The sequence below is a fragment of the Juglans microcarpa x Juglans regia genome, chromosome 6S, assembly GCF_004785595.1.
Source record: "Juglans microcarpa x Juglans regia isolate MS1-56 chromosome 6S, Jm3101_v1.0, whole genome shotgun sequence".
In the NCBI taxonomy this organism is placed as follows: Eukaryota; Viridiplantae; Streptophyta; class Magnoliopsida; order Fagales; family Juglandaceae; genus Juglans; species Juglans microcarpa x Juglans regia.
Window position 1 is genome coordinate 22,171,870 of NC_054605.1, and position 70,788 is coordinate 22,242,657.

At 37.0% G+C, this 70,788-nt stretch overlaps 6 protein-coding genes across 13 annotated transcripts; 5 read left to right on the plus strand and 1 right to left on the minus strand.

Moving 5' to 3' along the window:
• Positions 1–294: 294 nt before the first annotated feature.
• LOC121237799 (enhancer of mRNA-decapping protein 4) lies at positions 295–8,386 on the plus strand. Its single transcript, XM_041134678.1, has 12 exons — positions 295–1,164; positions 1,714–1,763; positions 1,842–1,998; positions 2,144–2,362; positions 2,612–2,740; positions 2,989–4,632; positions 5,406–5,765; positions 5,844–5,963; positions 6,103–6,273; positions 6,773–6,937; positions 7,106–7,231; positions 7,851–8,386. The coding sequence occupies exons 1-12, from the start codon at positions 382–384 to the stop codon at positions 8,157–8,159; spliced, it is 4,233 nt and encodes a 1,410-aa protein (XP_040990612.1). The 5' UTR covers positions 295–381; the 3' UTR covers positions 8,160–8,386.
• Positions 8,387–9,660: 1,274 nt separating this feature from the next.
• Positions 9,661–17,503, plus strand: LOC121237800 (vacuolar cation/proton exchanger 5-like). Of its 2 annotated transcripts, none has more exons than XM_041134679.1 (15): positions 9,661–9,933; positions 10,041–10,146; positions 10,502–10,635; positions 10,810–11,070; positions 11,161–11,228; positions 11,313–11,341; positions 12,036–12,232; positions 12,327–12,524; positions 13,107–13,241; positions 13,864–13,980; positions 14,052–14,105; positions 16,209–16,325; positions 16,751–16,847; positions 16,981–17,030; positions 17,158–17,503. In XM_041134679.1, the coding sequence occupies exons 3-14, from the start codon at positions 10,591–10,593 to the stop codon at positions 17,004–17,006; spliced, it is 1,344 nt and encodes a 447-aa protein (XP_040990613.1). In that variant the 5' UTR covers positions 9,661–9,933; positions 10,041–10,146; positions 10,502–10,590; the 3' UTR covers positions 17,007–17,030; positions 17,158–17,503. The 2 variants fall into 2 exon arrangements, with proteins under 2 accessions (XP_040990613.1, XP_040990614.1); XM_041134680.1 differs by having other exon boundaries at positions 10,907–11,070.
• A 1,944-nt stretch (positions 17,504–19,447) lies between these two features.
• On the plus strand, positions 19,448–21,078 carry LOC121237756 (transcription factor MYB80-like). Its single transcript, XM_041134627.1, is given in 4 exon segments — positions 19,448–19,623; positions 19,717–19,846; positions 19,996–20,266; positions 20,269–21,078. Coding segments are annotated over 4 exon segments (1,032 nt in total). The 5' UTR covers positions 19,448–19,490; the 3' UTR covers positions 20,767–21,078.
• Positions 21,079–22,148: 1,070 nt separating this feature from the next.
• Positions 22,149–38,142, minus strand: LOC121236836 (proteasome activator subunit 4-like). The gene is given in 36 exon segments (XM_041133307.1): positions 22,149–22,213; positions 22,294–22,447; positions 23,298–23,390; positions 24,011–24,135; positions 24,435–24,516; positions 24,675–24,853; positions 26,128–26,223; positions 26,312–26,590; positions 27,183–28,084; positions 28,203–28,297; positions 28,451–28,596; positions 28,673–28,715; positions 28,826–28,869; positions 28,946–29,114; positions 29,871–30,041; positions 30,134–30,245; positions 30,361–30,440; positions 30,530–30,746; positions 31,429–31,637; positions 31,730–31,806; positions 31,978–32,133; positions 32,216–32,431; positions 32,532–32,649; positions 32,803–32,927; positions 33,021–33,254; positions 33,458–33,674; positions 33,759–33,860; positions 33,964–34,031; positions 34,140–34,256; positions 34,610–34,775; positions 34,861–34,962; positions 35,071–35,193; positions 35,414–35,513; positions 35,516–35,525; positions 35,621–35,723; positions 37,840–38,142. Coding segments are annotated over 36 exon segments (5,433 nt in total). The 5' UTR covers positions 38,001–38,142; the 3' UTR covers positions 22,149–22,171.
• A 7,892-nt stretch (positions 38,143–46,034) lies between these two features.
• Positions 46,035–47,696, plus strand: LOC121237240. Of its 6 annotated transcripts, none has more exons than XR_005934881.1 (3): positions 46,035–46,998; positions 47,113–47,176; positions 47,235–47,696. XR_005934881.1 is itself a non-coding variant. In XM_041133876.1 (2 exons), exon 1 carries the CDS (start codon positions 46,274–46,276, stop codon positions 46,949–46,951), a length of 678 nt encoding a protein of 225 aa, XP_040989810.1. In that variant the 5' UTR covers positions 46,035–46,273; the 3' UTR covers positions 46,952–46,998; positions 47,113–47,177. The 6 variants fall into 6 exon arrangements, 2 of the variants coding, with proteins under 2 accessions (XP_040989810.1, XP_040989809.1); XR_005934882.1 differs by having other exon boundaries at positions 47,300–47,696; XR_005934883.1 differs by having other exon boundaries at positions 47,122–47,176; positions 47,300–47,696.
• A 4,550-nt stretch (positions 47,697–52,246) lies between these two features.
• Positions 52,247–60,218, plus strand: LOC121237242 (ubiquitin-conjugating enzyme E2-17 kDa-like). Of its 2 annotated transcripts, XM_041133878.1 has the most exons (6): positions 52,247–52,411; positions 53,091–53,415; positions 53,684–53,792; positions 58,736–58,863; positions 59,490–59,594; positions 59,840–60,218. In XM_041133878.1, the coding sequence occupies exons 3-6, from the start codon at positions 53,723–53,725 to the stop codon at positions 59,981–59,983; spliced, it is 447 nt and encodes a 148-aa protein (XP_040989812.1). In that variant the 5' UTR covers positions 52,247–52,411; positions 53,091–53,415; positions 53,684–53,722; the 3' UTR covers positions 59,984–60,218. The 2 variants fall into 2 exon arrangements, with proteins under 2 accessions (XP_040989812.1, XP_040989811.1); XM_041133877.1 differs by lacking the exon at positions 53,091–53,415 and having other exon boundaries at positions 53,686–53,792.
• The last annotated feature ends 10,570 nt before the right edge of the window (positions 60,219–70,788 follow it).

Sequence of the window (70,788 nt, forward strand, 5' to 3'; positions counted from 1 at the left end):
TTTTTTTTTAAATGTAATAATTATAATTGTGAGTATATAAATATCATATAATTATTTTAAAAAAAATAAATAAATATGATATTTATATAAAAAAAAATTAATTTTTTAATAATAAATTTTATTCTTTTTTAAAGTAATTATGATGTTTATATATTCTATAATTATATATAATATTATTTTATTTTTTTAAAAAGTTTCCACTCCTATTAAAAAACACTTTCTTAGGTTCTGAGTAAAAAAAAAAAAAAAAAAAAAAATTTGCAGGGGATCCAGCATTTTCCAACCCCCAAAAATAATAAAAAAGATTTCCTCCCTACTTCACTTCAGATCTCACACTCTGCAACTCTCCCTCTCTCTCTGGGTCTCTCTCTGGGTTTGTCCATGGCTTCCCCTGGTAATCCCAACCACCAACAGCTGCAACACCCCCAGCAGCCACTGGACATGCAGAGTTTCTTCAAACCCACAAATCCCTCGCCTCCACAATTACCGCTACCCAATCCCGGCGGTGCTTCTACCCCAAACCCTCCAAATCTAAACCCTTCCGCGCCCCTCCCGCCATCCTCCGGCCCCTACTCCTACCCTCTCCAATCCGCACCGTTTCACAACCCCAACCCTTTCCACCACCATCAACCCTATCCTTACCATCCCCACTTGCAGCACCAACGCTCCCTCTCTTACCCCACCCCTCCTCTCCAACCCCCCATCTCTTCCTCTTCCTCTTCTCCTAACCCCAATCCTAACTCCGGAGCCCGCCTTATGGCCCTCCTCAACCCCAATCTTGACCTCCCTTCTCATCAGGCCCCGCTAGCCCCTCCTAACCCTCCCTCCTCCTCCTCTTCTTCTTCTTCTTCTTCTGCGATGATGAGTTTCATACTCCCATCCGTCGGACCTAGCCCGATTCGGTTGCCCAGCAGTAAGCTTCCCAAGGGCCGACATTTGGTCTCCGAACACGTGGTCTACGACGTGGATGTTCGGTTGCAAGGCGAGGTACATCCACAACTGGAGGTCACTCCCATTACCAAGTACCAATCCGATCCCCAGCTCGTCTTCGGCCGCCAGATTGCGGTCAACAAGTCTTATATCTGCTACGGATTGAGGCAGGGCAATATCCGTGTCCTTAATATCATCACTGCCTTGCGTTCTTTGCTTCGAGGCCACACTCAGGTTTGTTTTCCCTTGCACACTATAATGAATAATTTGGATTGGTTGACACGAGCGAATGAGTTAAAATAAGCTAGGCTAGAGTTTTATTCGGATAAAGCATGGAAGTATAGATTGCGACCAGTGCGTCAGAGGGTATTTTTTTTAAAGTTTAAGAACTATATAATTTTGAAGAGAACCATAAATACATCGAAGGAATTTGAAACCATTTAATGCAATGAACGGTAGAGTTTAACATTAAAAAAAAAAAAGAACAAAAGACATCTGTCTGTAATACGGGAGTGAGATGGTTTTACTTCATCTTCGTGTTTATTACCCGATGATGCATGTTAGTTATTACTTTAATCAAAATTTAAGCTTCGATGGTATTAATTCTTAGTATGTGGTGTCATTTTAGCATTTTATTGTTCATATTAACTCTTGTTTTGTTTTGTTGTGTTTTCCACTGATCGTGGCTTATTTGAAATGCTGGGCAAATGCATTTTCTGTTTAGGTTTTTAAATAGCTTTATTCTTCGGTAAATCTAATAAGTGGTTCCATTTATTCTCTCAGAGGGTCACAGACATGGCTTTCTTTGCCGAGGATGTTCACCTTTTGGCTAGGTAGCTTTTGGTTGATCTTTCATTTGTAATTGCCTTCCTCTGGTTTATATTTGGTTGAAGGTTGCTGTTTTTGTGCAGTGTTGGGATAGATGGACGGGTTTATGTATGGAAGATTTCTGAAGGCCCAGAGGAAGAAGATAAGCCTCAAATTACAGGAAATGCTATTGTTGCGATCCAAATTATAGGAGAGGAGGGAGCTTCTCATCCACGAGTTTGTTGGCACTGCCACAAACAAGTAATAATACATTTAATTCTGTCATTCTTAATACAAGACAGTCTAAACATTATGTTTTATTATAGTTATAAAAGAAATTGAGGTCATTTCAACTGTAAAGTTGCTTAACATTTTGTTGCTTTGACTTTTACACACTTTTATTCAGGAAATTTTGGTTGTTGGCTTTGGAAGACGTATTTTTAGAATTGATACTACAAAAGTTGGAAAGGGTGAAGTGTATTTGGCTGAGGAACCTCTCAAATGTCCTGTTGATAAGGTCATTGATGGGGTCCAGTTGGTTGGTAACCATGATGGAGAAGTAACTGATTTGTCGATGTGCCAGTGGATGACCACCCGTTTGGTTTCTGCTTCTATTGATGGCACGGTTTGTATTTGCCCCCATCACTTTTCTTGTTTTTGTTACTCAAAGGTTTATGTTGGTGTTTGTTTTCTGAATTTTCACTAGTTGATTTGATGGTTTAAATTTCATGTTTCCAACATGTTTCTTCACATTTTTTAGCCCAAGCAATGTTTGCATGAGTGTGCCATTGCACGTGCAAATTCATATTATTTTGATCCAAAAATTGAAATTTGCTAATGACTATGCCTTGCAAAATGTATATCATGCAAACAGGTAAAGATCTGGGAAGATCGCAAACATGTTCCACTTGCTGTATTCAGACCACATGAAGGGCAGTCTGTTTGTTCGGCGACGTTTTTAACTGCTCCCCATCGGCCGGATCACATCATACTTATCACTGCGGTACATAAGCCTGTTGCTATGTTATTTTTTCAATCTAAGTCGCTGTGGTGCTGTTTGTTTTATAGATAGTTCTGATATTATATGGGTATATGCAATATGCACGCTCATTTATTTTTTTAACTTTAACCAATATTGACAGACTTTTTTCCTGGAATTGAGTTCCAATATGCATTTTCCAGAAGTAAGCTTTGTTTGATAATGGTCATTCCGTAGCGTGGACTATTTAATTGTGTAATACCTATTTGTAGGGGTCACTGAATCGAGAAGTGAAACTGTGGGCCTTGACAAGCGAAGAAGGCTGGCTACTGCCGAGTGATGCAGAATCATGGAAGTGTACTCAGACATTGGAGTTGAAGAGTACAGATGAACCTCGAGTTGAAGAGGCATTCTTCAATCAAGTCTCAGCATTGTCTCAAGCAGGCCTTCTCTTACTTGCAAATGCCAAGAAGAATGCTATATATGCTGTACACTTAGAATATGGTCCTAATCCAGCAGCAACCTGCATGGATTACATAGCGGAGTTCACAGTCACCATGCCTATTTTGAGTTTTACGGGAACAAGTGATATATTACCTCACGGTGAACATATTATTCAGGTTTATTGTGTCCAGACACAGGCTATTCAGCAATATGCTTTGGACTTGGCCCAGTGCTTACCCCCACCTTTGGAGATCATGGGGTTAGAAAAGCTGGATTCAAATGTCCTGCGTGATGCAACTAGTGCTGAAGGATTTGCTGCTTCAGACCCATCTGGAAATAAACCAAATGAGGCACTGCCCTTAGCTGGTTCAGCACCCAAACAAAATATACAAGGAAGTAGCTCTGAGTGTGCAACTTCAGTGAGATATACTGTAAGCTCTAGTTCTGCCGAGGCAGCCACTTCAAAAGAAATTAACAGTTTCAGTACGGAATCTAAGCCTGTAGCACTGACACCTGTAATTAGTGATGGTGATGGTGTTTGTGTCACATCACTGCCTATTCCTTTGACTCCTAGGTTGTCTAGAGAGCTTTCTGGTTTTCGGAGTCCAACAAGTAACTTTGAACAAAATCCCCCACTCAGTATCCATGTTGGAGACCAACCAGTTAATGATTATTTGGTTGACAGGCAAGTGGACACCATTCGTGCAAACTCGTCTGATGTGCCTTCATTGGATGATGACTCTAGGAATGATAAGGCAAAAATTACATCAAATGCGCAGGATGATTTGTCAACTGTGCTTAATCCTCATATCATGTTCAAACAACCAACTCATCTGGTTACTCCCTCTGAGTTGAAAGTCAATTCATCCTCCGGAACAACTAACATTCTTGAAATCAAGAGCGAGGGAGAGACAAGCATCCAGGATATGATTGTGAGCAGTGATGTGGGTAATACTGAGGTTGAGGTGAACGTAGTTGGTGAAACAAGATCCACACAGAGTGATGGATTTGGTCCTCAAAGAGATTCTCAAAATCTTTTGGTAGAGAATAAGGAAAAGTTCTTTTGCTCACAGGCTTCAGATCTTGGTATTGAGATGACCCGAGAATGCTGTGCTATATCATCTGAAACCTACATCGTAGAGGAAACTCGGCAAGTTGATGGTGTTGGTGTAACGGAGCAACTGGGCCAACCTCCAAATGCTGAGGAGGAAGAAGTACATGACCCCACAAAAAATTTGCCTGGGAAGGTTTCTGAGTCATCTACGTCCGCACAAGTTCTGCTTTCATCGACACCAAATTTAAAAGGAAAAAAACAGAAGGGTAAAAGTTCTCTAGCTTTGGGTCCATCTTCCCCACCTCCAAGTGTTTTTAATTCAACAGATTCTTTGAATGAACCAAGTGGGAGTACGAGTCTCCCCTCCGGTGAAGCTGCTTTTTCTCAAATTTTGGCCATGCAGGAGATGCTTAATCAGGTAATTGCTTGAGACCATGGACGTTTGTACATACTATTACCAATGTGTCATGTCTGACCGTTTTCGGTATTTTTTTTTTTTTTGCATGCTTACCAGAGTGGCCATATGTCGTAATTGAAAACACTGCAAAGTAACTTTCAATCATTTCCAGCCTCTTCATTCTTGTTTATTGCATTAAGTGTATATATAATATGTCATTTATGATTTCAAGTTGTGTTGATAGGTAAGGCATCATTATTTCTATTTCACAAAATAATTCATCAAAAGTTGCCGAGGCCCTGTGCACTCCCAGGATTAGTTAGGACGCTGTTCCTAGACACCAAGTGCCAATAAAAAAAAAAAAAAATTTATAAAAAAATATCTATTCCACAGAATAAATAAGTGAGGCTCTACACCTGAGTGGCAATGGGCAACACCTTTTTCATTCCTAAATTGGAGACTCGGGTTCATTATGGAAACTTTGGCCTGTGCCATATAATTTATTCATGACAATCTTTATTTGCCAGCAATTGCATCTACAAAGTAATGCTGCTGTCATTTTCATCCTCTCTACAAGCTTTTGGGTTGAGAAATGAGAGCTCTGGAACAATTTTCCATTTTTTCTTTCAAATTGGCAAGTTTCCTGTATAATAAGGCATTATGTTCTGCATCTTATATGGTAATGTGGCCCACTTTCGTTAATAATGTATGTATAACTTGTCTTCTTTCAACTCATCCATCTTTATTTGGCTTTTTTGTCAACCCCCTCCTTCCTCTTTATCCATTCTGTGCAGATCATGACAATGCAAAAAGAAATGCAGAAGCAGATGACAACAATGATTTCTGTTCCAGTTAGCAAAGAAGGTAAAAAACTAGAGACAAATCTAGGGCGAAGTATGGAGAAGGCTGTCAAAGCCAATACAGATGCTTTGTGGGCTCGCTTTCAAGAAGAGAATGCAAAAAATGAGAAGTTATTGCGAGACCGTACACAGCAAATAACAAGTTTGATTAATAACTTCATGAATAAAGACTTGCCGATGATGTTAGAAAAAGCAGTGAAGAAGGAAATGACGGCTGTAGGACCAGCTGTAGTTCGCTCAATTACTCCGGCCATTGAGAAGACAATATCTTCAGCTATTGTGGAGTCTTTTCAGGTTAAGATCTTCTTGTATACTTGCCTCTTCTATGAGACAGTTGTTGTTGCAGGATGTAACTGATGCTTTGTGCTTCAGAGAGGAGTCGCTGATAAGACAGTGAATCATCTGGAGAAATCTGTCAATTCAAAACTTGAAGCTACTGTTGCTAGGCAAATCCAAGTACAGTTTCAAACGGCTGGCAAACAAGCTCTTCAGGTGCTTATTAAGTGGTGTGGATTACATGAATTATTGCTTAGGACATATGATTATTTTAATGTGAATAGGATTTATACTATTGTCAACCTCGAAATGGTAACTCATGCTAATGACATGAACAAGCTATCTTTTATTGCAGGATGCTTTAAAATACTGTTTGGAAACATCAGTAATTCCTGCCTTTGAGATGTCATGTAAAGCTATGTTTGAGCAAGTAGATGCTACCTTTCAGAAAGGCATGGTTGAACATACAACTGCAGCTCAGCATCACTTTGAGTCTGCCCATTCTCCATTGGCACTTGCTCTAAGGGTGTGTATAATATCAGCAGTTCAGCACTGCATATCTATGAACTATATGGGGCCATTTGGACAGTGTGATTTTCATAGGCGTTTTTATATTAAATCTTGAATACTTAATATTTCTATTTCTATTCTCTTTTTATCTGTGTCGGTATTTCTTTTTAAACCATGCCCCACTATTTTATGTATTGCACTTCTGTTTGTGGGAGATGATCTGTGAGATAAACTTAAAAACAGTTACGGTATGCTAGGGGAGTGATGACTGTTGGAAAAGAATGGGTTTATATTGGGTTGAATGGATGATAGACTTCTCCTCGGTTGAATTGTAGCTATAATATACTCTGCATAAGATAAGATTCATCTGGAGGACTTGTTACTGCATTTATAGAATAAATAAATATATAAATCTGGGGGACTTGTTACTGTCCTTGCCTATCTGTTGCTTGCAGCTCTCTATGCTTCTTGTTGTATTCTTAGATATGACTTTGCATTTTGATGTTATTATGCAGGATGCCATTAATTCAGCATCATCTGTGGCTCAAACCTTAGGTGGCGAATTGCTTGAGGGTCAAAGAAAGCTATTATCTCTTGCAGCTTCAGGAGCAGACTCAAGTGCAGTAAATCCCTTGGTCTCCCAACTGAGCAATGGACCTTTGGGTGGTCTCCATGATAAGGTCCACTTTGTTTTCTTAATTACTTGTTGGTTTCTCTGTTAAGATGCAAAATAGCTATGAACCTGTAAGCAAAGGTCTTCAATATGTGGCTAACAAATTTCATATTTTTGTTTTTATGAATGTTTAATTTGGCTGTACTGATTAGAAGCAATCATATCTGTGCATTAGGTCGAGGTTCCGGTTGATCCAACAAAGGAGCTATCAAGATTGGTATCTGACCGCAAATATGAGGAGGCTTTCACTACAGCCCTACAAAGAAGTGATGTTTCCATAGTATCCTGGTTATGTTCTCAGGTGTGCCATATAGTCGAGAAACAATTACTCCTAGTATGCTTTTATATATATATATTTTTTTTGTGTTCAATATTGTCACATTTAAACTGTGTAGTTGCATCATCATCACTTTGATTTGGGGCTTAGTTTGCATTTTTTCATTGATTAATTAAATTAAAGGTACTTTAATATTTACTTATAAAAAAAAGGTAGTTTAATTATAAACAAATTTTAATTAATTGTAGTTGTTTGGGTTAGTTATAATCTGTCATTGGTTCTAAAGTGGATTTTTTTTTTTGTGTGTTGGTTGGGCAATAGCCTATTTGAACTAGAAAGAACTCTGATGCGATCCTGACAGAAAAAAAATTGCAGTCAGTTTTATGGAATGATTTGAGAGACATTCTGGTTTGGAATGTGGATGAGTTCTTTTTGAACTTGAAATTGCTTCTTCTTTTTGCTGTCCTGTTGCACAGTTTTAATAATATTCACTCACCTCTCTTTAATAACAACTATTTTTTTTTTCTTTGATTCCTTCTGCATACAATTTCCATTTCTGATATGCGACTCAACTTGTTAAGTGAAATCTGGTTGGAAAATTGTGGTAAATTAATGTCTCCGTGCTCCATTCTGCACCTTTCAGGTTGATCTTAGGGGGATTTTGTCAATGGTTCCGCTTCCTTTGAGCCAGGGAGTGCTGCTCTCTCTTTTGCAGCAGTTAGCATGTGATATAAGTAATGATACACCACGAAAACTTGCTTGGATGACAGACGTGGCTAACGCCATAATCCCAGCAGACCCAATGATTGCTGTGCATGTGCGGCCCATCTTTGATCAAGTCTATAAGATACTAAACCACCAACGTAGTTTGCCCACAATTACTGGTGCTGAGCTCTCAAGTATCCGCCTCCTCTTGCATGTCATCAACTCCATGCTGATGGCCTGTAAATGACTCTTACCTTCTCTGTCCTGTTGTGCAAAACGCATGAGGCAAGAGTGTTATTTTTTTTGTTGGTACAAAGGGAGGGAGGGAGGGAGGGAGGGAGGGAGGGTCCCAACCGTGTAAAATTGTCTTTAGAATATGTGATCAAAGAAAAATAGGCTAGGTTTTCCAGACTCATTTTAAATTTGGTTTTACTTGTCAAAGTTTGCTGCCGAAATGGAATTTTGCATTTTGAAGATCATGTCTAACCCCAGCCAATAGAGAGATACCCACCCACCCCAACACACACAAATCTTTCATATGTTTTGGAATGAGTATTTTCTTTCTATCAAAGTTTCTTCATAGCTGTTGACAAATTATTATGAAGATATAGTCTTAGGTATGTAAGTCTTGAGTATTCCTTTTTAAAAAATGGATAAATTTAGAATTTACTTGAAAAAATTATTTTCTAATTGTGAATCTCACTCTTATTAAAATAAGTGTATGAGACTTGCACCTATTTATTTTTTTTATCGGTAAATAAAATTTTATTGATCACTCAAGTATATGGGACATATGCAGAGCGCTGCCTTAAAGGGCTAGTTTAGTGATACAAGAAAATACAGAAATTCATTCTATTGAAATCAATTACAACTGATCAATGAAGTAAAGTATTGAAAAATAATTTCCTAAACTCTTCCATGATTGCTCTCTATCTTCAAAGCTAATTACAACTGATCAATGAAGTAAAGTATTGAAAAATAATTTCCTAAACTCTTCCATGATTGCTCTCTATCTTCAAAGCTTTTGCTATTTATTTTCCTTCAAATGCACCACCATAAGCATATTGGGCACATTAAGATTTTATATAGTATTATTTAATTATTATAAATAATTATTATACCTCGATTTTTTTGTTAGGTTCATAAAAACATAAAATAAATTAAAATTTATCCTTCTGCTATTATCTTTCTTGCAGAATAGCCTGGTCTGTCCCCGATAATGGTGTAAATGGGTAAAAGCAATCACTTGATCTATAAATAAATTTTATAAAAATTATTACCGTATAAGATAAAAGAAATAAAAGATTATTTGGTCTATAAATAAATTTTATAAAATTAAATTTATAAATGCCTAACTATTATAAATATAATAAATCAAATAATTAAATTATTTTTATTATAAATTAAAATAAATATTTTAAATGGAGGTTATTTTTGTTAAATCTAAAATTTTCATTATTAATTTCATGAATTTTGCTACTTATCATTCTAATAATTTTTTATTTTTTTATTTTTATTCTCTTATTAAATGTGTGGTGTATGGATTATTTTACTAAAAAAATAAAAAAAATTATATATAATATATAATATGAAGATGACGAATAAGATTTTTCACTCTGTCTTTTTCGAATCCAAACCAAATCTTTTTTTTCTTAACTCAAGTGTGTCGACCGTCACTCTGTCATACGGTAAATAGAATTTCTAATTTTAAAATAAAATTTGAATAAAAGACAGGAACTTTCCGGGAAACTGACGTGGGACGGCTACAGAAATATTACGGACTCAATGTCGATTAGTAGTTGGTTTCGTGCTTCCACGAAAGTCTTTGAAAACTACACCGAGAGCGAGGGAGTTTGGAACTTTGGATGAGAAAATCTGGACCGGTGGGCAATACATATTGCTTTGGTTTATTGGTTATCAATAGAAGATACTGCTCTCTCTCTCTCTCTCTCTCTCTCTCTCTCTCTCTAGGCTATAACAAACGATTAAAGGGGAGAATCAACTCGCAAAAACCCGTCAATGTATCTATATCTATTACTTGCTTATTTTTCCTTCATCTCTTTTAAGTATTTTTCCGTGGGATTGTAAAGCTTGTATTTTTAGTTACTTCTGTTGATTTGATCTGCAGCTGATCGGAAATATCAGAGCAGACGACCCAAATTAGCAAGGGGGTAGTTTCTTTTAGTCATAGCAGACCCCAGATATTTCTTGGTGTGATTCTCCTGTTTTTGTGGGTATGTCTAAGTTTAAGTTTAATATTTTATTTTATTTTTTGAGATTTTTGTATTGTTGGACTTCTGTTTTTTATATTAAAAAATGGGGGAAGATTTTTTTTTTCTCCTACACGTTGTACTGTTTTGAAAGTGTTATGTAGACCCCCACATGCCAAAAAAAAAAGGTAGTTGCTAGAGCCAAATGTTCCTTATGAAACTTACTCGTGCAAAGGAATGTAGTTTTTAGTCTTATATTTTCTTTTCTATATGGATTAAGAGGTTTGGGAAAAATCTGAATATAAAGGTTCATTTTTGTGTCTGTTTTTCCTCTTTATTGCTAATGTTACGATCAATATTGTAGTATCAACTGCACCAGATGTTCGTTACTTTGACGTTGAGGAAACTACATCTAGTAGGCAATGCCCTCCAATGATTATGGAACAATTGACCTGTTATAAGTAGAAAATGGATTATAAGTTACAAACTGTCGACATGAAATCTCAACTTGAAGTAAGTCCTCAAACTTCATTATCATTTTTCTGTTTGATGAATGGAACTTTATACTGCATATAGTGTTTTAACAACGTTCTTCTTTATCATTACATACATTCACCTATAGTTATCAATGTTGTAAACATGATTATCAAATATATACATTTTACGTTTGTTTTCTGGGATTAACAGATGGGATCTCTTGATAGTAAATCAATTCATGAGTTCAACGAGAAGAGTCCTTTTAGCCCAGAAATAGATTCTCAGAAGTTGCATCCTATGCATGCTGCTAAGAGTGAATCGTGTGCTGTGGGTTCGCAAGCGGATAGGAATTTAATGTCAAGGACTCTTGTGTATAAAAGCATAAAGACTGTTGTTTTCTCTAGTAAGCTCAACTTGCTCATACCTTTTGGGCCATTAGCAATTCTTGTTGAGAAACTGACTGGCCATCATGTAAGTTGTAGCTCTTACTGCCTTGAATAATTTCAAACATTGTTTCCAGACTTCTCTGTCCGTTATTTTTCTTGTGGCTGTGGGTTACAGGGTTGGGTCTTCTTTCTGAGCTTGTTGGGTATAACACCTTTGGCTGAGCGTTTGGGTTATGCTACAGAGTAAGAGTTTGCGCTCCTCTAATTTATTTATTTTAAGGATACGAATTGGTAAGTAGCTAATGTGATGGTTTCATTCTCGTTTAGGCAGCTAGCTTTCTACACTGGACCTACAGGTAATTTTTTTTATTATATTTGAACTCAAATTAGGAAATCTCAAGTCCTATATATATGTCATTTTTTTTCACAAGTCCTAGTCCTATATATATGTCATTTTTTTTCACAAGCCCTTTTTGGTTTATAACCTTGGAACTTCCAAATATCCTTTCAACTTTTTGTTGGATGTATTTATTAAAAAAGTGTTGGATGTCATATAATTTCTGCATTGTATGCTCTCATAAGACTTCAAACCACCATAATTTTCATTTGACTTCCCTCTCCCTTCTTATTGATCTCATTGAGAAAATCAGACTTGGAAAAAAAGATTTAAGTAGATAGTGCTGATATTGATTCCATATGCATCTTGATCAAGAGATCAAGATGTGATCAAGAGAAAATCACTCTTTTTCTGTTTTACTTTTTTAGTTTCCATTTTATTGGGCATATTCATATTTCATTTGAAGGATTCAAGGGGTGGCATTGGGTCTTAGGCAAAATTTTGCATGTCATAATTGTTATCTTTTCGCCATGTTCATATTATGGGCGCCAGTATGTAATCCTCCCAACATTGTGATCCACATGTGCCCAAAACATTTGGTTGTTGCTGGCATAATTTGTGTCATGTGCATTGTTCTTTCATCTAAAGGTTGGAGATCAGTACTGTGTCTGGATTTTTTTATTTTATTTTATATAACGTATTGGAATTCGCAGTTGGTGGCCTTCTGAATGCTACTTTTGGCAATGCAACGGAACTTATTATATCAATCTATGCACTTAGAAGTGGACTAATACGCGTTGTTCAGCTGTCATTATTGGGCTCAATTCTGTCAAACATGTTGCTGGTGCTTGGATGTGCTTTCTTTTGTGGTGGGCTTGTTTTTCATAAGAAGGAGCAGCTTTTTAATAAGGTGGGGATGCATTAGCATCTTTTCTTGAGGTTTTATCCTTTTAATTTTAGTTGTCTTCCCTTTAACGCTAAAGCTGATTTATGTTGCCATGCAGGCAACTGCTGTTGTAAGCTCTGGATTGCTGTTGATGGCAGTCATGTGCCTGATTTTTCCAGCTGTTCTTCATTATACGCACACTGAGGTTCATTTTGGAAAGTCAGAGTTGGCTCTTTCAAGATTTAGCAGTTGCATTATGCTTGTGGCATATGCTGCATACCTCTTTTTCCAGCTAAAGAGTCAAGAGAATCTATGGGTATGTTTGGTTAAGAGAAATCTTGAGAATGTTTGAGAATTTTTTTGATATGTATTGGTTATAGAATTTTGTGAAAGTAGATTGAAAATTTGAATTTTTTTAAACATGTTTTGTATTGGGGTTTATAAAAGTGGATAGGCAGAGTTTGTTTGAATATAATTTTTTATGGGTAGTTTTTGTTTTGTTTGTTGTAAAAGAAATTTTGATTTTTGTGTTTTTTAGTTTTCCTTAAAATCTAGACAAATGGTTGGATGAAAAGTTTAAATAGAATTTTATTTGAGATTAAAAGGTATTTGGATTGAATGTGAAAAGGCTTTTTAAAAATTTAGAAATTTTTTTAACTGTTAACCAAATGTGGCCTATAATGAGGTTGGTTATATTTGCCGTTGTACACACACATACACACTCTCTCTCTCTATCCATCTATCTAGCTATCATCTTATGTATATTATACATTAGTGACTTGCTAGGACTTTACTACTCTGCCTTGCTTTATTTGTCTATCTTGTATACTTGTATATTCATTTTTATGATTTGAATTGTATCGTTCAATTATTGATTTATGGTGTGATATCAACTTAGGAAGAGAATCAGCATGAAGAGGGCTCAGACAATGATGATGGTCCAGAGATATCTAAATGGGAATCAGTAATCTGGCTTTGTATTATGACTTCTTGGATCTCAATCCTCTCTGAACATGCAGTTCATGCAATAGAGGTAATATTTTCTTGTTCTTGCTTTCTCTCACTGATAAATTACTATTACATTTTTAAAGATCCATAAGTGTTAAAAGAATACATGCCATACGTGTCATTGTACTACACAACTTCAATGGCCTGAGCACCCCTGACTTTCTTGTATCACTAGACAATCATGCCTAAATGTTGCTTTGTATATGTCCCGTGTACCTGGGCTGTTTTTCTGATAAAAAAACTGTACCACACAATTCTGATGTTTATATGCTGGTTTGTTACATGTGGTTACTTTGCAGGCATGTGTAAGGCTGAAAGCTAGTGTTAGACATTAGTCAAAGAGTCAAAACCCTCACAAATGGAACTTCTGAATAAAATTTTGGATAATTCAAACTTATAAAAAAAAATCTTGGATGATGTAGATGAGAACCTGTTTTGTGGATTTTCTTTGCTGTCTCCTGTCTTTATTGTTGGTTCTTGTAAGCGTTTTCTATGCCCTTTCAGATTAAAACATTATATGATTTCCAGAGTTTCTGTTGGATAGACGACTTATTCTGATCAAAAGTTTACATTATTCTATCAACTCTGGTTTGTTTCTCTGCTTGTCTTTGATTTATGAACTTCCTTGTTGGGTTATTGTTTTACAGGGAGCATCTATTGCATGGAATATTTCAATTTCATTTATTAGTGTTATTGTTCTCCCGATCGTGGGGAATGCTGCAGAGCATGCAAGCGCTATTATGTTTGCCATGAAAGACAAGCTTGTAAGCTTTTGGACATTCTCTTTTAACAAGTTTTGTTGCGACAGATTGAAATAATTTGAGTTTCTTTGCAGGACATTTCCTTAGGAGTGGCAATAGGATCATCAACACAAATATCCATGTTTGGGGTAGGTACTAATGGTGTATGATCTCCTCCATCTGTTGACAACAAATGAAAATGTAGTCATTTGCCAGTGTTTGGGATTTGGAATGTTCTGTAGTCTGTGTTGCATCTCCTGTAACGACCAAGCCCAATAATCCTAAGGTCAGAATATTGATAATTTTTATTGGGCCTAAATTATATTTAGTGGGCCATATTGGATAAGCCCATAAGCGATAAATTATTGAGGTTGATTAGGAGTTTTAATTAGGCTTAATGACTAGGTTAAATCTTATTTATTATTTATTGAACAAGTTAGACTCCTTTTAGAATTTAAATATCGGCCATTAGAAATTTATTTTAATTTAAAATTATCACTGATTAAAGTCCCCTACACAGTCTCAGTTACTGCCAATCCTACATTAAATGCATTTTTAGATCATGTTTTTAAATTCAAACTCTTTTCTTGAATGATCACGACTGAGTCCAACTCAAAGTCGAACTAGTCGGCACCCTCTCCCAAATCTCTCTATAAATATCTTCCCTTCCTTGTGTTATTTGGAAAAACCATAAACCTCTGTAAGTGCAGCGGCTGAACCCAAGATACCTAGTCTAGCACTGTGCGTGTCCCATGTTTACTACGCCAATAGTTGACTGCCTCATTCCTCTCAGAACATCCCTCACGTTTTCTTTCTCCTTCTTGTTCACATGATCGATTTCATGTCGGAAACATTGGATTAACGCTGCGAGGTAAGTAGCTTGATCATAAATTAGGATTAGCATACGTTAGCTAGTTATATATATTATTATTAAAGCCAGTTCTTTGGAAGCCAGTGTTTATGTACTACACGTGTCATGATATTTGCAAGCACGTCATTCATTATGTTTCATTCTACATATTATAGTTATGTATGTATTATACATCTCATGTATTTTACGTTGTATAAGATACGTAAGTTTTCATAAGATCAAGTGTAAGATAAGGTCATAGCAGTTAATTGGATGGTCATTTAGATGCATGGTACCGATGCGATTTATGGGTGGATGTACAAGCCATGGATCCAAGCGTGGTCCACCATAGTATGCTAGAATACTGTTAGTGGCTCCCCTTGCGGCCGCGGAATGTGGGGCTGGTGACCTTGCACACAGGGTTAAGTGTGTGAGCCAATATGATAAGTAAGATGAACCAGATAAGCCAAGAGAAATCATGCATGTCATAATTATATGTATGAATGATCATGATTTTAAGTTCTTAACATGAAATATTTTATGAAAAACCTTATGTTAAGTATGTTTACGTTATGATGAGTTTTTTACTGAGTCATCGACTCATTTAATTTGTTTTTATGTTTTTAAACCACTCCAAGTTAGAATATTTATGTAGGTATAGATACTGGACGAACAATCTAGGAAGGCGTGAGGTGGCTTAGATCGTGTATAGAGATTTTAAGTTATGATTTTTATGGCACAAACTTCGAAAAATTTTAATAAATGCTTTCGCGCACTCCCTCTTATAATCTTAGTATTTTTTTTATAAAGAACGATTTTATAGAATCTTTGTATCTGGCGCAATTATAAGAAAATATTTTAAAGTCAAGTTTAGTATTAGCACTCCGGCTCCCGAGAATTTTTAAAATTGACTTTATTCTTAACCGTGGAGAGTGGGTTGTTACATCTCAGCTGCTAAAAATGACAGGTGATGGTCATAATTGTTTTCATGGGTAACTTCTTTCCAAACAGCTATTGTTGCCAACTTATATTGCAGAAAACTATTATGGGACAACATTCATGATATGCTCCTCTTGAAGCCTTGTTACATAAATTTTTATCTATCAAAATGAATAGATAAATGCGGTTCATGTGATCTTTGTTATGTGTGATGAGATGTTTATTGTGACCTGAGCATCAAACCTTGAGCAAGTCAGTAGCTTCGAGCAAGTCAGGTCCTCTGTTTTTTTGTATCTACATCCATCTTATCATCAGAATGGTATCCCTATATAATTCATTTAATGCTCAGATGGCTCATTCATTAAGGGTACCTTTGCATTCAAGATTTGTTTGTTGGGATTGTTTTGTTAAAGATTTTTGTTTCTGATCAATATCTACTAAAATCAGCATTATATATTTGCAGATTCCTTTTTGTGTAGTGATCGGTTGGATTATGGGGCAACCAATGGACTTAAACTTTCAACTTTTCGAGACAGCAACACTTTTTATAACCGTCTTAGTAGTTGCCTTCATGCTGCAGGTTAATATTTCACCGACTAAGAATAACAAATCTCTATAATTTTAAGGCTCTCTAGTAATAAGTGTTATACATATAGGGGAAAGTTACTCTTCACCCACTGGTTGTTTGGGTTGAGTTCGAGTTACCTACTGTGTTTTGAAAAGTTATACTTCACCCACAGATATCTTTTTTGCTGAAACCTATTAAAGCATATGTGATTGAGGTTAATGATCCGAGCTCGACCGAAACTATCCTTGGGTGAAGTGTAATTTAATTTAATTTAATCCTAGATGCGAGTCCAACTGCTTTCTGAGTTGTCTTGTTAACTCATTGTGTTTGGAAAAGTTTCTGCCGCCAAATTTTGCAGATTCAATTGTCACGGTAAGTCTTATCTTCTGGTAATTTTAGATGCATATTCTTTGATGTTGCCAATGTTTTGTTTGCAGGAAGGAACTTCCAATTACTTTAAAGGACTAATGCTTATTCTTTGCTATCTGATAGTCGCTGCAAGTTTTTTTGTACATGTAGATCCTTCTTCAGTGGGTGAGTTATAAATGAAGGCTTCTATTCTATTCTATTCCAATCCAATTGATATTTATCATTGTCTGAATACAGTAAATGAAGTTTGTTTTGACTTAGAGGGTGACAATATACGTATTGGATTATGATTTTGCAGATGCTGATAAGGAATTAAAAACTTAGTCAAGGAAGGCGCCGATTCTTGAGGTAGATCTCCAAAATCTTTGGTCAATTTGGCTGTATATATATCAAATTGTAGTTTATTCCACCTGCTTGTGATTTTCAGTGAATTCGGTTGACCAGTGTCTTACCTATTATGTTCTTTTTTCTTCAGCTACCGCGTGGCTGTCAATTGTCAAATGTTTGCTTAGATTAGAAGAAAGAATTGTATCATAGAAATATCAAGATTATTTTTTCCTCATAAATAAGCACCTTCAAGTTTAGTTGCGAAGGGGCGTGCATCCAATAAGATTAAATGGTTATGGCTTACATCTTAGTTGAAGGCATTAATTTGTAATCATGATTCATGAAGGGGAATTTTGGAACACATAAGAACCATCCGGGCTGTGGATAGGGTGCTGGTTTTGGAATGCCAAGAAGTGACACTATCTGTATTGGTATTGGTATTGGTATTGTATTGTTGTAAAATTTTAGTTTTCAAGGAAGAGGTTGATCTGGGACATGGAAACCTTATTGAATTGGGGCAATGCGTATTCCTCAGAATGTCCTTTTTCTTTCACACCTGCTTTGGCCTGCCCTCGAGTACAAATGGGGCAGCTTCACTGGTAGTCGACCCAGTTTGGGGGGTCACATTAAAGATAGTTTAGTTTTGCAACAGTTGATATTATTGGAATTTATAGCCCTCAAGAGTCAACACTCGGTCATCTCAACTCCCTTGCGTTTTCGTTGAGGATTTTACTACTTGAATAACGCTTTAAACACGGGCTAGGCTCGCTTATCAACACGACATATTCAAGAGTAAAAGGTGACATTGCAAACTCTTTACTCTTTTGAAACTATCTTTGCTTTGCAAGAGTCGACTACACTTAACAAAAGGGAATAATATGTGGATAAAGCTGCTTAAATTTGAAACCCCAATCCTGAATTTGATCCAAAAAAAAAAAAAAAAAAAGTGGTAAATGTTTAAATGAAACACCTTACGTTTGGCCGGTTGCTAGGAAGTACGAAGCTTGAATTATGCTGTCTATGAATAGTCTTCCTTCTTCTACTTGTGGGTTTTTACTTTTTAATAATCTTTTAGCGACTTTTACTTCTTTCAAACGTTGTTGCATGGTGTCACGGATCGAGCGAAACACATGAGAAGGTTAGATTTGAGTAGGAAAGCATGCAGCCCGGACCGGAGCCTGTTGTGAGCCATAATGCCAACAACTATGGACTATAAAATAAACACCCCCCCCCCCCCCCCCCCCCCCCCCCCCCCCCCCAAAAAAAAAAAAAAAAAAAAACTAATAATCGGGGCTGGATCAGCAGGTTAAAGGATTCACTGGAGCTCAAGTTGGTCCAAAAAGAAAAAAAGGAAAAAAAAAAAACCATGGACATTAGAAGAAGAAAAATGTAACCACAAAGTTTTTTAATAAAAGTAAATCCACAAATACGTGACTTGATATGGATACGTTTGGTTAAGATTAATGTTAGATATAGTCTAGAGTGTGCAAGTCTCACGGACTCTTTGAAAAAAGGTAGATCTACTATTAAAAAAATAATTTTTTCATGTAGGTCTTAGATTATTAATTTTTTTTTTTTTAAAAATATAAGACTTGCACAATTTAAAACAGCAAAAATCATTTCTGATGTGGGTTTAGGTGGGACGTTGGTGGCTTTAGATGCTGGAATGGTTTTGATCCCTCACTCCCTATCCTACACTGCTATTATTTCGGGTATGTTTTGTACCGACACCGTTCGAAAGAGCAGCAATGGCTGCTGGGCGGGCCTTGGTAGTAGTAGCAGCTAAAAGCCAGCAAAGTGTGCACGAAAGTTGAAACCAACTAAATAAAGAATCAAAATGAGAGACAATTGTTTCTGAGGTTTGCGTGAGACCTGCACGTGAAGCAACCACCTTAAAAGGTTAAAAAATTAAAAGACAAGCACTCCTCACTCTCAATGGTTGATGATTTGTGTGAGTGAAGCAGAAAGCCACCCAACATTTTATCACCATAGCCCAAACCCAATTAAGCAAAGCAGAGCAGTCAACAAGGGCAGAGAGAGAGAGAGAGAGAGAGAGAGAGAGAGAGAGAGGGGGTTGACCGGGCGTCTTGTGGGTGAGCTACCGGCCCATCTCTCACACGCTCAATAGCGTTGAATTCTTTAATAAAATCATGCACCTTTGATGTTGCAAAAATAACCCCATGCAATTGCAACACCATTCCTTTCTTTCATATATGTATATAAATAAAACACTTAGCTGGGTCTCAAATATTAGAAAACTAACCCAAACAAACGTTAATGGGCTCCTTTGTTTTTCTTCAAAACCTCTAAAAGATTAGCTAACCTACTAAAACTCTTAAAAGAGTGGCAGCAGCACATAATCCTCGTCTTTTTACATCCCGTCTCTCTCTGTATATATTTTTTTTAATCGTTCCTACCTTGCATTAAAACCTTTTTTTCTTTCCTGCTCTCGGAGAATAAAAATTCAAAAGAAACCAGAAGATGGGTAGGATTCCATGTTGTGAGAAGGACAACGTCAAAAGGGGACAGTGGACACCGGAAGAAGACAACAAGCTCTCTTCCTACATTGCCCAACACGGCACTCGTAACTGGCGTCTTATCCCCAAGAATGCTGGTTTGCTTTCTGCCTTGTCTCTCTCTCTCTCTCTCTCTCTCTCGACAAACTAATTAACTCCATCTTCCTCGTATTTCATACACTTAATTAAAGGTCTTCAAAGATGCGGGAAGAGCTGCAGGCTAAGGTGGACTAATTATCTTCGTCCTGATCTAAAGCATGGCCAATTTACCGATGCAGAAGAGCAAACTATAGTGAAGCTTCATTCCGTTGTTGGCAACCGGTAAACCAATTCATGATCATACTTGGCGCTCTTTTCTATATATATATATATCGTATTGCATGTGTTCTTCTTAACATATATGACTAATTTGAGTAGTAGTAATTAATTAATTAATTAATAATGACATGGTGAGTACATTGGGTATCCAGATGGTCACTAATCGCAGCTCAGCTGCCTGGTCGCACAGACAACGATGTTAAAAATCACTGGAACACCAAGCTCAAAAAGAAGCTTTCGGGCATGGGCATTGATCCCGTCACCCACAAACCCTTTTCCCACCTCATGGCTGAAATTGCGACCACATTGGCACCCCCTCAGGTGGCTCACCTTGCAGAAGCAGCCCTTGGCTGCTTTAAAGACGAAATGCTCCACCTCCTTACCAAGAACCGCATTGATTTCCAGATCCATCATCCCCCAGTTCTAGTACTACTACTGCAGCGCCACCCGCATCTACTTATAATATTAATATCAACGGTAAGAATGATGAAAAAGAAGACACCATCGAGAAGATCAAGCTCGGTATATCAAGGGCTATACAAGAACGTCCTCATGACATGCTACCATCAAACAAGCCATGGGACTCTTCTACTGCAAATTTTGCAGGGGCCTGCAGTACTACTGCTTTCCCTGCTTCTATCTCTGGAGGATATCACCATCAGTATGGCCCATCATCATCTTTTGGAAATGATGGGAACCGATCGCCATGGAGCCAGATCAGTATCTGTACAGGAAGCACGTGCACTGCAGGGGACCAGCATATTCGGTTGCATGAAAAACTAGAGGGAGGAATTATTAATGGAGGAGAGGATTCTGAGGGCGGAAAAGAAATCAGAAATGGAACCAGCAGCATGTTCGCTTCAGACTCTGTCTTGTGGGATTTACCATCTGATCATGACCTAATGAAATATCCAATCGTTTAACAAAGGTTACACACGATGCAACAGATCGACGAGGCAGAAGAAGGCTAGCTGCAGGAACTAGTTCTACTTCAAATATTGGTTATGGCAAAGAATAATATATAAAGAAAGATTAAAATTTAAAAAAAAAAAAAACATGTAAATTAATAAAGCTAATTCCATAAAATTAGGTACTTGAAATTCAACAACGTACAAATTAAGGCAGAATTTCTTTCTTGCTAATATATAGTTTCAACTCTCACCTTTTTCTGTTACTAGGAATACAATTAATATTGTAGATTAAGCAACATATGATGACGAAGAGGATACATCAGCCAGAACCTGCAAGTGTTTAATTAATTAATAAGAAGAATAATTTCAGGAAACCGGAAGATCAATATTGGTTTGGTTTAATTTCTTGGAGGAGTAATATTTCTGGGAAAATGCTAAATATACTTGAGTTTCCACATGCCAGTTATTGATATGCTGCTAAAAATCATGAAATTTGAAATTCAAAATTTAAATTCTAAAAGAAAATTGACAAAAATAGTCTTATAAGTAAAATTGCAGGTAAATGTAACTCTACTTATATTTCTATGCAGCTCGTATGCCAAACAGGCCGTGCGCGTATCAAATGATCTGCACGTACGGGTTTAGTACCGGAACTCGTGAGGATGCAACTGCGTTGTACCGTAATGTAACATGCTGATCATGAGGCCATGATCAACTGGAAGAGATCAAAACAAAATGAAATGCTATTAAAAGAATTAATTAATTAATTAATGCCCCATGCATCCCTCAATCAGATCAAAGAGCACAATTCGTATTCTGGTCTGCCGATGTGCACCATTTACATTGACCTGTGAGGATTCAACGACAATTTTCTGTTTCATACATAACCTCGAGAAGTCATATAAAACACCTTCAGGCTTCATCAAATAACCTACTAGTTTGACAACTTCTGGTGCATTCACCATTTTCTTTCCTCTCATACCTCCAAGTCGGTCCTTTTCTCTGTTTACTCCTCCTTTTTACCACTTGTATATCTAGAGAAGTTCGATTAATATTGGATTCAGGTAAAAAAAAAAAAAAACCCCTCAAATGGACATTAATATTTGAAATTTACCATAGACATTACACAAGGAAAAAAACTGCTTTGAAAACATACAAGAACGTGACATGACATTCTACCTTCAAAAAAGGAAAGAGTGTTTTGTTATAAAAGACTGTCCCGACAAGAAGGAAGACTGCCCCAACGCATACAGCAATCTTAAAAGCAAAGATTTCAGCTCGTTTGTAAAGAGCTTATGTCCATTAAAGTGGGGCAGCATTCAAAATAATTTCGTAACTGGAATACACAACTCCCCTTGCCAAAAAAACAAGTCATCAACAGCCTTTTTTTTTTCTCTTACTAGGAATACATCCTAGATCAAGCAAAATATGATGATGAAGAGGATGTATCAGCCAGAACCTGCAAGGGTAACCAAATAAATAATTAAAATCCTAATATTATGTAGCCTGTGTGGGAAGATAACCTCAAAATGAAGATACCTCAAGCTGCTCTTCAGTAAATAATTTTTTCTGAATGTCCCATGTATCTGCATGCGTTCTCCGGAACTCTGCAACTGCTTTTGTAACTGTGGATTTCACTGGTGATGGCTCCCCACCAAAACGAGCCAGTAATGTAACATGCTCGGGCAGCCAACTGAAATGAAACAATGAATATTTTTAGCTTATGTACAGACAGAAAAAAGCATCATTCTGAGGTGTGGATGGAAGAAAATAAAGTCAAAATCTTTCTAAATTCTAAACCAGTGTCCCATTCTTCGAGCAGACCTTATCAAAAATTTTGTCTCGAGATGACTCCTTACGATCTAATCAAGAACCCACATTAGACATCTAACAGGCAAACAGTTTGGATGTTAGACCATGGCTAAACAAGAGTGGTTCAACTCCTCTCAAATCTGCTAATCTCACGTCTGGTGTAGTTTGTGGCTTTAAGCAGAACATGCCACTACAGTCTGGTGTCGATGCCTCACTCATCAAGTTGCCAATTCTTTAGGCAGATTTCAAATGCTGAGTTACTGAACTGTGAAACATTCTATATTTTTTTGTTTTTGCTTTCTTTTCTTTTGGTATTACAGTTGGATTGCATGAACATTGGTTTTAAATATCTATTCCATCGAATTATATTTGTAAGTACTTTGGTCATCTTAAAGTGCCCATGCAGAAAAATGGATTCAGACAAAAATCTTACCTTTATGCATGCCTTTCAGGTTCACATTCCGACACAGGAATCTTATTCATGTCTATTCTTGTACTCGTTGTTGTTTCATGCGTGAAACTGCTCAATAATTACAGTAATGATTTGTGTATCTGATTTGTGTTTCCCTTATTATCCAAATATGAGGTTACCTAAGTCCAATACATTAGCAGCACTCGTTGAAAAAAGAGTCCAATACATATCAGCTTTATCAATTATGTGAAATGAAGCTCTAAACAGACAGTTCTGCATTCACACAATAATATTAATTTCTTACTTTAACATTACACACCTGGGCATATCATAAGGGGCTGATAGGACCGAAGCTGCCAACGCAAGTACAGGACCATGAATAGAGGCTACAGATTGACCATCATTTAAATTTCTGCATTTGTAAATTACCAAACTTGGGATCATAATATAAACTTGAACATGGAGAACCCAGTTTCAAAATCTAATATACGAGTACTTTTGTATACATGCATGCATTTTACCCACTCATTAAGCATGTGTGCTACAAATGTTCATCGATGACATGGGGTGTAAAAATGAGTAATTAAAATCCAATTCAAGAAACAAGCATGTTATATTTGATGTTGCAGGCAGTCGTGTTTCACATAAAGTTTTCTTTCTGGTGACCCACAGGAGGATTCATTTTGATAAGAAAAGGAACTATAATGCATTGCATAATGATAGACTGGATGCTTTGATGGCATTAATAAACCGGGAATGGCATCTTGTTCCATGAAGTATCTATAATCCTACAAAATCCCCCTTTTTTATGTTCACTGGTTTCATTTCCATGATTTTTTTTTTTTTTTTAACCAACATAAAGAGAAAACAAATATAAAAGTGAACGGATGGATATTCATGGTACATGATATGCATGCATGCAGGTCCTAAGACTAATTTCATAAACATTTCGTCCATACAGCACTCTCCGCTTGTTTAGAAGGTACATTAAGTAGCTGACAGCTAAATGAGCTCAGAAGCACAAAAACTAACATCTTCTTTCTCTTCTTATGGAGAGCATTTGCCTCATTGTAAGCTCTATCAAGGAAATGTCTAGCTTGGTCTTCATCCACTCCTTTCATTAAGTCTGCTAGGACTGCTGCAGCATGCTCTCTTACCTAAGCCATAAATTAAAGTACAATACATGAGTTAAACTAACAAAATCCTATCTCTTGCCAATTACTCTTGTCCTTAACAAAAGCCATAAGCTCTTCTTAAGAACCAAATGACTGCAGGCCAGATGTTATCATTCCAGGGGTCTGACTTCTAATCACAAATTTAGGTTCATGAGATTAATGTTCTCAATGAGGACACCCCATCATTCATGAAATTACAAATACTTGTTTCTGCGAAATAAGGATATGCCAAAACCGTTATTTCACTTCCATTTGCAGCTCAATTATTTAGCAAGACTTGCCTCCACTTGGATGTCTACGAGTAACTTCTCAACAGTTCTCCAGATTTTTTGTTTCTCTGAACGTGAGAAAATGAAAGTGTGCCTGTCAGAAAGAGTGTGCAACTTTATTTGCATATTCATTTCAACAAATATTCAGCACAGGCTAGAATTCGAAGTCATCATCTTGTCAAGTTAGAATCAGTTACCTTATATAATTGGGAAGTACATGGTGTAAAAGAAAACCCCTGTAAGAAGCCATACCTGTGCATGAAAGTTTGTAGATATGTCAGCGTTGCAGATCTCGTTCGCCAGTTAGAATCAATAGCTGAAGAAAGAATCACAGATACGGCTTCTTGGAGATGGGGTTCCCAGAAAATTCTCCATTCTAGCAATTCAAAAGCTGCCTTGGCTAATGTTGACAAATCCTTATTTGATGTTTCCTTCAGAAAGCAAATAACATTTCTCCAACATGTATTATCATGCCCAATCAAATCAATGACAAAATATTGTGAAAAAAAAAGACAGAACAACTTGAGCAGATTATTTCTACATCAAAATCTTCCAAACTAATGAAAAATGTGCTCTAAGAGCATGCTAGACTTTTCTAATTAAGTCATACATGCTAGACATCAGAAAGTTCCATAGAATTTATATTCAGATTCGTATTCAGTGAATCACTATGGCTCAAATGCTTTACTGCCAAGCACATAGATAACTACCCGTTAAGCAATAGAAAGTATGTATCATGCTATCCATGATGATGAAGAGCTTGTATAAGTCCGGGAATTATAAATTTACATCTTTTTCCTAATCATACCCAAAGGGGAGGGGTGACAGGGTAGCATCAGCAGACCAAGGGACAGTGGTTACTAAAAGTAAGAATCTTCATGGCAAATGTTTGTATAAAAAAATCTCATGCTGACAATTCAGCAAAATCTCATTTCAGGGGAATTTTTATGCTTTAGATTTGGCCATTTATCGGCTGCATCTATCTATTACAACATATAAAAGCTGAAACATCCTCTTTGTAAAATATTTTGCCTCCAAAGCATTTGTCTATTTTAATTTTGTTTTTTAATTACTTTATTATTCCCTAATTATAATACAAACACATTACATTTCCACCTTTATTACCACTTTATTACCATCTCTTGCACTTCCTGTCTTTTGTACTTCTTGTCAACTTCCACCCTTTATCCACCATTGATTACCACTTCATTAGCTATCTCTTGCATAGGCAACATGGTGGTTCATTTCTATTTTAAATTTCCCTCTTCTCTTTGTGTATTAATTGACAAGTATGTCGAGCTTCTCACAACTATGAGAAAGGTAGAAGAATATGATAGAATTAAAAAATTAATAATTTCCCACACATCGTTCAGGTCGCACTGTTTGGTGATTATGGAAAAACCAACAGAGGCAGGGCATTGAAAAGATAGCTAGGACAGCTGCAAAGCAATTTCGTTATTCTAGGCTTACTCCTTTCGAAATGGAATTCTCCACAATTTAGAAAACAAATCTATCACTACCACGAGATTCCTGCTCACTCCCACAAGACTCTTGCGTAATGGTCAACTATTTCCATTATCTGCTTAAGAATGAATTGAAAGGGACAGTAGCATGAGCAGTAGGCATTAAAATTTAGAATCGAGTAGGAACCTCAAGTGCATGCTAGTGAAGTAATAAGAACGGGACCAAATTTGTACTTACATACCTGCAAAGAAATTACAGGATAAAGGAGTCCCACAATTACATCTAGTAAACATGAAGATCTTCCAGACTTCAAAGATGAGATGATAAAATGGAACAGCTGCACATATTAAGAAATTAAAGTTATCGATAGTTTCTATAATCTAATGAAGAATCGATTTGAGCTAAATCTAAACATATAGACCTACTGTTTCCATCCATTTGACATTATCTTGGGAATCACCATTCAAGTGCACATCTGGAGCACTTATATTCCTTGAAGTCTCCAGATTGACACAGTGGCTGGCATTTTGAATATTTGTTAACACTTGTGACGCTTTTTCTGTTAAAATTTGAAAACAATCTTCCATAAGTCGATTATTGACATCATTGTTTGCTCCTTCATGTGAATGATGATGATCAGATATCGCATAAAGCCGAATGTTAGAGCACAACACAGAAAGGGTGACACCTACAGCTTCCCTTACCTGTCCCATACCACCCAAAAAGAAAATCAAAACCTTGCATCAAAATAGACTAGAAAATAACCCTTAGTTATTGCAAAACAGAAATAAAACTACAATTTTTCCTTTTCTACCAATGAACATCTAAAGATATGTTCTTTTTTATAACTGGAAAAAAGACAATCAAGATTAAAATATTTTACCACCTTCCAATGCCGGACAATGAAATATTTTTTATTTTCCAATGGCTCTGGTTGTTCGCTGTTCAAGAATTCTTGTTTAGGCAGTTCATAATCTATATACATAATGTGCGAAAAACATAATGAGGGTGAAATAACATATAATACTAGTTAAAATAATCTCGACCAATCTCTCTTTATATCTATGATTACCTCAAATTAAACTGTGGTTGATATTTGTTTCTGCTTCAACAAGAATATTAAGCAAAAAGCTAGATGATATTATTCTGGAACGTTTTACACTAGAATTGCTATACTCAAGATTTTTCTACATGTCCAAGTGTAATTTCTCCAGAATTTAAAATTAAGAAGGGCATATGAAAAAACATTTAATTTTTAGAAAATCTGTTGTACTATATACATAAGAGGGAACTCACTTGGGCAGAGGAATGACACATATTACCAAGAAGCTCCTGCAGAAGTTTATTATGGAGTTGTAATTCACCTACTGGCATCTTCTGTGGGGATAACTCTATAAGTGCTGCTGACAGAAAAGTATAGCGCTTGGCCACTACAGTGGTAGTTACTTTTGGAGGTAAAGGTTTTGCCAAACAATCTAGGATTTGTTGCCTTAGGAGAGGAATTCTGGTTCCATATCTCCCTTTTCCACCAACTGCATAACGTATACATGCTGCCCACTCAGGTATGGACTCAACTGATTGTGCTAAAATGATATTCTGCAACTGGACCATCATCCAGCTGTCCCATGCTCCCAAAGTACCATTGACATCAGAATGCAATATGCCCGCGAATGCCTCGGCAGCAACACACTGCTTAGACCTCTCCTTGGCATTGGCGAACTCCTCCAGTGTACTTTTAAGTGGCAATAAAACAGACATGCCACATTCCTGGACTAGCCGCTTAAAAATCCGGGCAAATTTTGAATGAAAAGAATTACTTTCTAAGAAAGAGATCCAACAAGGAGTGCGTGGCCATGAAGCTGAAAATTCAAAGTAAAAACGAGTAATGGATTTGTCTGCTTGGCTCTGAAAAATAGAACTTCCATGGTTTCCTCCAGAAGATGTGCCTTCAACATCAGTGATTATATGAACAAGAGCTAGACTATTCAATGCCTCATTGAAAAAGCCATCTTCTTGAAAAATTTGAGTCAGAGCTCTTTCAAGTGACGATCTTGTCTTTCCTTTAAAATCATCAGAAAAGAAAGGACATTCCTCCATTGACAATTTATAAGGTGATTCTTTCAACAGTGTATTTAGGGCTGAGATTGCTAGAATTCTAGTCTGAGGAAGTTTACATTTTAAATTCTTCAAGAAGTGACCTGAGAAGGCAAAACCAATAAAACAATAAAAAAATGAGATCAAGACGGGTGCACTTAATCAGTAGCCTTAGTGCTATTAAAAAGACGACGAAATAAAAACATAGCAAAAATTGCTGACCAGCAGTATCGCGCAACATTTTTGAAGAGGAGTTGAGGTAATTTCTAGATGTCATAGCCAAGAGGAGCAGAACCCTATTGGCCATCAGGTTATATCTGACAAAAGCAAAATTCTGTACAAATTCAGAGTAAGGACATAATGATCTCTACAGATGTAGAATGTCCACTAATTGAGTTTGGTGCTTGCACATTGCAAAAAGAAAAAAAAAAAAAAAAACAAATAAGAGGCAGATTCAAACAACCCATTACCGCCAATGCAAGCTGATAGAATCAGACCCCATTGAAACAATCTTGGAAACCAAATTTGCAAAATCTGTTCCATCTATTTGATCATCTGACATCCTGAAAATGCTTCTAGATACTCCAGCATAGTAGATGTTGTATGCAACAAAAAGCTGTTGGCACTTAGATATTAACATTAAACAACTGGAACTCACAACTATGGATTGTAAATACTCTGATGGTATTTACCTCATTGATTACTTTCTGGGCTTCTAGTGACTCATGGTGGGAGCTTCAAGTAGAAACAAGAGAATCACAATGCAAAAATATTAATGAACACCAAAGTATATGTCAATAAGTTATTTGGAATTTGACAATTCAAAAAGAAAAAAGGTTGCCTACCTTGAAAGAATCCCAAAGATGAATGAAGATAATGACTTTGGATCCTGGAGTGGAAGAGAGATATATCAAGGGAAAAATACTTTTCAAAAAATTTTGTAGCACACTATCCTAAAAGACTACCATTGCCAAATGCTTGAAAACTGCTTTTGAGGCAAGGATTGCACAAGAACCTAGCACAGCATGTTCAGGTGAGTTGGGATCCTGTAAGTTCTCAGTAAGAGAGAGAATGCACTTTGAGATGATAGATGGCCACCTCTTGAATATCTTCAGCAAAGATTTTCCAGCAAGTCTGGGTACCATATCAAAATTTAAATTAAGTACAATGGATCACTACAATAAAAATCTAGAATAATTTGAGCATGACTTCCTAACTTGATTAGAAACCAATTCCATATAACTAAATGTCAACAAGATATCCTTTATTAATTTGAAATTAATGTACATATAAATGATCGAAGAAACAGAGACATGATAAACAAGTTGACCACTTGCCAGGAAAAATATTCACTATTCAACCACCTAAATTAGAGAAACTTCTGATGCTTCTTGATTATTCTAAGTTTTTCTCAAGTTTTAAGTAAGTCTATTTTGTTTTATTAGGCAGTTTCGAAATTTTGTGTCCTGGAGTCTTAAACATAGCGGAATGGGGTGGAACCATAGGAGAATAAACAAATGCCACATCCAAAAAATCAGAATTCGATTATTTCATCTTTTCTGCTTTTATTTTGCATAATCAAATCTATCAGCAATATTCATAAAAAAAAAAAAAAAAAATCTATCAGCAATGGTCAGAATCAAGGAGACCCACATTGGTTTCAGACAGTGTCTTCTGATTGATTTCACATGCTTCGTCGGGTACATGCATCATTATTTATCAAAGTCTAATTTAACACTATATGTCATCTTTAGCTTGCTTTGAATGAGCTACCAAAGCTAGAAGGCACATTTCGCACTGGTATGCAGCATAGTCACAATGCACTCAAATTAAATGAAAGGTTTCTCTAAGAAAGTTTGATTGTGTAGCAGGGTCATAGAGTTGTCTCACCTGCGTATCGTTCCATAGTTATGCAGACAGAGCTTTAGAAGATCATCAATTAGAGGAATCACATGGTAGGATGGATAGAAATTCCCACTTGTACAAAATTTATGATAGAATGACTTAAACGATCTCCACATACTGTGCAGGTATGCCTTGTCGATAACATCCCACCTTGGCCTAAATGGACAAAAAGACTCGGTGATTAATTAGCTAAGATATAGGTGCTTATTTCATGTGATAAAGGGTGACCAAATCTTTGTATTCTTCACCTTTTCTTTCCTCTAGAGTGTGATAACACAATAAAATTTATTGGAGGTTCTATTATGGCTGCAGAGTCCAAATCCCAAACCTCCCCAGACCACTGATCATACCAAGAATTTCCTGTGAAACACACATAGAACGGGGAAAAATCAGGTCAGACAGGACAAAGATGGATTGGTACTTTTGGTAGCTCAAAATTTCAACATTCAATTCATCCAGATGCAATGTCCATTACCGTAGTTTACTAAAGCATCCATAATATGAATAACAAGTGTCAATAAGATGCTGTCATCTGCCTTTTCCTCTAATAAGTATCTGCCCGACAATATATAAATAAGATAAATGTGATTCATAACCAACCAATTGAAGGAAAGATACACAGAACGCTGAAATTCAAACATTACTTGCAGATGGCATGTATGATCTTGGCAGCTTTCTCCCGCAATTCAGTGCTGCCAACACTTGAACCTATTGCTCCAGCTATTAGGAAAGAAGCATTATCTGGATCTTCAACCATGGCATTACTGGAGGGCATATTGAAATCCGGCAAGCAAGACAAAACACCTTGCAATGAGGAATTAACACGTAAAAGAAGCACCTTCAAGTGCTCTTTCTTGTCTCCTGGGTGACAAATTGCATGCAACTGTCAGGTACTGGGATTTATGCATAGATAGTGTATATTTTTTTTTATAAGTAATGCATAGATAGTGTATATATCTGAACATATACACGTATATGGGAACCTCTTAATAGAGGAATGCGTCATTAATGTCAAGTCATATGGCAATGCTTGTTTCCACTGACACCATTCTGCTCTGATGTATTAGGGCAGGAGAACTTTTTTGAATTCCACATTTCACCCAATACTCATTAAAGCTGTCAGACGTAAACTTTCAACCACCATCAATTCTGAAAAGAGAAGTGCTACAGCCACAAAGAGATCCCATAAAAGTAAACCCACAAATTGACATAGTTTCATATGATACGTTAGATTTACTTTACAATAAAAGCAGTTTTACAATCTAACATACTACATCAAGTCACGCCAGTTTATGGGTTTATTTTGTGGGATCTCTTTGTGGCTAAAGAATTTCTCTTCTAGAAAATGTTATGGGTTCCTAAACATGCTTGGTTATAAGTGAAGATTAAAAAAAACTGCAACACTCAAGATTTCACAACTCACTACTAGGCTTTCAAAGCAAAAAATAAATAAAGGAGTAACCCCTCAAAACAAGAGATTCCTTCACTTCATCTTGTCCAGAATAAGGGGAAAACCACCAAAAAGGATGAACACGTCAATCACCTGGGTCAGAATGGATGCTAGCTTGGCATATTCTATAAAGATCATCCAAAGCTGATTGAAGATGAAGATCCAAGAGTTCATTTGCAAACTGGACTTCATCATCACTCGGAATATGCCACTTGGGGGCCATTGCTAGTTCATCATTAGAATAATATTTTGTGCTAATCCATTTATCTAGTGTAGTAGCACCAGGGTGACGCAATATGCACCTAGCAAACAGGAACATTAAATTTATTTATCCACAGACAGAGATTAAAAAGGTTAAATAGAATCATGTGTTCCAGTGGAAATATTAACATACTTGTACTGATCAGCAGGATAATAGCGTGTCAGGCTTTTGAGGAGTGATCGAAGAAGATGGTTACCGGCTTTATTGACCTGCCAAATGACCAGAAGCTTTACAAAAAGAAGTAAAATTTAACTAAACCATATGAATCAGCAGACTGTCACAGTATTGTATGTGACAATCCCATTTAGACACAATTGTACATTACTAGAGAGGATTCTCAACACTCAGATAAATCACTTAACCACAGATCATTACAAGACCTTCCACGATGGGGAGTCAAAAGAAGAAAGGATAGCTTCTTTAAATTGATCCTTGTAATGTAGAAGTGCAGGACCTCCATAACTGATGGCGATTGATAATACTTTCAATCGATAACTAATTGTCGTTTCAAGAGCTGGAGAAAGTGTGGGTTTTTCCTGAAAATAAAATCATTGAACTTTCACAAAAACAATCTAATTGTAACATAGAAAATCTAATAAAACACCACAACAGGAGTACCCTGATTGACATTGATGCAGTGGAGATTTCTCCTTCAAACACCATAAGTGGTGTATCATCTAAGGATGACAAAACAGACAACAATAGTGGCTCAATAAGTTTGTTGACCCCCTCTTCTTGGTTTGAATGGATGCATGCACAGCAAAGCAGTCCAACTTCTTCAGTTGAACCAGGAAGAGTATTGGTTTTCACAAACTTGGAAATTTTCCTCAAAGCCTGTTAGTTTTTTGAGGAAAAGTTTTAAGCAATATTTTAGCCAAGCCTTATAAGAATAATAAACCATTAGAGATACATATCTAAAGCCAAGAACCAAGACCTGATCATACAGAGATTCTGAAAGTCTCCCAAGCAATATTTCAAGCATGCAATAGTAGTAAGAATGGTTCTTGCAAAGAAAAGTTCCTGATGTTGCTGGTGAATATAGACCTTCATTCCTGCAGTACCAGTAATCATTGATCCAATTTAAGTTCAAATTGGGAAGCTGATGAGGATATGAATCCAATATAATTAAATTGAGGATTATACTTCTGCTGGAAAAAGAATACATGCAAGATGTGGAAAGATGGAGACTCAGGACCATTACTTACAGAACACTGCTGGGTTCCAAGTATAGAAGCAAGCAAAATAGGCGAGACAGGAACTCATCCAGCCATTGAGAAAAGCGTATTGGCATGAATGACAACACATCTACATCATCATCTAAAGTATCCAACTGCAGTTAAAAGCAGATTAGTGAAACATTTTATTCACGAAGTAGGTGCATATGAGCCATGTCTGCTTGAATGTTAGGGGTTTGTGTGCTTACATTGGAAAATATTGAAGCAATTAATTTCATGGTTGCCAAGGTTTTAGGAGGATCATTGGCATCCAAGCCAAGTAATGCATTGGATAATGAAACTGTCAGAAGATCGATGAACTCATTACCACCTCCAAGATGAACAAGTTTTATTGAGGAAGGTGAGAGGGATGTGAGAAGTAGTGAACGCGTGACAAATGATATGGACTTCACAGCAATTTCCAACTGGTGGGTGGCAGTCATCTGAGCAGACGAGCATGATAAAAGATAACTTAATTTGATCAAACGAGGAATGAGAAACACTCAAAGGAGAATATCCTACTAGTTATGAAGGCTATCAAAGGTGAAGAGGTGTTTTTTTGTAAAGGAAAATCACAAGTTATTCATATTAGTTTCCAAAATTTTTAGTGTGCAAACTGCAAACAAAGACATCCAACGGCACTAACCGTCTCCAAGGCTATATAATACCGGGACGCCACAAAAGGAAGAACCAAGGAGGGCTCCACATAGGACAGTATAGATATTGCAGCAGCAACTGTCGCAGAAAGATCATTATTCTTGCTATATTGACCTCGATCAATTAATTTGAGTACCACGTTCACAAAGAACGTCCTTTCTGATCCTCCCAGATACAGTTCAGCTTGTCTGCAGTCATTTATGTTCCTGTGATAATAGTAATTTAGTAGAAATAGTAAACTATATGTGCAATTATATGGAGAAAAAAATATAATATTGAAAAATGCTTACTGTTGTTCATATTTTAGTCGTTTCTGGAATTGAATGACCAAATGTATCAAAAAACATGCCAATGAATAGGTCCATGAACCACCATTAGAAGGATGGTAATATCTATGTCAAGAAAACCAACAACAACCGATGAATTGGATATATTACAAATATATATGCTTTTGAAAAGAAAGTGATAAATGCATTAGAAGGATTGTGAACCAACTGTTCCAAATGGTTGATGATTTTCTCAAGGTGTGCTAGTGCTGCACTACGAGGTTTCAGTAGATAAACCTGAAATTCAAAGCATAAGAATATTGCAAAATGATATCTGAGGAAGCAATCCTATGGGAATTGCATGATGAACACAACTAATTCTAGGACATATTATATCATCCTTACAATTGATTTAGCAATGGCCTTCACTAGGGAAACTGTGCTGTTTGAGAACAAGAATCTAATGTTTTTAGGAACATCCAGAGGAAAAGGATGTGATTCAGATCTACTCGCGACTGGAACCTGTGATTACCAATGAAAGCAGGAAATTTATTATGGAAATCCAGATGGCAGCAGAAAACTGAGAAACACATAGAATAAGGACAAATTATACATCACAGCTTCCTGACAAAATATGAAAGACAGAGAGAAAGAGACTGAAAGCAAACAGAAAAAATTCAACCACAATCTTCATAAGAAAGGCTCATAAGCCACGTTAATGTATAATTTGTATCCACAATGTCCTTCTACTCCAGTTCTGACAATACTTCAGGTAGAAGTAAATCATAATCAACTATATAACTCAAAACCAGCCACCAATCATCCGTTCTATAGCAATATAGAATCAATATTAATTGAAGATTTGGCATGCTTACCTCAAACATATTTAAGTATTTAATGAAAAGTGTGGGTAAGAAACACTCCCAGTCGACAAACTTGCAATTCTTTATGACACGAGCTATAACACCAGCCCATTGACAGTTCCAAAAGTGGCAATTTGGTATTGAGTCCCACAGGTCTATCCATTGTTTAATCCTATCACTGCCATGCAAAGAATGGAGGGTTAACTAGAAACAGTGTCACATGAGAAACCATAAAGAATAAGAGCTATATATTGGCTTATTACCATGAAAAGAAGTCCCAGTTGTCCAGATTTGTAGGGAGAAACAGTCTCAGAAATCCAGAACCTTCCAAGGATGAATTATGCCAAGGATTTTCCACCAAAGACCTGCAAGTTTATTAAATAAGACGAAAAAATCAGAGCAACTAAACTGTCAATATTGTCACCTAGTCAATTGTTCTAATTAACCAAGATATAGTCCCTCAAAGCAGTTACCTAAACTCTGACCATATCTCAGAGGCAGAACCTGGTGGGAAGAATCTCCTGCAGGATTGAACAAGAGAAGTAATAGTCTCAAAATGACGTTGTTTTAGTCTTGGCCCTTCTGGACCTGTATTCCTGCAGCATGTATGTAAGCCAATGTAAGCAGCATGCGGAGTTTCAAAAAGTATAAATACAAGATAAAAAATACTCTATTGTGTGATATATACAGAGTCAGAGATACAGACACAAATAGACAGATAGAATTACTACAAGTTTGATCTTTTTACCAGTAAATGAATAATCTATGTCCACAAAGGGAATGCATTCGATGGAAAGGTGTTAAATTAAAACTCACCTGGTAAAATGTGTTATAATCAGAGCATCATAAAGAGGCCACCACTGAATTTTTAATGACAATTTCTTGCGATACTGACTGAGTAATAACATTAATATCTTCCCCATTTAACCTAATCAACACAAATGGAACTATAATTCAGAAAAAAAGAAAAAAAATGATAACAAACATATACAGAAGAAACTTCCTTTCGAAAACATGTATCACCTGTGCATAAAGCTTGTTTTGCGATTTTTCAAAAAATTCTAACCCAATCTTGACAAGTGTGCCTACATCTTCCAAAGCCACGTCACTTTCAGCAACTATGAAACTGCACAATAAATAAGTTAGATTGACTCCTGCCATTAAACCCATACAGTTGGTTTCTAAACAAGGATAACATCAATTTTTTTTGACTCAGCTTATCAACAGATGCGTGCTTACAAAGATGGAAAATAGTTACCCATTTAAAAAAGAAAGAAAAAGACGTTAAAGGAATGAGAATTGAAAATACTGTTGATAGAGAACTGGATAATGAAATAACAAAGTGGAATGTAGTAATACACATAAGGAACTTTGATCAGCCTCGATGGTTATATCAAATTCACATGAAATAAGCTACTCTGTGATATTTTTAACATAATTGTGAAGAACTGTAGGAATACACACAAACATTGACCGGTCTTGATGGTCGTATCAATTCACATGAAATAAGCCATTATGTGATACTTTGAACATATATATGTGAAGAACCCCCATGTTGAAATTGTACTCACAAGACATACCATGATGCCCCTATGATGGAAATACTGTGTAGTGTTGGTATTTCAGTATTAATTTTGGAAGCTTTGAGATTAATCAGTATAACATGAATGCCTACACAGTTGATGTGGCATTGTTTGTATGTCTCTCTATGGCTTAATTAATTTTCTATTTTAGTTCTCGTAATGGTTAACCTCTCGTTTGCTAGTGTGTTGCGCTACATTCGCCTTTAATGGAGGGAATGGAATTCAGATGATGCTTGTGTGGTACAATTTATGGTGAATCATGGTTGGACATGATCCATAGGTTTTGAAGGATGTAGATCAAATGCAGACACGTGTGTGCGCACAAACATCACGCATGCTTGACTCTTATCTATTTATGCCAGTCTTCTATCATGAATTGCTAGAAGACATGCTTGATCACTTCAAAAACAGCTTTTTTTTGTATGGACAGCATCTTTCGACAAGATCCTCACCACATATAATTTCAGTTTTTTTTTTTATATAAATAAAATTTATTAATATCAATAGGCATAACCAAGTACACTAGTTGTATACAAGACAGAACACCTAGTCCATAATAGGCGTAACCAGCATCTTTCGACAAGATCCTCACCACATATTAGAAGCTTCGAAGACCGCAAGAGAACAATGGATGAGCTTAAAGTTTTCTTTTTTAAAACATTATTCTTATGGGCGGGGGCCATTGTTTGTAATGGGCTAAATATGTCCATGATTTTCTCCTTTCGATTGCAAAATCTAATTAGGTTATTCTCATGTATACTTCCAATGTACTTGGGCTTTGCCTACTTCTATGAATAAAACATCTTGATTACCCATAAAAAAAAATATGGAAATCTTTGATGAAGTGGATGTTGTGCTGGTCATCCATGCCTTATGAAATGGATACTGGTATAAGCTTGTTTTGTGTATTACTAGATTCAAACTTGGTTATTTCACTATCCAAATCTCATTCTGAATTCTCATTCCTTTAATATCATTTTCCTTTTCTTTGAACTGGAAACTGTTACGTGCCAGATACATGAAGCACCAGAGTTTCACAAAGACATGGCAAAGTCCATCAAGGGCATCTAACGCATTGCATAACACCTTGAACGGAGAAAGGAGATAAACACGTTGCCTGGTGTGTAGCAGCAAGATACTGTTACGATTCTGTCCAGTCGTTATTTGAGGAAGAGATATTACATAAGATATTATATTGGTAATTATCACGTTATCAGTTGCATAGGAGTTGGAAATAAGGATTAATATAAAAACTAAAGGATATTAAGATTCAGATAAGCAAAGTTTTAATTACCAAACTTATGTTTGAACTTTGAAGAAGGCTTAGGTTCACTCAACTAACCTACCGTTGTAAAATTAAACTATCAAAAGAGGCGATCGAAAGAGAAGAGATCCCGAGTATTTTCCCGTTGAACGGTCCGTTCGGATATCGATTTCTAGAGCTGGTGAGAGTAAGTAACTACTTTTCCATCTCTGTAAGCATGCATCGGTTGATAAGATGAGTGAGTATAGTCGATGCTACCCAAGTTCAGAACCCATAGTCAAAGGGTTAAGTTAAACGTACTTCTCAGAAACTAAAAATCCAAACAAACCAGAATTGGCAACGAAATGTAAAACTGATTACACTTGAAAACAAAACAGATAGGAGAGAGTACTGACGTTTTGATGAGAGGTATCCAAGTGAGAGTGGAGTAAACTGAATCGGGATCATCGGATTGAGAGAAATCTTCGAGGGTCCTGACGAGCCGGGAAAAGGATTCCTTCTCTCTCTTTGTTTGCTCGGCGACCGGTGGTGGAAGCCAAGCATTGTACAAATGCATTTCCCACCACCACGAGATTGAAACCAATACCAAAATAACCCCTCTCACACACTCCGTCTCTGATTCGATTGATTGATTGGAGTTGATATGAATTTTAGGCAACAATTCTTCAGTGGACCGTGGTCTACTCTGCACAAGTCGTCTTCGAAGAGTAGTTATTATTATTATTATTATTACTAAGATTATTATATGGGTCTACTCAATTTGGAATCGTCAGTTTCTCTCAGCTTGCGTGCATTTACCTACTAAACGCGTCACTTTCCCAGGAAAGAACAAAGCACATTCACCTGTACAACCAATGGTCTCCAAAAGAAAGAAGAAAATACAAAAGCAGGGAGAATATCTACCTGATGAGATTCTCAAAGGTTTTACTTTCTAAACCCAAAAAACAAAAAGTCTTAAGGTCAGATATTTGATTAATGCATCCACTTTAATTGTTTTGTTGGATAATAGCAAAGAGTTCCCTGCATGAAAACTAATATTACTTGATTGATATAATTACTATATATATATACACACACATTACAATTAAACTGAGAACGAGAAAGAAATAAGTACTGTTTCTCTGATTTTCTTAAGCAATAAAACAAGCAGTCTCCGAGTCCTAGTAACAGCGATTTGAGCTTCAAATAGCCCTCCATACATCGTGTAGATTTTATTTGGAAAAATAACAGCGATTTGGCCATGTTTTTTCGTTAATTGGTGTAGACTGAATTTATAAAAGGTAGTGATAGGGTTATTACATTTTTATTATCTATTTATTATTTATAGTGTATTTATTTTTTTTATTATTTTCTTTTAAGTATTTTTTTAACTTATTTAATCATTAAGAAAAAATTAAAAAAATATATAATTTTACTAATAATTATTTCTTTAACCATTAAGTAAAATAAAAAATTAAAAAAAAAATCAAATACAAAAAGAATAGTAAATAAATGGTATGTATAATCCTATCATTTTCTTTTATAAAAAGGGTGAGGCACTGATCGGCATAGTACAAAGGGCCAAACAAAATAGAGTGCGGCTCTCCGCACACCTCACATCAAATATATATATATATTTATTTTAAACTCAGCATATGGTGTGCTGCTGTTATAGGCTGATGTGTATATTTTCTCAACAAAATAAGGTTATAATCCTTTGTAAGTTATAGGACTTATCTTTCCCCTTTTTCTTATTTCTCCCATGTTTGACAGTTGATTTTCGTCCTTTGCTGCGAAAGAAGGAATTTGGAATAGTTAGGTTTTTTTTCCTATACGGTTCTGATTTTAATGGAAGGGCTCCAATGCCTTTACTTTGGTGTTGTTGATTCTTGAGCTTGATTCATTTCTTCCGCTTCTATACATGCAGGTGAGCGAGGAGTTACTCTGGGAGTTGTTTGATTTTAAGAGGGAGTTGCTCACAACGTGTTTGACAAAAGGTTGAAGAGAAAAACCAACTAACTCAAGTTAAAAAGACACGAGACCAAATGAAGAATATACATTTTTTGGACTTTAAATTCAGCTCTGCACTCTACCGCTAGATTTGATTTGTAGTTTTAATTAGCTGCTCCAATTAATGATGGGTAGCTTTTTGTTGGAAATGTCTGGGTGTCGTAGTTTGAACACACACACTTGCAGCAATTATTGCTGTTGCAATAGATAATGGAAAATGATTTACACAATATTTTTAACTTAAATGCATTAACTTAAGGGTTCGTTTGGATCCTTAACTATTTTTAATTAATTTTAACTTATTATTATAATTTTTTTAAATTTCAATACAAAATATAATAAACAATTTAATTTTTTTAAATCTCAAAATAATAATAGTATTAAAAAATAATATTCTAACAATATTTTATCATCTCAATTTAACTTAATTCAACTCACTTCAACATTCAAACGCAACCTAAATGCAGCACTCATGAACATCTCAAAGACATTACTTAATTGAATTCCAAACTCCATTATGATGTATTACTTGATTTGATATTGCTTCAACTTGTGTTGCAAATGAAATAAATCAATTTTCTTCCAATTTTAGATTCAAGATGTGAAGAGTAATAGCATTGCATTAGTCTAATTAGTTATGATGTATTATTATTTATTTTGGTATTTGTAAATTAATATTTTGCATTGTGATGTAAGGACAATATTATTTATTTATTTGGTTATTTATTTTATTTTTAAAAAAAAATTAAAAAGTATTTAAATTATTATTTTTTTAAATCTGGACAATTTAAACATGATATCATAATTTTAAAAAAAATGCTATAAAAATATTTTATAATGTTTAAACAGTTTTCTTTTTTAAAAAAGTATTAATTAATATTGGATGTACGTACCCAATAAGAGAAGCTTCCTGCTTATGTAAAAACAAAAATATAACAGAAGCTTCCTCATTACTGGTGCGAGTTTCGTACGTAGCAAACATTATATTAGGGGTGGGCAGCGGGGCCGTTAGGCGGGGCAGATCACCCCGCCCGTCAGATGCAGGCGGCGGGGCCACCCGCCCGCATCTGGGGCAACATCCGGGGGCGGGGGCAGGCTGGGGTGACCCCCGCCCCGCTCCGCCCGGATATTATTATATATATATAATTATAATTATATATAATTATATTATATACGTTATTTACATATATATTAAAAAAAAAAAAAAACCCAGGCACGAAACGACGTCGTTTCATGCCTGGGTTTAAAATTAAAACTGAAACCCTAGTTACCCAGCCCCCCCTTCTTGCCTCTGTCGAGCCCCGATTTCTGTTCTTCTCAGTTCTCACTCTCGCAGCCTCACTCTCGCCTCTCTCTCTCTCTGAGTTACTTCTCGCAGCCGTGAGCCGCCGCCCTGTCCATCTATCTGCATCGCCATCCCCGTCGCACGACTCGGACTCGCACCCGGTTCCTCTCTCTTCATCTCCGAAGGTAAGAAACCCAAATTCAATACTTCAATTTTTTTTGTGATTTACATATTTAATGGAGATTGGAGGAAGGATGGGGTTTATCGGAGATGAAGGATGAGATTTTGTGAATTGTGTGCTGTGGAGTTTAGATTGTGCATGTGGTTTGATCTTTGAAATTTTGAATGGCTCCCGTGACCCGTGAATTGTGTGCTGTGAATTGTTTTTTTTTGTTTTTTTGCATTATATAATGTGTGTAAATCACTGAATTTCAATATTATTGTGTCTAATTAATTCGGATTGGAGTCCTAAATTAATTTAGGGCTCCAATCCGAAACCCTAAATTAATTTAGAGGTTTTCAATCTCAATATTATTGTGTCTAATTAATTCGGATTGGAGCCCTAAATTAATTTAGGGCTCCAATCCGAAACCCTAAATTAATTTAGGGGTTTTAATCTTTGAAACCCCTAAATTAATTTAGGGTTTCGAAATACCCTAAATTAATTTAGGGGTTTTCAATCTCAATATTATTGTGTCTAATTAATTCGGATTGGAGCCCTAAATTAATTTAGGGCTCCAATCCGAAACCCTAAATTATTTTAGGGGTTTTAATCTTTGAAACCCCTAAATTAATTTAGGGGTTTAATCTTTAAAATTGCTATGCATTAGGGGTTTAAAAAATTAATTTAGGGGTTTAAAAACAGAATTTGATGTTCCCTACCAAATTGAACAAAAAAAAAAAAAGAAAAAAAAGAATGCACTAGGGTATTTCGAAATTCAATATAATGAATTAAGATGAAATATATATATATATATATATATGAAATTATGAATGTCAAGTGGTACTTTTTTTTATTCTACTTTTTTTTTTTTTTTATGTTCATTATAATTTACATAGTTGCTATGCTTATGCCTTATAGTCTTTCAAGTTACAAATTATATTATGAATGTCAAATTCATTTGAACACAAAAGAGAATTTGCATAAACATGTTGTTTTAGTAAAAAGAAAGCATTTAGGGTGACAAGACAAAGCCCTCAACAAATTTGGAACATTCATACTAACACAATAATTATGGTGCATGCCCATTATCAATATGGACATCCATCCTTTTGTAAAGCGACCATAATCATTATTATCCATTCATATCAACATCTCATCCCTTATTTTGAGTTGATTTCTAGACGTTTCATTTTTATTGTATTGTATTTAATTTCTTTATTTAATTTAATATGCTCGGATGTGATCATTTTTCTTAATATGTTGGTTCAAATTTGTCTGTTTTGAGTTCGGAGAAATAATTAAAATAGTACAATAAAAATAATTAAAACCACTATAAGTCTTATTATAACTTGAATAATTAATGTGTCTTTTTAATGCCTAAAATTTATGACTTTAAATTTTTTACAATTGTTTGATGAATTATATGGTCTAATTTTTTATTCTAATTTTTTTTTTATGTTCATTATATATTTGCTATGTTTTCTATAATTTCAGATTTGTTGTTTGCTTGAGTTCATGGATATGCCAGCAGATTCTAGTGCGAGCTCTCCTTTCCAGGCCGAGGGCACCCCTACCCCTACCCCTACACCTACACCTACACCTACCCCTCCTACTCAAACCCATACCCCTAGCCCTACGACACCTTGCCCCGCCCCCAAGCCCAACAAGAAACCTGCTTCAATAGTTTGGAGTCATTTCACCAAACTAGAGAGTGGTGACTCAAGTAACCCCAAGCCAAGTGTAACTATTGTGGAAAAATTTATGGATGTCACTATAGGAAACATGGCACCTCACAATTAAAGGTGCACTTAGAAGAGCAATGCAAAAAAAGTCCAATATTAAGATCATTACAAGACAAAAGCCAATCTAGGCTAGAAATTGGACTTAAAAAAATGGCGGATGAGACTGGTGGGGGTGCAACTTTGAAGGGGTATACTAAGTATGATCCCGATGAATGTAGAAGACACCTAGCTCGTATGGTCATAATGGACGAGCTACCTTTTCAAATTGTTAATGAAGGTTCCAAGCGTATTCTCGCTACTTGGAACCAAGGTTTAATATTCCTTCTCGCCACACGGTGGCAAATGATGTAAAAAAACATTATTACATTGAAAAGGAGAAGTTGAGGGGTCAATTGGCGGATCAATTTGTTTGTCTCACCACTGACACTTGGACATCAATCCAAAATTTTAATTATATGTCTTTGACTGTGCATTTTATTGATTGTCATTGGACATTGCAAAAGAAAATTATAAAATTTTGTAAAATCACTGATCATAAGGGTGAGACAATTGGAAAGGCCTTGGAGGCCGCAATAAAGGAGTGGGGGTTGACCCGAGTGGTTATAGTCACAGTCGATAATGCCTCGTCTAACGATGTTGCATTGGGACATCTAAAGACCTATCTTAGAGAGGCAAATAAGACACTCATGGGTAGTGAGTGTCTGCATATGAGATGTGCGGCACATATTCTGAATCTGATTGTCACTGATGGTTTGAGAGATCTTCATGACTTGATTGCTCGGGTTAGGACTGCTGTGAGATGGGTGAGATCTTCTCTTTCGAGGTTGGACAAATTCAAGGTTGCTGCGAGATCTGCGAGCTTAACATCTAAGAGGGGCCTTTGTACTGATATGCCTACACGATGGAACTCAACATTTCTGATGTTGGAGGCGGCCCAAGAATATAAGCTGGCATTTACATTATTGGGTGACGAAGACATCCAATATGTTAAATATTTTGATGATCACGGGGGATTGGGGAAACCCATAGAGGATGATTGGAAAATTGTAACTAATTTTGTAGAGTTTTTGAGGCTTTTTTACGATGTCACCATGAGGCTATCTGGAACTTTGTACCCTACATCCAATATTGTATGTCAGCAAATATGTAAGGTAAAAGAAGAATTAGATGACATGGTCGCGGGTGGTCACATTAGGATGCGGGAGATGTCATTGATTATGAGGACAAAGTACGACAAGTATTGGGGAGATTTAACGAAAGCTAATATTTTGTTATATGTAGCTGTCGTCTTTGACCCGAGGTATAAGTTGGATGGCATGATATTTGGATTGGGCCTTGCGTACGGGCAAGTATGGGCAGAGCTTATTGCAGCAAGGGTTCGGGGAAACCCTTACTAAATTATTTGATGAGTTTTCCACCCTGCGGGGTGGTAATATTGCGGCACCTACACCTACCCCCTCAGCCTCAAGCTCACAGTTTCCTGAAGTCGAGGTTGGGAGAAGATGTAGATTGGAGTGGGGTGAGAGGTATGAGCAGACCCTATTCCTTCGGAGTTCTATAGAGGCTCAGCCAGAGATAGACAGATACTTAGCAGCAGAGATTCTACCATTTTCACGAGATTTTGATATATTAAGTTGGTGGAAGGTGAATGCCGTGAAGTATCCCATCCTTGGAGAGATAGCCCGCACACTTTTGGCCATCCCTGTTAGTACAGTAGCCTCAGAGTCGGCCTTTAGCACGGGAGGACGTGTATTAGATTCATTTCGGAGTTCATTAGCTCCTGCCACTGTGGAGGCTTTGATTTGCACGCAGAATTGGATCAAGGGAACTCCAATTCATGTTCCGGATGTTCTTGAGTATGAGAAGGCCGACGTCGAGGAGGATAGTGATGATCAGTTTGGATCTGGTATTTATTTTAATTTCATTTTATAATTTCTTATTTTAATTTATTTATTTTCATTTAATTGGTATTCATTAATTTGATTTCAAATTTAATACTTATAGTGATACATGAGACGACGTCTACGGCTACCTCCGATGCAGTATGACTTTGTATTGGACCCACCATTGTCATGGTTTGCACAATTTCTTCCATAATTGTTTTTTGCATTTAAAATTTTGTTTCATCTTTATAACTTTTTAATTCTAATTTATTTTATTTTTAACTTATTAATATTTCAGGTTTTATAACTTATTGACTTTTATGATCTTGATTTTCAGTCTCACAGCAATCGACATAACTCACCACTCAGTGAACTCACCGCTACGGCTCCACCCCAAAATCAAATTGATCAAATTGAAAAATTATGATTTTGTTAATTTATAATTAATTGTAATGTTGCTACAATAGTTAATTGTACAATTTGTAATATTTATTTCTTTTAGAGGAGTTTGTAATAGTGTAATAGTTTATTAGTTCTCTTAATTTGTATAATTGTGAACAAAATATTTTAGCATAGTGCCTTACTGCCTTAGTGATGATTACTACTTAATTAGTTAATAACGTAATAGTTCAATCTATGATTCTATATATATATATATATATATATTTTTTTTTCCTGTTTTTAAATCTATATACTTTTTAATCTAAATAATGGGCTCAAATGGCCCAAAAACGAATTCTGGGCCCAAAGTGGCCCAAAAACCGATTCTGGGCCATTTAGGGCCCAGAAAAATGTATTGAGTCGAAGGCCCAGTATGGGGGCGGGGGGTGCGGACGGGTGAGGGTCCACCCCCGCACCCCGGCCCAACGGACGGGGGACCCCGCCCCCGTTTTTAAAAACTAGATCTGGTTATAACTGAATATCTAGATCTGGATTCAGTTGCACTCTTTTAATTTTTCATTATTTAAAGTTTTATCTATTTAAAGATGATCATATTCTGAATAGGAATGCTTCTTATCATTCTTACACTACATATCAATATATAAATTGTTATTTTTATCATTTTATTTAAACACACATATTTACATATAAATATATATATATTTAAATAGAATGGTAAAATTGATAAATAGTGCATGATGATAAGTATAATTTTTCTATTTTGAATTTAGATGGCTGTATTCACGCCATGCACAAGAATCAAGAAAGACATATTTAAGTGTCGTTTGGATATTGAATAGAGATGAAAGTTAAAAATTGGGTAAAATATTATTTTTTAATATTATTATTATTTTAAAATTTAAAAAAATTAGAATTATTTATTATATTTTATGAAAAAATTTAAGAAATTTGTAATAATAAGAATGAAATACTAAATGGTGCCTATTGTAACCGTTGAAATTACTATCAGATAGAATATATAATCAAATAAAATAAGAAATCCGACCGTTGCCGATGTACACCGCAACAAGACCGTTGGGGAATCCCAGGCGTTCCTGCAACAATTTAAATAGCAGTGTTTCTTTCTACTTCCTCTTATATTCTTCTCTCAACGTTCAAAGCAATCGAAACCACAATCATATTGTTTTTCTTTATTTGATCAGAAAAATCTCAAAGCTTCTCTGTTTCATTTTTAATTACCAACGCTTTGCCTGTTTTTTTTTTTTCCAGTTTTCTTCTTTCAGTAAATCTGCATTTCATTTTATTTTTTTCGAATTCATTTTGGCAGTATAATTCTTATCTAGATTACCCTAATATCAATCGTCAATGGCTCCTCAAATCAAAGATGCGCACATTGTAGAAATCAAAGTAGACGAAGAGCACCAGAACAAACTCTTATCTGCCATGAGCACAATCTCGACGGCAATGCATCATCACCCACTAATGGAAATCTCCGAGAGCCCCGGCCATCTCTTGCTTCTCAAGCTCTGGCAAAGAGAAGAGGACCTTTTTGGCCGGCGCATCGCTCTCAAACAAACTAGATTGGACTCGATAAAAAGAGAGCTTTTTCAGCTGTGCTGTTTCTTCTTCATCTTTCATGGGTTTTTCTTTACCATTTTGTTTACCTCTTCGGTTAACTCCCAAGAGCATAAACAGACTTGCAAGAAATGGTGGATACCTGGTCTATTATCTGTCTCTACCTCGCTTGTTCTTGTGTTCTTCGTCCAGGTGAAACTTTGCAGGTATTGGAAGGTGTCGAGGCAGTTGCAGAGGGAGAGAAACGATGGGCGATCGCTCACGAGGTGCATTCAGGAACTAAGGATGAAAGGAGCTAGCTTTGATTTGTCGAAGGAGCCACAGAGTGGGAAGAGGATGAAAAGCTCGAGCGTGGAGATGAAATGGAAGCCGATTAATTGGTGTTCTCGGAATCTGGTGACCTTAGCTCTTGTTTGCTTTGCAGGTTTGGGGCTTCCGGCTAGCAAGCTCATCCTCTGCGGCTTCTGATCGTGGGAATTGTTTAATTTAGTGGGCTTCTCTGTCACAGCGTCACGGTAATGGCTAACCTAATGAGTACTCACTCATGCAATATTTTCTGGTTCTGCTGTGTCCAGATATATGTACTTAATCAGTATGTGGTTTGGGTCTCATCTCACATACTGTTGTAGTTTCTGCAGACGGGTGATCTTGAAGAATGTAACGCGAAATAGGTTGAATTTGACAGCATCAAAGGTAGAAGAAACAGTCATCTCTCGCCCTCGATAACTTTCAAATAGGAAACTGCTCCCGTTACTTTCGAACATTTCGTCAATGTGAAGAGACGGGTGGGTAATGGCAGAAATTGATCTCTTCCAGGGGATGAAGCATCTTCGGTCCGATCGATAATTATGTTTCTACACTCACTAGAACAAGCAATTTACGCAAGCGTTGGAGGTTGTGATTACGTGTCGGCTGAAAGTTGGAAGAAATTTATTGGATTTTTCCCATCTCTGATCTGAACTTGGGCTTCCTGTTTTTTACACGATAGATGCCTGATTGTGGGAGTAGGGAGGTTATTTGCAAGTGGTAGAAGCAAATTCAAAAGACCTTGTTTCGATCGTTTGCCCTGATCGCTGGATTCTTTCTACAATAATAATTGTAAAAAGAAAAAAGAAAAAAATGGCAGCACATAGCATAGGATAGGATAGGGATAGGAGGATCTGATCTTGGCTCCCTCCCAATGAAGAAGCAACACTGCCTGTGTTGTATTCTTTGCTTGTTTGCTTTCACAAAATAACACATTCATTCTAACTAATATTGAGAATTTGAGATGCTTGCTTATATGTGAGTGCATTTTTTTGCCGAAGAAAAACTTACATCATCAGTAACAGATTAAGCTTGTTTTGTCTTTGTATATTGCTGGAAAACCTTAATTCCTGAGAGAGGTTACATTCGTATAGAAGTGACATGATATATCATGCACACACACAGAGATCGTTACCAAATCTTTTCATGGATTTGTCCAGAAGGAACGTTCTCCTGATGGGAGTTTCATTCTTCTGCCAACTCAGAGATTCAATGGAAATATAATAAATCCCACCCAGACAAAGCAAAGCTTGATTCAAGGAACAGTTTCAGTTTTTCTGTAAATTTCATTGTTAAATACGTTGTAACTTTCCTTACTTAGATTACTCACAGTTTTGTACATAAACCAACCATGTACAGCAATGAAAGTGTGTGTGTTCAAATTTCAAAAACCAGCTGATGGAAATCAAGGTGGGGGGGGGGGGCCTACTCTTAAAGATTATTTGCAAGTTTCAGATGGGCCAATTAAGATCAAGGGCCAAGAAGATCAAGGAAGCAATGCACGGATTGGTGCAATCTATTTGGAATGAAGCTAGCAAGAGCCCAACACTCAAGATGGGGCTTGAAAGAAGGAGAACCAGTTTTGATCCACTTGATTCAAGCAATCTACTTGGAATGAAGCTAGCAAGAGCCCAACACTCAAGATGGGGCTTGAAAGAAGGAGAACCAGTTTTGATCCACTTGATTCAAGCTGTGGAAGACATGACTCAGAGATAGGGCCTATTGTTGTTATTAGAGACTTTCAATTTGGTTAAATGATTTATTCTATTAGTTTAGAATAAGTGGGCTTGAAGATGTCTGGCCCACACGTCTTATTTTTAATGAACTAGGATTTTCGAGAAAGTCTTGTATTTTGGCCAATGGTTTATTTGGAAAGTTGCTTTTTAGGAATTAGGGTTTCAAGAGGCACTGTAGCGTTACTGTATCCGTACTGTAGCGCGACACTGTTCATCAGGGGCATTTTGGGTAAAAATGGACTTTATTTTGGCTAGGGTTTTAATTAGGTTTAGTTTAAATACTCCTTGTAGCCTCATTTGAAGGTTAGACAATATTGAATGTTATTTGTGAGTTGAGTTTTCTCCTCTTGTTCTTGATTGAACTCTTGAACTTATCAAAGATAAATCACAACCTTTGTGGCATTTCTCCTTTGTAATCTAGGTTCTTGAGACGGGTTCTTCAACAGGTCTACATTTTGATATAATCTAGGTTCTTGAAACGAGTTTATATCAAAATGTGAACGTTTTGGTCAGTTAACTAGACCAAATGAGATTCAGGAAACGAGCTAAGTATATGCCTGTACCTATCCATATAAAAAATGAACGTTAAGAAATATGTGAGTAATTGCAGCACAAGATGCAACAAATTGTCAAGCATGACAAAGAAATAGATCTAAAGTGTAAGCCCAACAAGCAAGTACGTACTTTCTCAGCTCCCCTTACAGAATGAAACTCCACAAGATCAGAAGCACAAATAGGAATCGAGACTCACAAACACAATTCAGAAAGGCTTCTTTTTCACAGCCAATTGAAAAGGGAAGACACCCAGCAATCTGTTTTATTTTGCTTGTGTCATGGTATGTTCCTGCGGACCTTAATGAGACTTTTGCAGTGCTTATTCCAAAAGAGAAGAAATCTGAAATTATGAAAGGATTTTAGACCTATTAGCTTATGTAATGTGGTCTAAGATCATTGCTAAAGTCATAGTTAATAGGCTTAAACTTATATTACCACAAATGGTTTCAGATTGTCAAAGTGCTTTTGTTCTACGACAACTTATCACAAATAATGTGTTGTGGCCTATGAATTTGTTCATGCTATTAAAAATAGCAAAAGAGGTCACATGGGTGTGATGTTTGTGAAACTTGACATGAGTAAGGTCTACGACAGAGTAGAGTGGTGCTTTTTTGAGCAAGTTATGCTGAAAATTGGATTTCATCATTGTCGGGTGGGGGTTAGTTTTATCATGTATTAGTTCAATTTCATACAGGGTTTTGTTGAATGGGGTGTCCACCTCTTCCTTTGTTTCATCTCGTGGTTTGCAACAAGGTGACCTTTTATCACCTCATTTATTTGTTTCATGCAATGAAGGTTTATCATATCTGTTGAGGTATACTGAAAGTTTTCAGTTTATTAATGGTGTTAAGGTATGTTCTCGGGCTCCTGTTGTAAGTCATTTATTTTTTACAGATGATAGCCTATTATTTTGTCAAGTCACTCATTCTGAAAATGAAGTGTTGAGATAACTTTTGGCTACTTATGAATCTGTTTTGGGACAACAGCTGAATTTAGATAAGACTGAGTTACTTATCAGTCCTAATGTGAGAGAGAAAGAGATTAATGCTATAATGTCAATTTGGAATGTTTCTTCTCTACAACATCATTCTTGGTATTTGGGTCTTCTCTCATTTGTTGGGAGGTCTAAAAGTTCTACTTTTCAAGATCTTAATAAGAGGGTGTGGGATAAATTTCAGGGGTGGAAGGAACAACTACTTTCTCAAGCTGGAAGGAAGATATTAATCAAAGCAGTTGTCCAGACCTTACCAACATATACAATGAGTTGTTTTTTGTTGCCAAAGCAAGTATGCGGGGAGATAGAAGCACTATTTGCTCGATTTTGGTGGGATCAACAAAAATTCAGAACGCAAAATGCATTGGATGAGTTGGAAGCAAATGTGTGTTTTTAAGTTTCGAGGAGGGATGGATTTTAAAAATCTGAAATTGTTTAATTTGGCGTTACTTGCTAAACAAGGGTGGAGGTTATTAACAAAACCTCAATCTTTGTTATTTTGGATCTTTAAAGCCAAGTATTTTCCTAATGAGGATTATCCGCATGCACGTTTATCTTGTAAGCCATCATTTGTTTGGAGGAGCATTTTTGCTTCTAAGGAGATTTTGTGTTTTGGTTGTATTTGGAGAATTGGGAAGGGTGATAAAGTTCGTATAAAGCAAGATCGATGGCTTTCTGTAGATTGTCAGTTACAATCTCTAACTCCTCAACATTTTATTAAAAGGATAGCCTCCCTACAAGACATAATTTGTTGAGGAGAGGGATTATTTCATCAGTTTTATATGATCATTGTAAGTTGTTTAACGAAGATGGTTTTCACTCTCTTTGTGGCTGTCTGGTAGTACAAGAGGCTTGGAAAGTCCGTTGTTTGCAAATTCTTGCTTATTTACGGTAGGTTGGGAGTTTTTCAGAGTTGGTATGGGTATTGCTGAAATCTAATACTAAGTTAGTTCCTATGTTCCTTACCATTTCATGGGGTGTTTGGAAATATAAGAATCTTAAGATATTCCAGAATTCTCATTGTTGTCTTTTAGAGTTAATTGATAACTATCTTAGGTATATTGAGAGTTATCTTCATGTGAATAATCATTATGTGGTGGTGTATAAAGAAAATTTGCTTTCTTGGAAAGTTCGTCCTCAAAGTAAGGTGATGTTTAATTTTGATGGTGCCTTATTTCATTCTTCCGCGTCGATTGGTATTGGTGTTATTCCACAAGATGATCATGGAATGTTTTGATGGCTGCAAGTTATAAGGAGAATGGTGTTTTTGAAGTTGATAATATATAAGCTTTAGCAGCTTTGAGGGGTTTACAGTTAATATTGCATATGAGTGTGTCTCATCTGATTCTGGAAGGAGATTTGTTCACTATTCTTGAAGCTATTCGTTCAAAACATTAATCTATCTAATTAGTGGCCTAACTGAAATTCAAAGTCTTTTTCATTGTTTTAACGTATATGATGTACTTCACATTGGTTGACAAGGGAATGAAGCTGCTCGTCTTATTGGTAGATATGCTTATTTTATTGATGATACATTACAACGGTGGTATTCATGTCCAGAAATTTATTCATTCTAGAGTCTATACTACCATGTAATTGTCCTGTGATAGATTATGTACTTCTCTTCTTTATGAATGAAGGTCTACTATTATATTAAAAAAAAAAAATACCAACATGTCATCAAATTTACAAAATTTATGTTTTAGATTTTTTTTTTTAAAATGAGAACGGAAAAATAATTTATGTAATTATTTTACAATATATTTTAATAAGCAAGTTAAAGTGATACTATTACCTTCTACTTTTTTCTGCGTAAATCATAAACTCCTTATAATTATTTATTATTTAAAACAGCATAAAAAAAAAACTTGGAAGAATTATACGTGCAAGTAATAGAATTTGCTAAAGAGTTTTGTTACATAGCTTTCATCACATTTTATACTCTATATTTTTTAAAATTTTTAAATTTTTTTAAAATTTTTTTTGAGTTTATTTTTTTAAATTTTTTTAAATTTATTATTTATTATTTATTATTTATATAATAAATATTTGATAAAAGAAAAAAATAATAAAAAAAAAATATGGAATGTAGAGTTTGAAGAGGTTGCTAAACTCCGAAGTAGTTGCATTTTATACGAAGAATAAAATAAAAAAAAATACAAAGAGTGGCTGCTTGTAAAAAAAAAAAAAAGCAGATAGGAAGCAAAAGCTTACGTTACGTGTCCACAAAGGCACCGAATTTTACAGAGGAACGCCTCCCTCCTTTCCCATCGCCTCACCGCCACACCCACACTAAACATCGATTTGCGGACTCTCTCCGTCTCTACTGCTCAGAGAGTAAGTATCTCCTTGTCTCTATCTCTCTCTCAGTTCGATTTTGGAGCTCCCAAAAACAGAACTCCAAACTAATTTTTTTTTTTGATCGGTAGAACTCCAAACTAATTATTCTTTCAAAGTTTGGATTATTGTTAATATTTCTTGAGAAATAATTTTTTGATCTTTTTTTGGTTCAGAATCTTGCGTTTGTATACACTTTCTTCATTTATCAGTTCATGTCTTTACGTTGCGAATAAATTACAATATTATTAATTAACCAAAATCATGTTATTCAATATTATTACTGTATTTCGCGTCTAAATAGATCTTCACGTGCATGCAACGGTTTCAGTCTATATATTTGGTTTTATATATTAATGCTTCTTACATCCGTCTCTATATATGTATCTCATTTAGACCCCGTCTGTTTGCTTGTTTATAGTTTTGAGCATAACAACTATTCAGATCAGGCACGAATTATGTAGAGGTCCCAATTTCGTTTATCTGTGTGTGTGTGTGGTTGCTGAGAGGAATGGAAGCCATATTTTGTAATGGGTGTCAGATTAATATGCGCACATATGCATATAGATGGAATTTCTTTATTTTTCATGGATTATAATTTTGGTGTGTGTGTGTGTGTGTTTGACCATCACTTTGGTTGCTGAGAGGAATGGAAGCCATATTTTGTAATGGGTGTCAGATTATTATGGACACATATCTCTTCCTCCGATAAACAATATAGCGGGTTCATCATCGGATTGGGTTCTTCATAAGGTTAACAAGATTCAGCAGTGTGTGGGGCTTTCATATGAGGGATGCGACAACCAATTTGCGGCACTATTCACTGCGATTGAGGCAGGCCACTCGCTTGAAACCAAATCTAGATTTAAGAAAAGCAGGGAGTTAAAACGTCTTTCTTGGGCAATTAACTACGACGCTAAGGGAGGTAGTTCGAGTCGAGAGAAGATAAAGGGAGGCTATTATGAAGCTATCCTCTTAGAGGGAGTTTCGGCTTCGGGTTGGGGTTTGGGTTGGCGAGGTGTGTTTTGTACCCATTTGGGTTTGGTGTATTTTGGATTGATTTCTAATTTTCACGAGCTTATTGGTCATTAGGGGCTCTCTAGTATGAGCTATGTGTTTCTTGTATATGCCCAGTGTACTTGCTTACTTCTATTGATATTAATATATATAATATTTTTACTTATAAAGAAAATATGCACACATAAGCATATAGATGGAATTTCTTTATTTTTCATGGATTATGATTTTTGTATGTTTTTCCTTGTTTGTTTTAGGCTGCCGTGAAAATTCTGAGACACTAGTGATTTTGTGATGGCTTCAAAAAGGATCAACAAGGAGTTGAAGGACCTCCAAAAAGATCCTCCTGCTTCATGCAGTGCCGGTAAGTTTCAACTTTGGACCCCCTTTTGAAAGCATACTCTCTTGTGTCTTCCCTTATAATTCTAGTTTGAGGATTGATGGCTTCATTAGTATTATAATATGAAGGATCATAAATACTAGATCCTGAGGGCCTTTTCCAGCGGCAGTAGCGCACCCCGCCCACCTACCACCACGCCGTCGGTGGGGGTGCAGCTGCCGGCGACATAGAATCTGCCGGCGATGTCGGTGGGGGTCTCCGATTACGGCCAGCAGCGGCTGGAACAATCGGGGGCTGGTGGTGGTGGTGGTCTGAAGGTGACGGTGGTGACACAGAGTACGCCAACGATGATGGTAGTGCCCTCCGATGAAGGCCAGCAAGTGTTGAAAGGTCAGAACACGATTGACGAGCCCAAAACAGCATCCCCGACACTTGTGGAGGGGTAGAAATTACCGATAAGCTTAGTGGGTGAAAGCCCCACGTACATGAGCCCACCTGCACATTTCTCTGTAGAATCTGAGATGGATGAAGAGGATGGGGGGGGGGGGGGGGGCTCGGATGAAGGGCAAGCCTCCATTTCTGATGTAGAACTTTCTGGGAGTCTTTCTGGACAGATTTCACTGGTGGAGGAGACCCTAGGTATGCCGTTGGATTGCAGGGGAGGTGATCCAGTCCCTCTGAGTTACATGATGCATTATAATGTCTCAGACTGGGTATTTCAAAAGGTAAAAGAACTAGAAAAAGTTGTGGGGTTGGAGTGTGAAGGCTATGGGGATTAATTTATGGCTTTGCTTACAGCCACTAAAGTGGGGCATCAAAGTCATAGAAAAATTGGATAAAAAAAACAGCGTGAGCTGAAAAGATTGACTTGGTCTATGAATACCAAGGGTAGCTCCAGCAGGGGTAGGTCAAAAGGGAAGGGGCTGTCTTTCTCTCAATAAAAGCCAAGATAGTATCGTGGAATGTCCGCGGACTCAATGAGGCTAATAAATGTCTTCAAGTAAGAAACTTGCTTCGTGAGTGGAAGGCGGACATTATTTGTTTACAAGAGACAAATATGCAAATGATTGGTGGGAAAATTGTGTGGAGTTTATGGAGTTGTGTTCACATGGATTGGGTGTATATGGCCTCTACTGGGGCCTCAAGAGGTATGTTGCTAATGTGGGATAGACGGGTAGTGGAGAAAAAAGAGGATTTTGTAGGGTCATACTCAGTGGCATGCTCTTTCAAGAGTGTATTAGATGATTTTTGTGGGCTTTTGTAGGTGTCTGTGGTCCAAACTTGGATAACAATAGAAGATTATTGTGGGAAGAATTAGCTGGAGTATGCAGCTGGTGGGATCTCCCTTGGTGTATTGGGGGGAGACTTTTATGTTATAAGATTTCCAAGCGAGTGTTTGGGGAATCGAAGAGTAAGGCCAGCAATGACTGAGTTCTCAGAATGCATATTTGATTTGAACTTGGTGGATTTGCCTCTAGCAGGGGGTTCAACCAAGTGGTCAAACAATCAGGCTTGGTCTCGTTTATATCGTTTCTTAATATCACCAGAATGGGAAAGTCACTTTCCGGATGTATGGCAAAAACGAATGCCTTGTCTTTGCTCGGATCATTGGCCTATCATGCTTGATTGTGGTGGTATCTGAAGAAGGTGAAGGTATTTTAAATTTGAAAACATGTGGCTAGAATCAGAAGGCTTTGTAGAGAGGGTGAGACAATGGTGGTCCTCGTATGAGTTTCAGGGTACCCCTAGATTCATCCTAGCGGGTAAATTGAAGGCGCTAAAAAAAGATCTGAAGCTTTGAAATATGTAGACTTTTGGAGATATGGGGGAGCGCAGGAAAAGCAAGGTGGTGGAAATCCAAGAACTCGAGAGATACAAGAGACGCGGCCTCTTACACAGGACGAGCTAGCACAAATGAAAATGTTGGATGTGGAACTTGAAAAGATTATATTATTAGAAGAGACATCATGGTGTCAAAAATCGAGAGCCTTGTGGTTGAGGAAAGGAGATCGAAGTACCAAGTATTTCCATAGAATTGCAAACTCCCATTGGAGAAACAACAATATTGAGATACTGAAAATTGACAGTGTTAAATGTAAAGAAGAGTAGGTTATCCACAATCATGTAGTAGGTTTCTTTGAGCAGCTCCTAATCGAGCAGGAGGGATGGTGACCTACCCTTGATGGCCTTGCTTTTGACGCCATTGAGGTGAATGATGTATCTCGGATGGAGAGGGCCTTTGAGGAGGCGGAGGTTTATGATGTAGTGAGGAAAATGGTTAAAGACAAGGCACCGGGGCCTGATGGTTTCTCTATGGGTTTCTTTCAAAATTGTTATGAAGTGATAAAAGAAGATCTTGTGCGGGTGTTTCAGGAGCTATTCTTGGTGGGAAAATTCGAGAAAAGCCTTAACACCACTGTTCTTGCATTGATACCAAAGAAGGTGGGGGCCATGGAGGTTAAGGAGTTTCGACCCATAAGCTTAGTGAATGGGGTTTATAAATTAATTTTCAAAGTGCTGGCGAACCGCCTAAGTGAGGTGTTGGGGAAGATCATTACAAAACCCCAAAATGCTTTTGTAAAAGGAGGCAGATTCTTGATGTGGTTCTTATTGCCAATGAATATCTGGATAGTAGGTTAAAGACTGGCAAAACAGGGATCATTGGCAAGCTAGACATGGAGAAGGCGTATGATCACGTTAACTGGGAGTTCTTTCTCTACCTTCTTGGGAGGTGTGGCTTTGGGGAAAGGTGGCGGTCATGGATCCGTTGGTGCATATCAATGGCGAAATTCTAAGTGTTGATAAATGGCAGTCCAGCTGATTTTTTTCATTGCACACGAGGCCTAAGACAAGGAGATCCGTTGTCGCCTTTGTTGTTTGTTATTGTGATGGAGGCACTTAGTAGGATGACTTTGGTATTGGCTAATAATGGTTTTGTGGATGGTTTTTCCATCAGAACCCCGGAGAGGGGAACCATTAACATATTTCATTTGTTGTTTGCAGATGATACACTTATCTTTTGCGAGGCTGATCAAAATCAGATTTGAGTACTGAAAGTCTTGCTCCTTTGTCTTGAAGCAATATCCGGTTTGAAAGTGAACTTCGACAAATCAGAGCTGGTGCCCATTGGAGGTGTTCTCAATCTACGACAGTTGGCCAACACGTTGGGGGTGTAAGATAGCCTCACTCCCCATGACTTACTTGTAACTTCCGTTGGGGGCTCCTTCGAGAGCGTCTTCTATATGGGACACAGTGGTTGAATAAGTAGAGCGGAGACTGGCGGGATGGAAAATGATGTATTTGTCAAAATGTGGTAGGATTACATTGATAAAAAAGTACTTTATCTAACTTACAAACATATTTTTTATCCTTGTTTCCTATACCTGCAAGTGTGACGATTCGAATTGAAAAACTCCAACGTGATTTCTTGTGAAGTTGAGTGGGGGAGGAGTTCAAGTTTCACCTAGTCAAGTGAGAGACGATATGCTGCCCTATTTCTAATTGTGGTTTGGGCATCAGAAGTATGAGGACCTTTAATCGGGTGTTACTTGGCAAGTGGTTGTGGAGATATCATAAGGAACTAAAAGCCCTATGGAAATTGGTGATTGAGAGCAAATATGGAGATTTATGGCGGGGATGGTGCACTAACGAAGTAAGGGGGTGTATGGAGTGGGTTTGTGGAAACACATTCGAAGAGGATGGCAGGTCTTGAGTAGATAGACTAGACTTCTTCTGAGTGAGGGCTCAAGGATGAAATTCTAGAGAGATATTTGATGTGGTAATAGTACTCTACTAGAGATATCCCCTTCATTGTTCAATACTGCTAGTGCTAAAGATGTATCAGTGGTGGAAGTTATGGAGATATTCGGGGGTCAGATCCGTTGGAACATCACCTTTAGTAGAGCGGTACAAGATTGAGAAATGAGCAGCTTTGCAGATTTTTACAGCCTTCTGTGCTCTATATTACCAAGCACTCAGCAGGAAGACTTACTGTGGTGGATACCCGATGGTAAAGGGGTATTTTTGGTTCGCTCTTTTTACAAGGCTCTCACACAAGAACCCCAAACTCAGTTTTTGTAGAGAAGGCTTCGGAGACATAAGACGCCTCCCAAAGCAGCGTTTTTTGTATGGACAGTTTCGTTGGGGAAAGATTCTCATAATCGACAACTTGAGGAAATGAAGGGTAATCATTGTAGATTGGTGTTGCACGTGTAGAGAAGGGGGAGAGTCTGTAAACTATCTCCTACTACATTGTGAGACCGCTTGGGTATTATGGAATGAGGTGTTCAGTAGATTAGACTTGTCTTGGGCCATGCCGGAGACAGTGGTGGCATTGCTGGCCAGCTGGACAAATCTAAGAGGCATGCAACAGATTAAAGATGTATGGAAGATAATCCCTATATGCATTATGTGGTGTTTATAGCAGGAACGTAATGACAGGATATTTGAAGACAAGGAGAGATTACAGGAGGAGCTGAAAGTTTTTTTCTTTAGAACACTTTGTACTTTGGCCATTGCTGTTGATTTCAATGGCATGGACCTACATGATTTTCTTGTCTATAATGTGCCTACGTAGCTTAAGGTTTTTTTTTTTACTGTTCTAGAACCATGTATATGGCTTTGCCTATTCTTTGATCAATAAAATTTGTTTACTTATTAAAAAAAAAGGATCATAAATTTGTATCTGGAAATATAGCTAGTATAAGAATGAGGGAATGGTTGACACAAGTGGGTGAAACTAACATAAAGCGTGAGTAAGAAATTATCAATGTAAGGCGTGTATATTGGTGGCTGTTTTGGTGTTCGGCATATATGAGCGTGGGTAAGAAATTATCATCTTAAACTGTTTACACCAACATACTTATACCTTTTTCTCTGCTGGTTAGATGGTTGCTTTTCCTTTGATATTTGATTTTGTTTTACTCTTGTAGTTACAATTTGTAATTGGCAGTTCTCCATGGTTGCAGGCCCTGTGGCTGATGATATGTTCCACTGGCAAGCAACAATTATGGGCCCAGCAGACAGCCCATTTGCCGGGGGTGTGTTCCTTGTATCCATTCACTTTCCACCAGATTATCCGTTCAAGCCACCCAAGGTAAAAACTACACTCGTTTGTCTGAGTTAATTTGTTCAATCCCCAAGCAATATCTGTCTTCATGCATGCATAGCTTCTCTCATAAGCAGGACTTTGACTAGGCGGAGGGTGAATATATCTCAACTTTGCATGCTATAGCTTTGAGCCCTTGTTTTTGGCTGTTATGTAGCTACTTGTTTAAGCTCAAGAACTGCATTCATCAGACATGACTGAAACGCCCACTGCCAATTAATTATCGTGGATTATGAGATTCTTGGTCCCCATCTTGTTCTAGCTTTTGACTATTGCTTATGAAAACTCACGTGGTTCTAAAAGATGGGTGCAAGTATCAATTTCGCTAAATGAAGAAAAAAGTGGAAATTCGTTGATTTGACCAGAATTTTCATCTTTGATTATTTATACACATTATGATATGTAATGTTAGTAGGGGTAATGCGAGGATGTTTTCTGCCTTTGTTTGTTTTCCTTGAGGAAATGTAGTTCAGCTATGTGATGCTTATTTATGACTTTTTTTATTGGGGGAGGGGGCTAGTGAGATTCTGAACTAATGATACGTGATCCTTGGCTGATTGTGCTACCTAGCTGATGCATTTACATGACCTTTGCTCTTTTTTGCAATTTTACAGGTTTCCTTCCGGACAAAAGTTTTCCACCCTAACATCAATAGCAATGGTAGCATCTGTCTTGACATCCTCAAAGAACAATGGAGCCCTGCCCTTACCATATCCAAGGTAATGTGATTGTTTCAGTTGTCATCCATATACCTTTCTGCATTGCATGAGAAAAAATATTTCAGTTATTTGCATCATGTGGATCTTGTTGACTGCAATCGAGTTTGGCTTGGACTTGGCAATAATATGCTGGGTTCGAATTGGCATTGTATTAAAGCAGCTCAATCACAGGTTTTGTTTTTATGCTTGGAAAATATTTAGATTTGTGGTTGACGGTCCATAATTGTGACGATGGTTTTTTGCAGGTCCTGCTCTCAATATGCTCACTGTTGACCGATCCAAATCCAGATGATCCTCTGGTGCCTGAGATAGCCCACATGTACAAGACTGACAGGGCGAAGTACGAGACAACAGCCCGATCCTGGACCCAGAAGTATGCCATGGGCTAGGGTGGTTGTCCTGTATGAGCGAATATATCATGGTTAAATTTATGATATTAGTAAATAAATAGATGTAATCTGGTATAAAGATTAAAGAACTTGCACGGTCTGTTGTGTTGTCTCCTGTGTTTGTCGTTGGGAAATTCTCTCTGTGGGGTTTCTTCGCGTGAGATAATCTTACTTTTAAGACATGACATGGTTATGTGGAACTTGGTGGCAAAATCGTATTTTGCTTAGCTCGTCATTCATAATTCGCATATAATTGGTTGTGTTCTATGTTTTAAAGGAAGTACTCTGCAAACAGAGAATGTTTCTGGCCTGTGGAGGTTGTTTAGTTTGGATGTGGGAAGGCCTTGTACTCGGAGTCGGAATGAATTCTCTCTGCTCCGCCGTGAGGAACAGACAAGGCAGATGAAGGGGAGGCAAAGCGTATGGTTTAGATAAGCATATGGAGGGAAGTGTTGTGTACATGTTGGATACAAATTTTAGGCATATGACCCAGCAAACCGAGTGGACTGACCAGACCCGAATCGGCATATGCAGGGTTATTAAATGAGCGGTTCACCAACACGATAAATGATGGGTTTGGATTTTTGGTGTTAAATCGACCAAATATAAATTCGTTCTTACCTTCTGTTCTGTCAAACCCTAGCCTCCAATACTCTCAGTACCATGGATGAGAACCCTACCTTACAAGCCCAATGCGCCGCTCACCGTCGCCACTCACCTGCTTTTCTTCCTACACGTTGCCAAGGTCACCAGTTGCTTCTCAATATATCTTCCTCTCAATCTGTGTCCCTAGAAATAGACCTACAACTCGATACGTCTCTTGCTCTGCTCATTTCTCCCCCATTTAGTCAAAATGCGCACCCCAAGTCTCAATCTTTGATTTCTTACCGTAAAAAGCTATTTTCAATCGCTTTTGCTAATTTTCTGTTATTGCGTTCTCTTATTTGGATATTTTTCAAATTCCACAAAGATAATCTGAAATGGGTTTGTGTCTTTGTTTGTTTCTGATGTGTTCCATTCACTGATTCATCGTCCTTTGGCGTCCCTAGATCTGTTAGCGGTTCTGCTTGATCTGCTGCTTTATTCTTGCCTTACTACTATCCACAAGGTCAGATAATTAGATTTTACCATTTAAAGTGCTGCTTTGTTTCATTTTCTGCTTGCTAGTCTAGTTGACGTGTTGGTTTGCACTAAAAGATAAACAAAAAGTTGGGTCTAATTTTTATGATATACATGGTGGTTATAATGTATTGATTTGGTTGGATTATTTATTTGGTTATAATGTCTGTTGCAATGTGTATGCTGTTGCTATGTAGTGGTATATGATAATGTGTTGCCTCTTTCTTAGTGGTTGCATTAAGTTCAAGAGGCTACGCATTTGCGTTTTGAATTAGGGATGTGAAATGGACAGTTCAGCATTTTCATGTGAATGTATATGTGTCACTAACAAAGTGATTCCCTCTTAACAATTGCCCTATATGGCATATGCATGCGGGAAGAAATAACCCAGTTGCCTTTTGTTTTTGGTATCTCATCTTTTTCGCACTTGATTTAGTTGGTTTCTACCTACCAAGAGTTGTTTTTGCTTAATGCAAAATGCATTGTGAAAGCAGACTCTGCTTATTCTCAATACATTATTTTATATATATATATATATGTATGTATATGTTTTGTCAGTGTCTTACATCCAACTCAGATATAAAGATAGAAATAATGAATAAATCTCACGAAAAGTTGATGATGCATCCATTATAAACAAACACTGGCTTTATATGCTGTGGGAAAATAAAAATACACTCAGCTTTATATACATACAATTTACAAGTAACTCAGCTATGCCCCTCGATGATGATAGACAAACCTCATATGATGAAATGATGGAAAGATGAGGGAGAATAAAGGGGTTGTTTACTCCTTTTCCTTCTCCCAAAAGATTTGAAGAAAAAAATAATGAGAAAAAGAGTGGCCTAACTCTAACTGTCTAGATAAACTAATGCTATGTACCTGGCACTGACATCTTTTGTTGGATCTGTCCAGCTTTGCTAGCCAAGCCTTTCCTACAACACACGAATGACAGGGTGGATTTTAACATCAGTAACCTACACACAAACATGAACCCATCATCCTCTTTTCCCTCAAAAGGTGGTGATGGGCACTCCCCACAAAAATTTGGGTTTACTTTGGACACAAAAACTGGGAAAGATAAAAAGAAAAAAGGCGGACTTAAGAGTTGTAGTCCACCTACGACACCATATTATACCATACCAGGAACCTTTTGATATGGTTCGTCCTTTCTTGGTTTGCCTTTAACCTTTTGGGAACAACCCATCTGACTTTGGACCACATTCTCATATTTGAACACCTTTTTTTGCACTCTAAGGAATACAAGTATATGGTGCAGCCTTGTTTTGTGAATATATTTTAGTCAGCATCCATGGAATTATTTTCATTTCTTTGAGGTTTTAATCTTTCTTAGCGATAGCATGAACTGAATTGATTAAGGAGTGGTTTGAATTCAGAGATGAGTTGAGATGGTTTGTGAATAGTAGAATAAAAGTTGAATTATTTATTATATTTTGTGTGAAAATTTAGAAAAGTTGTTTTGGAATTTAAAAAAGTTGAATTGTTTATTATATTGTGTGAGAATTTGAAAAAGTTGTAATGATGAGATGAGATGAGTTGAGGTAGGTTGAAGTGGGTTTTGAATGCAAATGAGGCCAAGTGTTTTCATGTGTTTTATTCAAACAATGTGTGGGGATTTGCTGTGCTATTATTAATTTGAATCATTTGATGTCCGATCAAAAAAAATTTGAATCATTTGATGTAGCATACTGAATCATTTGAATAATTTGTGTTGGCAGAGATAAGAGGCAGAGATGGGGAGCTGTATTGCTGAGGATGTAATGTGTTTGGTGGAAGGGTCTTTAATATGCAGGAGTAAAATGATGATGGAATGGGGTTTTGGTGTTGTGGCATTTTGATGAGGAATGAGTTAGGGTGAATGCATTTACTGTGGCAGGTGTTTGATTGGGTCTCTCTCTCTCCCCTTTTTTTTTTTTTGTGGAGTTTCTGCTGCAGTGGTGATTGATTTATTATTTTTTTTGGGTTGAGACCCACTTTCCTGCAACAATGATTGGAGTTGTTAGTATTTGAGTAGTGATGTTAAGTTCTTAACCACCCAAGTCAGTATTTAATCTGAAATCATTTAAGAAGATTGTCCGCGTTCAATTTAAAAATAAAAATATAATTAAGGGGGCAGTAAAAGTCATGAATACGATAGAATAGAATTGGATGTAAAGGATACTTACTATGTAGGATAGGAACATTAACCCCGCCCACCACCACCTGAAAAAAAAAAAAAAAAAAAAGACCAAAATACATGTTTGCGCGGATCGGGCTGCAGGCCTAGATATAATCAACAATGAGAAGGCGATGCACTGGAATGTTGTGGGCTGAGATAGGTTTAAGCTTGGTCATTATTTTCACGAATTTTCTGTGGCTTAGAAAAATGGGAGGGACGAGTGTGTTGAGCTAATTACATTGCGCATTGTCATCCTGTTAGAGACTTTGGTCAAGTTCTTAAACACTATGATCTCTACGCTAAAGGTAACCTTGTGATGATTGAATCTTCGTTTCTCTCTTGTTTGGTTCTCGAACAATGGTGGCTAATATGACCACTTTGGTATGGTGAGATTAGGTGTTTAGGCTAAAATGGTTGTATGAAATGGTGGAAAAGGTTAAGGAAGTGTATGGGTTATAATGGTGTAAGGGGCGCACAGCATTAGTGTGCAGTTAGGGTTGGCGCCACTTGGGAGTTAGGATTTAGGGTTTGGAAGATGGAGTTGGGTGGCTAGGATTTAGGTTTAGGGTTTTGATTTAGGGTTTGGAGATGGGCAATTAGGGTTGGACGGCCACAAGGGTTTGACTTGGTTGCTTGATTGAGTGATTTTAGGAAAGGTTCCTAAAATCTAGGAACTCAATTTAGGAAGGGATATGACCGGTTATGGTGATGTGATTGGGTCAACTAGGGTTCTTAAATTATAGGAACTCCAATATGGAAAGGAGAGTGGCAGCTAGATCAAGTCTCAATATGGCAAGTGATTGTCGAAAATGAATGTGACTTGGCAAGGATAATGTGTTTTGGCTCGGGTAGGGTTTGATGAGGCAAACCAATTTTGAAAAGTTGACAAACACTATGGTGGTCGACTTTTATGGGTTGGATGGATTGGAAGAGCAAAAATATGATGAACACCAAGAACACAATGAAGAACACTCAAGAACAAAAACAAAAATACTTATGAAGTTGAATGAACAAAAGGACAAACAATGATAATTCAATACTTGATTCACGAATTGCACAAGAATTGAATAAACCTCATATATTCATAAACACAACTTGGATTCATGAATTGCACCAAGTTGCAAGAAAACAAGATAAATGAATTACACATATTCAATGAATTGCAAGGTGTAATCCTCTCTTTGGGATTCACGAATTTCACGCCAAAAGTTAAAGTGCAAAGGCACTGTTTATGATCTCTCAAACAATAGTTTTCCCTCTAGAAGTTTTGCCAAAATATTCTAAGGCAAGTGAATGAAGTTATATTTATAAGCAATACAATTTGGAAACTCCTAATATGTCCATTGAAAATAACTAAATAAATCAAATTAAATAAATAACATGATAGTGGTCATGGACCAAGTCTAGCCGTGGCATGCATGGCCTATGCTGGGCTAGGTTGGTGCATGGTGGTCTTCGGGCTGGTCCATGGCTAGGTGGTGTGGCATGGCTTGCTAATGGTGAGTCATGGTGATGTGCTGCATGGCCTAGGCTGGTGGCCTAGACGTTGAGGCTGCAAGGCATGGGCTGGAGTCATGCGCTTGATGGCATGCCTGGTGGGCATGCCACTGACTTGCTCTGCAAGGCACAGGTTGGAGCCGTGTGCTGGATGGCATGCCGTGAGGCATGCCACTAACTTCACTGATGTGCGGCAGAGCTGTGCATGTGCGCGCGCGCGCACTGGGTGGGCTGGATGTGTTGCGCATGGCCTTGCGGCACATGGGCGTGCGCAAGGGCCACGCGGCCCATCAAGGTGCGCATGGGCCTGCGCACTGAAGCACGCATGAGCCCGCCGCCCAGTGTTGCACGCATGGGCGGGCGACGTATGACTGCGCACATGGGCAGGCGCTCACTAACCTCGCTAGTCTGCATGGTGGGCGCCCCGTGTGTGCCATCGTGCAGGCCAAGGCATGCATGCATGTTGGACGCCCCGTACGTGTCACCCCACGAGCCAAGGCATGCATGCATGTTGGACGCCCCGTACGTGTCACCCCACGAGCCAAGGCATGCTTGTGGGCTAGCCAAAGTGCTTGTCCCCACCATGACTAGAGCATATGCGGCATCTCTAGAGACAACTCAACACGGAGGTCTAACACATCCATGCATGTTTACATCATTTTCGAAATATTTATGGTCGTGACTCGCAACGAGAGGACTAGACATGATTGCCCTTCTTGAAGTTGAAGTTGAAGTTGAAGTGACTTTTTGAGATTTTGGTTTTGATTTCACAGGACGGTGATAAGTGTCTTTTCGTTGTTTTTGTTGATATAAAATGCCATCGACGAGTAATGTTTGGTATAGGTTCAAAATAGACAAATTTTGCTAACTCCTCTTGAAAAGATACCTCAATTAAATAAATTACATTCTTAAAAATAATACTTTTCGATAAATCCTTGTATTCTCTGGCACTTATTCCTCTACGATCATCCAATCTTATTAATACTCCCTACTCTTGATTTACAGCTGAACCATTAAAATTATATAAAAAATATTGTGGAGATAAGGGTGAGTTATCAACAACTCAATAAGCAAATAACATATACTAGCATGTAAACATGAGTATTTACAGAGTTCAAAATGTAGAACAAAATATTTTTATTTCAGAATGTAGAATCAGAACATGTTATAAAAAATATCTGAGCGGAAGTTAAAAAATATTCTTATTCAAAATTCCTTTGGCATAGCATAACTAAAACATCACATCATAACAGAATTCTATGTTTAACCCTTGTAGTAGGATTATGCAAACCACGACGGCCAATCGAGCAGAAACATAATGTGAAATCTTTTCCTTATTATTCTCAGAGCCCCGACTGTACACATATAAAAAACCATACAGAAAACCACTTTGCTTCCAAAATGGGTGCACCGGAAACAGAAATGTTGCTACCAACCTGAATAGATACCACAGTTTTACACCCATGGTAAGATCAGAACGGAACAGAAACAGAATGTCATGCCAGAGATTTTCAGAGGTCACATCATATCATATCAGAGTGCAGAATATATTCAGAACATAACAGAATTAGATCATAGTAATATAATTATGCACAAATTTTCATATTCGTTCCTTTTTACACAGTTCAAAAACATAATGTCATGCCGGAGATTTTCAGAGGTCACATCATATCATATCAGAGTGCAGAATATATTTAGAACATAACAGAATTAGATCATAGTAATATAATTATGCACAAATTTTCATATTCGTTCCTTTTTACACAGTTCAAAAACAAAATGTCAAAAATATGCTCATGTATACACCAGGCATGACAGAAAATACTTTCTTCTTATACAAAGTTTCATGAGTAATGCAGAACAAATATCCTGAAATTGTTTCAAATTTCTTTTCATAACAAACCTGTATATTTTTTAAAATTGATCTCAATTCATTTATTTTATGCGAAGTCTAGTATAAGAACCTCGCTTACTTAGACTTTTTAGCTTTTCTGAATTTTCTTACAACAGTGCCAAACGAATATCAATCATAACTTATAAAATAAATACGTAACTTGCTTAAATCTACACTTAAACATGTATTTTGATATTTAAGTTTGAAATACTAAAATAACTTATTTCTTCTAAAAATATCTCTAATTCTCGTAATTTTAAAATATCATCACTTCTCAAATTCATAGATATCCACTTAACATTCACTTAACATAATTCCAACTCAATCACTAGTCTATTTAAATTCAAGCTCAACCCAACACAAGATATTATAGATGTTTTGCAATAATTAAAAAAATTGGACTCAATGTACTCGAGTGAGTAACATCATTTGCCATGAGTTACAAATACAAGGTAGGGATGTAATTAAAATTAAAGGAAAACTTGAATCTTTCACTGGAGGCTACATGTGGTCGTTAAGGGTATTTATGTAACAAAATATAGTAGTGGATAAAAATCAAAGGCTAGAAAAAAAATAAACAAGTTTCAGGGGCTACATATGGTGAGGGAGGGGAACGTGCGAGATACTTACCAAGTGAAAAGTAGCCGTGATGGAGCTGGGTGCGGTGGTCATCGTGACGATAGTGTATTTTGAGAGAGAGAAAGAGAGCTTTCGTCGAGAAAGTAGACGGGGACTAAGAGAGTTAGAGGGAGTCGACGACGACACAGAGGAGCAGCGGTAGCAGCTGGGCAACGTGGGGCATGGCACTCAGAGAGGTTGAACATGGGAGGATCACGATGGCTGAGAGGGCGTTGGTCTGTGGGTGTTCAAATGGGGATGATACTCTGTTTTTGGGTGAGGGAAACAAGGGCCTTTTGGTCGTGCGATGGTAGCTTGGGTGACAGTGGTGTAGGGCGGAGCTAGGGCAGCACGCGAGAAGTTCCTGGTTGCTGGTCGAGGTCCTCACTCCATGGGTCTAGTGGCTTCTGCCTTGAGAGGGAGATGGAGGCTCGGTGGTTTCCGTTTATGGCTATTTTGATGGTGAAGAGGAGGGCTACAGTGGTTGGCAGCTCTTGGTGTCGTAGGGATGGTGGCATGGATGCAGTAGTGTGGAAGGGTGTCTCGTTGGCTTCACTGGTGTCGGGTGGCTCTCGTTGCAAGGTAGTGGTGACGGGAAGGGCTAGGCGGCTTGGGAGGAACAACCGTGCATGGTGAGGTCCCTTGGAGGGCTTGATGTCCGGCATCGTATGTTGTTGATGGCGGTGCATGAGGGTAGTGGACAATCATGCAAGGGCTGGCGGCTTGGTGCACGGTGGTTGGTGAATGGAAAGAGCTGGCTTCTGGCTGCCGTGGTTGGTGCACGACAGTTTTCGAAACATGAATGCAGCATATATGTTTGTACGTGGGAGAGATAAGAGTAAATGAAACAAGATAAATTCAGGATGTGCGGCAACCCTAGTTTAGGGAGATTTCTACATGCATGTGAGGTTATACCTGTATATATATAGGTGATTGGAAAATCCTAGAGAAGGAAAGGGAAAGGAGAAACGTGCATTGCATGGTTTGGAAACGTGCCTGGATTCTAAGCCTAGTTCATGGGCTTGGGTTTTGGGTCACTTTTGATATATTTGGGCTCATGTTTTGGGTGGTGTAAAGACTAAAAAAAAAAAAAAAAGGGTTAAGCAAGTTAGTGTAATCCAAATAATCTCTTTACGTTAACCGTATTTTCATGAGTTGAGTATTTAACCAACACTAATGGGCCTTGACTCACTTCTAAAATAATCCACTTGTCCCATAGATTTCTCGGGTCAATTCTCACTTGGCCCATTAGAATATTTTAACCTAGTTATAAAGCCCAATAAAATCCATACTCTATCAAAATAAATTTGGGCTCATAGCCCATTTCAAAATTACTCGTTAAAACTCAAATGACTTTTCATACATGTTAACTCAAAAGAAAAATTTTATAGCACTCGTGTTTGTCTTGGGTTTGGTGCTGATCCTGGGTGTTTCATTTCTTCTTCTTATTATAAGTAATGTGCTAACACACCGACTTATGCATAATAAAACTCTTTAACTTATTGTCAATTTCAACAATAGACATTCAAACCAATTAAAACGTACAATATTCTTAAAATAACATATTTAAAATAAAAAATAGTTCAAGTTGAATTTTGATATATGTTATATGAGTTATGCTACACCCACCGAGGCTATAGCAACAAATTCTCCCGATAAGGCCATTTGGCCTCTTTGTCCATTCATTTTTTTATACCCTTAAGTATTAAAAAAAAAACTCACAACATAATTAAAAAATACTTAATTAATCACTAAGTAAAAAAAAAATTATATCGGGACCCATTGTTGGTAGGGATCCTCGAGACAACTATCATTATTCATGTTATATAGTACACTATCTTTTTACTCTCATTACACTATACTTAAGGCCCAAAATTTATAATATCTTAGTATATATGAAAATAGTAGTAAAATGATTTGAGTTAAAATATTTTATTAGAATTTGGAAAATGTGATAGAATAAAGTTAAATAAAAATATTATAAAGTTAAAAAATTGTTTGAATATAATTTTTGTTCCAAATTTGAAAAATAGTATTTTTTTATTTTTGTTTGAGAGTTTGAAAAAATGATAATGATTAGGTAATTATTAGATGAGAAAAATTAAGGATTTGAAATTGAAAGTGTTGTTTTTTAGTGATATTTAGGAAGAAAATAATTGAGAATAGTTGTATTGCGAAATATATCCTTAGATGTCATTTACCCATCAACGAATAGATCAAGATTTAATTGATTAAATTAATAAATTCAAAAGTTGGTGAATAATATTATATTATCATGAGAACATGCCTATGCTTTCAGGCTAATTTTTTTGATCATGTTTGAAATCTGAAAAATTAGGCTCATCTGGATGGATATCCACCCGGATTTTACTTGGCCAGGTATCCGAATTTTGTATCTACCCCCATTCGGGTGTGGATACAGCTACAAAATGCAAGTTTCAAATTAATACATGGTATCCATAATCAAATTTTATGTTTTAATTTTTTTTATTACAGATAAAATTTAGTCGTTTTGATATCCAAACAACATTGTTTTGTGTTTGTAATCCTCATCATTAAAACTTTTTTTTAACAAATATAATTATCTAATTACAATACTGGTAACCAGATATCAAGTTTTATAACTTGATACCCATCTAAATTATAACCAGGTTAACCTGGATTGTATCCAAATTGTATTATAAACTCAAATGCGAATTCGAGTATAGTTGGCTAGGTAGGTCTACATCCAAATTTGAAAAATTCTACTCGCAGTTGGTTGGAGGAAGCGCCCCGCAAACGTGTCCTCGTGGTTAATGAAATGGTCTGTTTCTTATGTTCTTGGATTCCGTGAAGACAAGCTGCCCAAACGGTTCGTTTCTCCTTCTCCCCTCCACTTTGTCGTTCCCTTTCCTCCTCTGATCTTCCTTCTCCTTCTCACCCTTCTTCCTCACAAGATCTATTTCTTGCTTTCGTGTTTCCTCCTTGTAAGATCTGGTTCCCTCCACGAAGACAAGATGCAAAAATTGAAACAGTTATCATATATAAGGCCTCGATGAGGAATAAGAACAACCTAGATAATATTTGCTGCCATTTTCCAAAAAAGATCGCATCAAAGCACAAAAAGAGTCATAAGTCTTACATCTTCACAGAACTCCTGTTGTCTTGGGGTTGTCATGTGGGTTCGAGGTCGATGATTATGTAAGGATTTTTTTTTTCAAGAATTGTTTAGAGAAATGGGCACTTGGGAGCCGATTGAATAAGACCGGGGGCAAATATGAGGCACTTTATTTCTTTGATGAGCCATATTAAATGTGTTCCATTTTCTCCAATTTCTTTGATCTCGACATAGTAGTACTGCAACATCATCTTTTTCCCTTACACACATCCCTTAGATTTTTGTTTCTTGCAACATAGTTGAAGCTGTGCCACATATTCTTATCGAGAAAGGGATCTACTTTTCAGACAAGATCTCCATAGTAGGAGCTTAGCTCTATGGAGCAAAGCCGCATACAG

Bases quoted from the DNA above. Each gene is read 5' to 3' on its own strand.
- LOC121237242 (XM_041133878.1), top strand. From the start codon at position 53,723: ATGGCTTCAAAAAGGATCAACAAGGAGTTGAAGGACCTCCAAAAAGAT. The intron at 53,793-58,735 runs GTAAGTTTCAAC...CCATGGTTGCAG, and splicing joins TCCTGCTTCATGCAGTGCCG to GCCCTGTGGCTGATGATATG. The intron at 58,864-59,489 runs GTAAAAACTACA...GCAATTTTACAG, and splicing joins ATCCGTTCAAGCCACCCAAG to GTTTCCTTCCGGACAAAAGT.
- LOC121237799 (XM_041134678.1), top strand. From the start codon at position 382: ATGGCTTCCCCTGGTAATCCCAACCACCAACAGCTGCAACACCCCCAG. The intron at 1,999-2,143 runs GTAATAATACAT...ACTTTTATTCAG, and splicing joins GTTGGCACTGCCACAAACAA to GAAATTTTGGTTGTTGGCTT. The intron at 6,938-7,105 runs GTCCACTTTGTT...TCTGTGCATTAG, and splicing joins TGGGTGGTCTCCATGATAAG to GTCGAGGTTCCGGTTGATCC.
- LOC121237800 (XM_041134679.1), top strand. From the start codon at position 10,591: ATGGATTATAAGTTACAAACTGTCGACATGAAATCTCAACTTGAA. The intron at 11,071-11,160 runs GTAAGTTGTAGC...TGTGGGTTACAG, and splicing joins AGAAACTGACTGGCCATCAT to GGTTGGGTCTTCTTTCTGAG. The intron at 12,525-13,106 runs GTATGTTTGGTT...ATATCAACTTAG, and splicing joins AGAGTCAAGAGAATCTATGG to GAAGAGAATCAGCATGAAGA.
- LOC121237240 (XM_041133876.1), top strand. From the start codon at position 46,274: ATGGCTCCTCAAATCAAAGATGCGCACATTGTAGAAATCAAAGTAGAC.